Source organism: Mustela nigripes, chromosome 1 (genome assembly GCF_022355385.1).
Source record: "Mustela nigripes isolate SB6536 chromosome 1, MUSNIG.SB6536, whole genome shotgun sequence".
Lineage (NCBI taxonomy): Eukaryota > Metazoa > Chordata > Mammalia > Carnivora > Mustelidae > Mustela > Mustela nigripes.
In genome coordinates this window covers 8,233,783-8,303,336 of record NC_081557.1, presented here as the reverse complement: position 1 = coordinate 8,303,336, position 69,554 = coordinate 8,233,783, and the positions used below count along the sequence as shown (strand labels likewise).

At 49.3% G+C, this 69,554-nt stretch overlaps 4 protein-coding genes across 10 annotated transcripts; 3 read left to right on the top strand and 1 right to left on the bottom strand.

Moving 5' to 3' along the window:
- Positions 1–9,731: 9,731 nt before the first annotated feature.
- Positions 9,732–19,432, bottom strand: PLAAT5 (phospholipase A and acyltransferase 5). Its single transcript, XM_059387063.1, has 7 exons — positions 19,301–19,432; positions 19,008–19,197; positions 18,037–18,121; positions 15,948–16,056; positions 13,010–13,118; positions 11,720–11,982; positions 9,732–9,824 (listed from the first exon to the last, which is right to left on the bottom strand). The coding sequence occupies exons 1-7, from the start codon at positions 19,430–19,432 to the stop codon at positions 9,732–9,734; spliced, it is 981 nt and encodes a 326-aa protein (XP_059243046.1).
- Positions 19,433–26,775: 7,343 nt separating this feature from the next.
- On the top strand, positions 26,776–37,392 carry LGALS12 (galectin 12). 7 transcript variants are annotated; one of them, XM_059403291.1, is made up of 10 exons: positions 26,776–27,307; positions 29,017–29,105; positions 29,232–29,445; positions 30,237–30,356; positions 30,871–30,909; positions 31,530–31,556; positions 32,088–32,176; positions 34,037–34,130; positions 35,389–35,539; positions 36,022–37,391. In XM_059403291.1, the coding sequence occupies exons 1-10, from the start codon at positions 27,239–27,241 to the stop codon at positions 36,222–36,224; spliced, it is 1,095 nt and encodes a 364-aa protein (XP_059259274.1). In that variant the 5' UTR covers positions 26,776–27,238; the 3' UTR covers positions 36,225–37,391. The 7 variants fall into 7 exon arrangements, with proteins under 7 accessions (XP_059259274.1, XP_059259283.1, XP_059259298.1 ...); XM_059403300.1 differs by lacking the exon at positions 30,871–30,909 and having other exon boundaries at positions 36,022–37,392; XM_059403307.1 differs by lacking the exon at positions 34,037–34,130 and having other exon boundaries at positions 26,778–27,307; positions 36,022–37,390.
- A 15,219-nt stretch (positions 37,393–52,611) lies between these two features.
- Positions 52,612–53,800, top strand: LOC132006465 (inorganic pyrophosphatase 2, mitochondrial). The gene has a single exon (XM_059384268.1). The coding sequence runs from the start codon at positions 52,710–52,712 to the stop codon at positions 53,625–53,627; it is 918 nt and encodes a 305-aa protein (XP_059240251.1). The 5' UTR covers positions 52,612–52,709; the 3' UTR covers positions 53,628–53,800.
- Positions 53,801–54,814: 1,014 nt separating this feature from the next.
- LOC132019736 (phospholipase A and acyltransferase 3-like) lies at positions 54,815–64,559 on the top strand. Its single transcript, XM_059403278.1, has 4 exons — positions 54,815–54,890; positions 58,185–58,293; positions 59,036–59,304; positions 64,284–64,559. The coding sequence occupies exons 1-4, from the start codon at positions 54,882–54,884 to the stop codon at positions 64,383–64,385; spliced, it is 489 nt and encodes a 162-aa protein (XP_059259261.1). The 5' UTR covers positions 54,815–54,881; the 3' UTR covers positions 64,386–64,559.
- Positions 64,560–69,554: the final 4,995 nt, after the last annotated feature.

Below are 69,554 nucleotides of genomic sequence, written 5' to 3'. Positions count from 1 at the left end.
GATCAATTGTTTTTCATTTTAGTCAATTTCAGTCACTAGCACAGCATTGGCCACCATCCAGAACACCCATCCTGGTAGGCAGCCATGCTCACATTTCTGGAACAGGCTACAGGAGCTAGGATGGGCAAAGAGGACCTGGTCCTTCAGACATCAAGGATCTGTGTTCCCTTGCTACGTCTGATCAAAAAGGTGCATACATAGAGGCAGGCTGCCATCAGCACAGACCCTACAGCCTGAAACAGCTCCCAAGAGATTTAAAGAGAGAGAACCTATTATTTTTCTCTTTTTTCTTTTTCCCCATTTGCCCCTTTTGGGAGCTATACATTTAAGAACTAGGACAATCATAAGCAACCACATAAGGGTTCCCAGCTGGCTCAGTCAGTAGGGCGTGCGACTCTTGGTCATGGGTTGTGAGTTTGAGTCCCACGTTGGCTGTAGAGATTACTTTTAAAAAAAATGTTTTAAATCTTATTTTAAGAAAACCCACCAAATATACAGAGAAATCTAGACATCACCACTCATGCCCAAGTAAATTTCAAGCTCAGAAAAGAACCAAAAAGACCTTAAAATTTCACCTTGGACTGATCTCTATCAGAAACACCCCATAACAGTTTTTGTTCTTTTTTTTTTTTTTCAGACAGAAAATCTGACTTCTAGCGTTACCATATTAAGATTCAAATGTTAGATTTACAGAAAAAAAAAATCACAAGAGACACAAAGAAACAGGAAAGTTTGACCCATTCAAGGAATAATATAAATCAACAAAAGCCAGCCCTAAGCCCAGAGGATGAACTTACTAGATAAAGACTTTAAGGGGCATCTGGGTGGCACATTCAGTTGAGCAACCAGCTCTTGATTTTGGCTCAGGTCATGATCTCAGGGTGGTGGGATTGAGCCCCACATCAGGCTCCATGCTCAGCAGGAAGTCTGGTTGAGATTCTCTCTCCCTCCCCCTCTGCCTCTCCCCCCTATACTCTCTCTTTCTCTAAAATAAAAAAATTTTTAAATAAAAAATACATGGAATGCTAGAACTATATCATCAAAAATGTATTTAAAAGGCCTGGGGCAGGGGGCGCTTGGGTGGCTCAGTTGGTTGGGTGGCTGCCTTCGGCTCGGGTCCTGATCCTGGAGTCCCGGGATTGAATCCTGCTCCCTCTGACCTTCTCCCGTCTCATGCTCTCACTCTCTCTCATTCTGTCAAATAAATAAATAAAATCTTTAAAAGGCCTGGGGTATTTAACCAGTGTTATATTTTTATGCAACATAAGATATTATTTTTAAGTAATAACTCATGTTCTATTTTTTCTACACACACACACACACACCAATCTTCAGTTAACATCTTCATGCATGCACTAGAGTGATCGTACATCCTGGTTTGTCCAACTCACACCTGTTATCCTGGCGTAATTACTCAGTGTCCCCTTTTACTTCCAAAAGTGCCTCAGTTTTGTTTTTATGATCATCCTACCTAAGACCTTTTTTTTTTTCAGGTCAAACAGCTAGAAATGAGTCATTAAACTAGACATGAATTACCATGTCATGGCAGGGAACGTGTTAAGATAAACAAGCAAATTATTTACCTTGGGTTCAGAAATCTTCGTCCAAGTATAGGAAAGAGTTAGGGAGACAACTTATTTAGTTAGTCTTGTCCTCCATACCACCCCTTCATCCCAAAGATTAGTAAAGACCTTTTGAGCTCGGGAAGGACTGTCTGAGAGGAAGCAACAGGAGAATAGGAGCTTATCCAGGACTCTGGTCAGAGTATATGCCCCACCATCCAAAATAGAAAGAATGAGCTCTCCCACTTAGCAGGAAGTCAAGGGTATAAGGAGATGCATTCATGGAGAGAATTTGAAAACAATCAATAAAACTTTCCAAGTCAATCTCTGTTTTATTATCACCATCCATCAGCCATTCAAAATAATATAAGTGATAAACTCTTCCCACCCATCCCAAAAATACTTTGTCAGTCCAAGTTCAAAATAATTGATGTGATGACTGCTAAATTTTAATAATATATCTGTAAGCTTTAAGTGAGTACAGTTTTGTTACTTATCAATATTGTATCCACATGGACATTGATTTGGGGGCACTGCCTGTTCCGCAGTTTATTCTAGGTATCTGTGGACCCAGCCACACTCACACTCAGACACACACACGCACTGTGGACTCACTCACTTCTCATTCAAGAAGAAGTCCTTGAGGATTCAGAATCACACCAGCTCACTCTGGGCACTAACGTGTGTGTCTTCAATCCTGTGGTGTGACATATTCCTGCCTTCCCTTAGTGGTTTCAAACAAATGATGAAAGTGCAGTGATTGGAAAGAAAACAAACTTGAACTTGAATTACTTAAATTATGTCATTTTCCGTTGCCATCTGGAGTCTTATCAGTGTTTAAAATTTACACCAGTAAAACATAGTGCCAATCGTGAAATGCCACACTTTTGTTTGGCAGGTGAACGTTTGATTTCATGTAACGAAATATTGCATTGAACTTGAATAGCATTTTCCAGCTGGAATCTACATTTTTTGAAGCGCACACCTCTTTTAAAACTAAAGAACAAAACAGGAAAACAAAGCATTAGGTACAGTAGTGGTCGCTTCTATTGTACCTTTTGCTGAGGTCTCCATCCTGTTGTGTGTGGTTTTTGTTTTAATTTACTTACTGGACAATTATTTACATAAAATATCATATCAGGCTGTAACCAGAGGGTCAAATTCAAACGACAAGGCAGAATAAAAACTGTGGAGCAAAGGTATAAGGAGGTGCATTGCAGTAGTGGTACTTGTGTTAGTTGTTTTCTTTTATCTGATTGTTTTACTTGCTTGGTTATATATTCGAAATTCAATTTAAAAATTTTCCCTGTCTATTCCGGCTGTGAGTATTATTTGCTTATTTCATGATTATTACTGAAAACAATTTTGCCATATAGAGGATGAAGGGCTTAAAGTATGAGCTATTCCCGGTGACGATTATGCAAGGTGCTGCCCCTTCCCTGCCCCCGCAATAGGGTTACTGAGAATAGAAGAACTCGTGCCCAACTCCCAGAGGAAACTCCTGTCACTTGACAACACTCTAGAAGTTTCCCTGCCACAAAGGCAAGGAAGCAGCGGAGTATGGATGGCTGGCTGCACGCCAGGAAGTGGCGCCGCGGCCCGGCGGCGAGAACAGCCGGAGCTAACTGATAGCTGGAGGGCGGTGCCCCCCGGTGGACAGCGGTGTGAACTGCACCCACGGGAAATGCTCCGCCAGGCGTTGGGGATGGTCGCACCGCGGGTGGAACAGTTCACCCACCGCAGATGCGAGCCATGCGGGAGAGGAAAGAGACCGCACTCGACCCTCTTCCGTGTCACCTCAGTATCATCCGTGGGCAAAAGAAAGAAAAGAAAATACAGGGAAATGGCTCGGTTTAAACCTGAAATGGCTGAGTAAGTCCGCCATCAGGCGGAGCTGGGACTTTAAACAGACGGAACGTTCTTTTTTTTCGAAGTTATATTTGCGCAGAGCCTAGTTACGTGGCTTTAGAGGAAATCTGATCTGCAACTCTGACACCGGTGTTGAGTAAAATCCAAACATCCCCCAAACAGAGATGGTTTTCGTATTTGCAGACAGAACCGCATCGATAGCAAAGGGCAGGCAACAGGGCGGTCCCCCCACCCCCGCTCCCCAACCCCCCCACCCCCCCCCCCCCCCCCCCCCCCGGCCGTGGACATCTCCTCCACTCGCGGAACTTCTCAGGGGGCCTTTTTAAATTGTCGACTCCCCAGAAACCATCAGGGCGCCCAGAAAATGTTAAGTATAGTAGAAACTGTTGTGGGTGGCCTACGCATGTGGTGTCCTGTCCATTCGCCACCTGCTTCAGGACCGAAGGATGAATTTCCCACGTTCCCACCTGCTGACAGTGTTGATGGCTCCCAGCTCCCAACTGAGACGCTCTCTGGGAGAGTCCCCCTCATCCTCGACAGCCTGCAGCCACCAGCGGATAAGTAGAGAGGCCCACTATTGAAGGACAGCCCGGAGGGTCCATTGAGTCTCCCGAGGTCGCCTATAGGTTGGCTCAGGCTTTTGCCGGACTCTCTCTGCCTGGTCCTGCTGCCTCCTCCTCCCCCAGTGAACTTCCTACAGCAAATCTCTGTCTCAGACTCTGGGTCCCGGCGTCTGTCCCATGAGTCTGGACGGAAGGATCACCTTTTGGGTGATAGTCCTGAAATGTTGATTCATATCAAAGAGACCCTGATGTCCTGTGACTCCCTCGTCCCTCCCCAGACTGAGTTTTTCTCCACCTCCCATAAAGATGATGGCACCGTGTTGCTTCGGCTCTGTGGATCGTGACTGTGTGTGGGCAAACACAGCTCAGTGCCGGAATCCTGCAGAACACGTCCATCCCAAAGGTGGCACAGATCAGCCTCAAAAGTTCATCCTCCCGACTAATCTCTACTCCTGCTCAGCCAGGAGCCAGAGACCCGCCGTTGGGTTCATGTGCGGACCTTGCCTCTGCTTGGTGGGCCCCGCGGAGAATGCAGTCCTTGGTTCTGCCCACACTGTCCTGCATCTTTGAGCCTTAAGTACTCTCTTCCCCTAGTTATCTCTGGGTTCATTATCAAGCAGCTCTTAAAAAAAAAATAAAGTAAAGCCACTCGATGTCCTTACTTCACCAAGCAGAGTCATTACTGCTATGAACATGTACCCACGTAAAGCCCTGGATTAAGTGGGTCGAGCGGGGGCAGCTGTTTGAGGGGCCACAGAGTCTGCAGAGAAGGTAAGAAACATACGGTCAAGGGAGGTCCTAAAGCATTTAAAATAGAACGGTGTGCACGCTCCGTGAATGCCACTATTACTACTGTCGTCTGTCCCTAGTGTGGAATTCTTACCAATGGTTGGCAGAGCACGTCTGAGAGGCTTCCCACCCAACAGATGCTGCCCTCCACCTCCTGTCCCCTGCTGCCTACAGAGAGCTCTCCCCGCCTCACCCAGAGCTGCCCCATTTCTATTCCTGGTAAACACCAGCAGCTTGATGACATCATGCCTGAAGAGAAGGTTCTGGGCTGTGACATGGGAGCCACAGTGGACTTTTCTGACTCACGACTCCTTACTGCCACCCTAACCCCTGCTCTGAGGTTCTGGGAAAGGTGAAGGAAACCATCTTTCATCGAGGCGAGAAAACAAGGGTATGTGGCCTCTCCTGATTTCCTGGAAAGCGTTTCTTTTGAAGCAGAAGCAGAAGTACCCAAAAGTATTCATTCACAAAGCATCCCCCACGTGGCCACAGACTCAGATATGCTTTACCCTGGGGTTGAACTTTAAGCATATCTGTCTGAAAGCAAATATAAAAATCTTTTACATTAAACCTAGCAAGCTGAACAATTTGAGTCACCAAAAGATTAAAAAATACCCACCATAAAAAAGCAAAAACAAAAACAAAAACAAAAAACAAAAAACAAACCCGAAACCAAAACCACTTCTTCTGCGCCGGGGAGAAGCCATGGGGCCCAGTTGTCTTCTCATTACAGGCTCTGCCTAACTGATGGATGGCTTCACTTGCGCTGGGAAAAGACAGTTCAAGAGAATAGAACCTTATGTGGCTCACAGAGCCTTCCCCAAGTTTGTATGACCATTTACTGTTCTGCTAAAGCTAAAAGAAGTTTCAGTAGGAGCAGCGTGGGAGTCAAAATGGTCTATGACCATTAGAAGGCAGTGCGTTCAGTTCCCACAGCCCTTATGTTGGGCCAGACCACGTTTGGCTCAAGTATCCAAGACCCGCAGATTCGGAAGCCAGCCTTCCCTCTAAAATCTTGCTTTTGTGGATTGGGAAACGCAATCCTGTTGGTGGGAACGCGAGCTGATCCAGTCACTGTGGAAAACAGGATGGAGGTTCCTCAAAAAAATTAAAACTAAGCCATAAAAAAGAATGAAAGCTTACCATTTGTAATGACAGGGATGGAGCTAGGGAGTATTATAGTAAGTGAAATAAGTCCCTCAGAGAAAGACAAGTACCATAGGATTTCACCCCTATGTGGAACTTAAGATACAAAACAAACGAGCTAAGGGGCGTGGGGAGCCAAGAAAGAGACTCTTAACTGTAAAGAACTAATGTTTACCAGAGGGGAGGTGGGGGGGGGTGGACGAAATAAGAGATGGGGAGGCCTGGGGCTCCATCCCAGGACACCAGGATCATGACGTGAGCCAAAGGCATACGCTTAACCAACTGAGCCGCCCAGGCAACCCGAGTCTGACTCTTGATTTTGGATCAGGTCATGATCTCAAGGTTGTGAGATGGAACCCTGCCCTCAGCCTGGAGCCTGCTTAAAATTCTCTCTCTCCCTCCACCCCTCCCCCAACACTTGCTCTCTCTCTCTTTCTCTCTCTCTCTCAAAAAAAAAAAAAAAGGGGGGGGGGACACATGCAACCTAATGTGTATTGCAGCATTATTTTCAAAAGTCATATTATGGAAGCGGCCCAAGTGTCCACCCATGGATGAACGGATAAAGAAGATGTGACAGATTCATAGAGAAGGGGATACTCCTTATCCACGGAAGAGAACGAAATCCTGCCTTTGCCCCAACATGGATGGATCTAGAGGGTATAAGCCTAAGTGAAATAAGTCAGACAGGGAAAGACAAAATACCACATGATTTCACGCGTAAGTGGAATGTAAAAAACAAAACGAAGGAGGAAAAAAACGCAAACAAAAGCCAGACTCTTAAATACAGAGAACAAAGTGGTGATTGTCAGAGGGCAGGTGGGGGGGGATGGGTGAAACAGGAGAGGGGGATTAAGAGCACACGTTTCACGAGGAGCACTGGGTCAACTGTAGAATTGCTGAAACATTATATTGTATACCTGAAATAACTATAATGCTGCATATTAATTATACATGCACTAAAAATTTTTTAATTAAAAATACATACATTTCCATAAAAAATAATAATAAAATCTTACTTTTTTGACCAAGTTCCCCTCCTGTGTGACTGCAGGAGACCCACTTCCCTCCCAAGGTTTTCCCAAGGATGTTGACCTGGAACAACCCCCCGCCCCGCGTGTGCTTGATTCTGACGGACTGCCTCCATCAGTCCCTGGGCCTCTTGTCTCTGCAGCAGTCACTGTCTTGGGTACCACAGCCTTGCACCCCGGCTCCTTCATCCCTCTTCTCAAGACAAGGCTCGAGAAGAACAAAAGGTGATTGTGAGCATTAGAAGACACTGGGAGCAGATTATCTCTGCTCCCCTCTGCTCATGTCTCCCCTTGGCCTCTGGCCTGATGCCCGAGAGGAGGGCTTCATTCTTTGACTCAGCTGGTATCCTTGACTGACATGTGTTCCACTCTCTCTCTCCCACTTGCAGCCAGTGATAACAAATCCTTTGACCCTCATAATAATCTTCACAGAGCTCATTTAGTGTTTCCTGATGTCGCCCTTTCAATCAGTAAGCCAAGCACCCAGATTGAGAACAGCCCCTGCTGGGTCATGTGTCATGACTACTGGGCCCCCTACTGTGAAGGGACGCAGCACAGTCAAGTTCTTTGACTTTCCCTTTGACGTGCCCAGTGGACCAACACCACCACTGAGCCCACTTCCTTATCCCCGCAAAGGGAAAAGCAATCAAAACACTAAAAAAAAAAAAACAAAAAGAGAAAGAAAGAAAGAAAAAAGGCAGACAAACAAGAGATCTATGTGTAACATCTCGAAAACATTGGCATTCACATGGCTTTCCCGGAACAGCAGGTATGTGCCTTACAGCTCCAAGACGGGGAAGGCTCACCCGAGTGGTTCCACCCAAAGCAGAGAATGCAGTTATGACCATAGAAGGCAGGAGCTGCCCCAGGTTTGTAAACAGCACTTTAAGAGACCCTCCTCCCTCCCACCCCACACCTACAAAGTGTAGGGCATGCGTTCCAGAGCTCGCAGCCTTACGCGCACCTGCGAGGCAGGAGGAAACGCTGTCCAGCAGGTGTTCTCCACCCCACGCCCCACACTATGTCTTGTGTCCTTCCAACCGATGCAACTTCTTGCTGCTGTCCCTAAGCGCTGCCGGTGGGTTCAGGCCAACGTGGGGAGAACCAGGATGTGGCACGTGCTAGACGCTCAAAAAGGTTTGTTGCATGAATGAATGAACATAAACCCTGATACACAACTGAGGCCCTCGGCCCCACTGGGTGCAAACTGAAAGAAACCCCAGAAGTGTCCTTCTGTCTCAGACCTAAGCAAGAGATAGATGAGCCCTTAGTTCACAAGTTACTAACCACTCTCTGGCATGGAGGAATTGTCTGTCTGTTTACCAAACAAATCTGTTTTTTTGGATGAGTGATAACTACGGTCTGGGAGGTCAGAGTCAGAATCAAGAAGTTCACTAATATACGACAGAGTTAATTCAAAACTAAAAGGAATATACTTTACAGGAGATGAATTCCTGGTGGTTGGGTTCTACTTCAAAGGAAGCCTCAATCTAGACCATAACGAAAAAGGAGCTGAAGGGAGTAGTATTGGGAGCTCAGGGGATTCTAGGGGGTGGGGAAGAGATGGTTGGAGGGACTCAGGGTAATAATGACTTTATCCTCCTCATAATTCACAGAAATGAGGGCATATGCTCCAGCAACCAACCCCTGGAACCCCCACGCAAAGCAGAGAGAGAGGTCATTGGAAAAGGCAGATGCAAGACAGAGACACACATCCAGACAACAGGAGGATGCAGTCAAGTTCGGATTGCTAGGAAAAGAGTGGGAGGGGGAAGAAATGGAAGAGTTTCGCTGAGAGTCTACTTCGTCCAAATAGGAGAAAGGCTCACGGGCCATCCTAACAGATCTCATGTGAAATGCTCATGTGGCTTCTGTCCACATCACTCATGGATCCTAGCCATTCTGAGAGGCCCTGTCTAGCCTTCCTGGATCCCTTCGTCTCTCAGTGAGCACCAACAGGCCCTGGTCTTCATTCTAGATCTGCTTTCATGCCAACAGCAGTCAACACACACACAAAAATCACTCCTTCCTCTCCCTCGTGCTCACAGAAGTCCGCGGAGGAAATTATTTTAAGTATTTCTCTGAAATCAGTGAAAATAACTATTTCCAACTTTCCAGTAATTCTAAGGTAGAAAAGCAAAGTAAATGTTGATCATACTTTAAAGCACGGGGTGTTCAGCAATAGAGAATAAGGCTGGTGTATGATTTTGGATTAAGCACAGGGGACCCTGCATAGCAAGCCGCTGAGCTTCCTTCAAGCCCTCCTGCCCCCGCACAGCGCTGCGGGTCAGGAAGAGCTGGACGCGTGTGAGGGCAACAAGCTAGAGACATTCTAGTTCAAGAACAAGAACTTCTGAAAAAGAGCTCTCTGTTCCTGGGAATGTTCGAGCAGAGGTTTCCAGGATGGCATAGGTGGTATTCATACATCACAGACCAGAGTCAGCCTGAGAAACCAGCAAGACCCTTCCCACCGGGAGGGAGATGACACAAGCCTAGGAAATGCCTAGCACGGTGCCTGGTGCCTAACAGAAGCATAATAATAAATATTACATAATAATAAATATTAGTTTCTTCTCACCCCGAGAGTCCACGGATCTAGGATCACATATATTGGATGTATTTCTGGAGGGGTCTTTGGATACATTCTAGATTCTTCCAGAAGTTCACAATTTACTCGAGTGGGGCTATGGAAAAAGAAGGCAAGGGGAGGCAAGGAGGCACGCCGTGCCTGCTGATGAGAGCAGCTCCTCCTCTGCCTGCAGTTCCGAGCTCCTTCAGGCCGTTACGGGCTTGGGCCTGATGCTCTCCACGACGGCTGAGATGACCGCTCCCGCAGCCTTCGCGCCTTCCATGAGTGCGTGCTCCACCTGCAAAGCAGACCAGTCCACAGGACACTCAGGGGTGATCCCAGGCTTGTGCCCTGCCCCATCACTCCCTTCAGCACCCGGCCTGCCTGGAGGAGGAAGTAACCTGTGCTAGCCTCTATTTCCAAAGATCCTAGCATGGCAAGGGACCTAGAGAAGTCGGGATGGCCCAGAATGGGACATCCGAGGCAGACGCACTCCCTGTCCCTCCAGGGCATCATCCATGGCTCCTGGCCTCCTTGGTCCCTCAGAGCCATTCACCCAGGGTCTGCCTCTGGAGTAGGGGCAGCGAGGCAAAGGATCTCAGCGTGCCTGAGCCACTGAGACCTTCATCTACATACAGGGAATCTGACAGCCAGGGAGGGGAACTCACTTGAACAAAGTCATGGTAGGAATCAGTGTCTGAGCGTGGCCCACACTCCAGAGAAGGCTCCCTGGCTTCCATTTGGTTCCTAGGGTCTTGTCATATACAAATGTCGTGGGATGGGAGATCCCTGACACCGGAACCCCCAAGCCCCCCTACACTGGAGCGAGGCCTCTGAGAATGGAGTGCGGGCCGGGAGAGGACAGAAACAAAGGAGGAAGGTGCGCAAAGTGGAGGGGACCGGGCGGGGGGGGGGGGGGGGGGGGGGGGGAGTGTGTGTGACCTGCTCACGCTGACTCAGCAACCACAGAGAGACCAGCATTGGGATTTGAGCCCAGTACCCTGAGGGGACACAAGAGCCACAGAAAAAAAGCAGAAAAAAAAAAAAAAAAGGTGTTCCTTCTTTAATTCTTCATGTCTCAATCTATCAAAAAGGGGATAATAAATGCACCTTCCACTCCGCTCATGGGGTTTAGTAAGGATCAAATAGGAAAGAGGGCCGCTCAGATTGTCACAGATCTTTTGAGCTATTTTTCAAAGCCCTTGAACACATGGACTGTGCCTCATTGGGATTATCCCCACCCTGTGTGGTGGGGGGTCACATACCCAAACACAGCACGGGCCAGGCCAGTAAGACAGGCGAAGCTCGCAGGTGGCACGTCGACCCCCACACGCCCCATCTAAAGAGACAGCCACTACTCGGCCAGCAGAACACGGGCCTCAGGGCCTGATCCATCAGTTGTTCTAGAATGGCTGTGAATCCAGATCTTTTTATATAAAATTTCTATATTTGGGGGGCACCTGGGTGGCTCAGGGGGTTAAGCCGCTGCCTTTGGCTCAGGTCATGATCTCAGGGTCCTGGGATCGAGTCCCGCATCGGGCTCTCTGCTCAGCAGGGAGCCTGCTTCCCTCTCTCTCTCTCTCTCTCTGCCTCCCTCTCCGTCTACTTGTGATTTCTCTCTGTCAAATAAATAAATAAAATCTTAAAAAAAAAAATTGTTAAAGCCTGTGCCTTTGGCTCAGGTCATGATCTCAGGGTCCTGGGATCAAGCCCCGTATCAGGCTCTCTGCTCAGCAGGGACCAGTTCCCCTCTCTCTGCCTGCCTCTCTGTCTACTTGTGATCTCTGTCAAATAAACAAATAAAATCTTTCTTAAAAATTTCTATATTTTTAAGTGTTGGTAAGACCTACAAATTAAAAAAACAAAACCCAACAACAACACTACCCAACCAAGCAAAACATGTCTGTGGGCCAGATGTAGCCCCAAACCTCACTTTACCCCCGTTTTGTGAAAGAACAAACAGGAAGAAGAGTCTGACCAAGGGTCCCAGCTCTACAGCCCAGAGCCTCTGCGCTCCTCCACGGGCTGACAGAGGGGAAACCACCTCCTGAACGGTGAAGTCCTGTGGACGGAGAAGGCCCCCGGCTCAGCAAAGAGCACGAAACCACTGACCCCCCGCTCGGATCACCGAGGAGATGACAAGCCCCAAGGAGGCTCAGCCAGAAGCCACTGTCCCAGCCAAAGTCGCCGCACCTGCTGGCTCCGGGGCACGCCGTATCTGAGGTCATTGACAAAGTGCTCGCAGTTCCCTTCGATCAGGCTGTACTGCACGATCTTGTTGATCATCTTTCTCGTGCGCTGGAGGATCTGGTCCACGGGCAGGGGCAGGTACGTCCCGTCCAGCTTGTTGTTGACCTTCCAGGAGCAGCCGTGCAGCACGTCCTCCAGGCGGCTGTACTTCACCACCGCGCGGTTGCTGAAGACGGAAGTGATGCTGCCCACCTCGAATTCCTCACCTGGGGACCAAGAGGAACAGAAGCTGGAAAGCTGCGAGGGACTGTGGGGTTGGGGGCGGGGAGGCGGGTAGTGCACTGGCTCATCTAAGATGTGCGTCAAGCGGCTTCCCTCCAAGGCCTCGGCTTTAGCATGGCCGAGGACAGCAAGTGGATGACATGAACTGCGCCCCCGCCTTCGCCACCCCAGTGAGACACCTGTCACCTGGAGATCAGCCCATCAGCATTTTTTTTTTTAATGACAGATGATGTTGAGCATCTTTTCCTGTAGCGGGGCACAGGAGAGGGCTTCGCCCTGCAGGGGGAGGCGGGACCTGAGGAGGAGGACTGAGCCTTGGGGGTGAGGGCCGTGAGCATGGTGTGGCCACAGGCCTTTGGTCCCAGGACCCTTCTGCAGTTTCATCCTGAGTGGACAGTACTAACACAGGATGCAAAATTCAGAAGGCATCAGAGCATACGCAGGGGTGTCCCCTAGCCTCCCCTTCTCCCAGCGCCTCCTAGTCCCTTCGCCCAAGGGGACCACTGTGACTAAGTGTGTCTCCTGTTCTATCTTCTTCCATCACCACATCCTCCCATCAAATCTCCACTAAATTTTAATTAGTCACCAGTTGAATCTCAGCCTTGTACTAGGCGACCTTGAGGAATGAAAGGAAAGCTGTGTGTCGGGGGAACAGTCAGAAAGAGCAGGGCGACGAGCCAGGAAGCTGGAAGCAGCATCTAGGGGCCATCGGAACGTGCAGGCATCTGCACCCCTCCTGGGGAAGCCTCAGAAATAGGAGGAAGGACACCGAGGCTCAACGAACACAGGGCCACCAGGTGCACTGCATCTCCCTTGGGGCTGGACGCTTGGGGGCGTTGGGTGGACAGAGATCAAGCTCCGCACCCAGTCCACTGAGGGCCAGGAATGCGCTGAGTGTTTTTTTGGCGAATGAAGGGCAGCTGCTGAGGAACCCAATAACTAAATGCACTTGTTCTTACTCTGCTAACTTCACTGTGAATATCAATATGTCAATAGAGTATCCACCCTTACTCGGGGCAGCCAGATGCACCACGCAGTCGTCTTCCACGTAGATGGCCCAGTGCTCATAGCCAATTCGAAAAATCTCAATCAGGTCTCCGGGTCTGGGCCTTGGTTTGCCCTGTGAGGGGAGAAATAAGATAAAATAAAGAAGCTACACCTGCCCAAGGAACTCCGGAGACCCTGTCTGGGGGGGATTAGCTAGAGTCGGCCTGAAGACACAGGGTTTTATTGCTTTATAGAAATCCAGGCTGCCAGAAGCTCTCTTCCCATGGACGGTGGGTAGTGGGGGATGGGGGGCTGCTCCCCTCCTGCTGTCACTCGGGTTATTAAAGCCACAGGCTAACTGTGCCAGAGGCCGATGTATTGCCACTGGGCTCCAAATGTGCCCTCCAGATAAGCTCTGTGATATGTGCTGGAGCTCTTTTAAGCTTTTCTCCTTAAAAATGAGCACTTCATTAAGCATTGCAAAAGGGAAGGGTTCTCCTGCAGGTTCTACAGGTTCTAGCTTGCAGCAGGGCGGGGGAGAGGGATGGTCAGTGATGGGTGTGAGGACCTCCGGCGGAGCTCTACCTGAGCCAGAAGCCTCCGACAGTCATTTTCTCAGCCCTTCCACAGAGAAATCAGTGCCCAAACACCTCCAGCACCTGCTGGTGTCTTGACTCCCTCTGCACGGATCCCACATGGACTGATCCAGAGGGTCCCCCCAAGTCTGCATGCTCAAACCACCTGCTGAGAGCCCGCCACCACCACCGCCCCCTGTCCAAACCAAACTTCTCTGATCTCCTCTCTAATGAGGAGGTTAGGAAACCCCTTCCAAGTCTGTCCTTCCCTGAGAATTCTCCCTCAGGCCTGGGAGGCCATGTTGAGTTTCTTCATTTCTTATAGTTACTCTTATATAGTTTAACAATTTTTTAACCTTTCCCCTGTTTAATCTACTGGGTAGTTTCTATCTCTTGATTGGACCCAAAGTGCTGATACTCTATCCCTTCAAAGAGGCCTAGGGAAGAGACAGTGTGTGTGTGTGTGTGTGTGTGTGTGTGTGTGTGTGTGTGTGTTTGTGCCACACATGCCTGTATGTGGGCACAATGCAATAGTGTGTATTAAAAATTTATTAAGAGGGTAAATCTCATGTAAAGTGCGCTGTCTTAGCACAATTAAAAAAAAAAAGAAAAGAAAACCTAGAGCTTTGCAATTGCAAACCCAAACTAAAAAAAAGAAAAAGGAAAAAGAAAAAGAACTCTCTTATCCCCTCCTTCTGTACTATGCATCCCTCCCAAACTGTCCCTAAGTTTGTCGGAGGGGTCCTGGGAAGAAGTTCTGCTCACTGGTTACTCCCTGAGAAAGCACGCTGGGCAGTCAGAGCCCACAGAGACCTGGGGAGCCCTGGAGTGGATCATCTAGCTTCACATTGTGAAGCTAGATGGCCCCACCTACCCATCAGCTTCACAATGGCTTTGTCACTTATTCAACCATTTGCCCACTTTAGTCTAATTTCCTCAAGGTTGTATCTCACCTCCCAGGTGCCAGCTCTATTTTCCTGGTGGAGGACAGCCCTTTGCCTGGCAAAAATTCACAGAAGTAAAAGGGGGTACCTGTTTCTTTTCTGAACTACAATGTACAAAATTTACAAATTTACAAAACCATCACCACCATCCATTGGACTTCATCAAAATTTAAAAACTTTGTTCTTCGAGAGCTCTTGTTAAGAGAATGAAGACACAAGCCACAGACACTGAGAGGATCCTGCAAAGCATGTATCTGATGAAAGGCATGGACACAGAATTTCTGAAGAAACCAAGGGGGGAAACGGGCAAAAGGATTTGGAAGCTTCACCAAGGAAGATGGATATGGAAGATGTTCAACATCGTCAGTCCTTAGAGAAATGCAAATTAAAACCACAATGAGACCCTTACAGACCTGTGACGATACCAACAATTAAAGAGACAACCAAATGCCGATGGGGAGGCACTGGAACTTCCACACTCTGCTGGCGGGAATGTAAAACAACACCACCGGTTTGGAAAATAGGAGGTTAGAAATGCAACTACATATGGGGGAGCCTGGGTTGGCTCAATTAAGCATCTGCCTCTGGCTCAGGGTCCTGAGACTGAGCCCCGGGAGGGCTCTGTGCTCCAAGAGGGAGACTGCTTGAGATTCTCTCTCTCCCTGTGCCCCTCCACCCCTTCTCTCTCAAATAAATAAATAAAATTTTTAAAAAAATACTTCTACCGTATGATCTAGCCATTTCATTCCTAGGTATTCACCCAAGAGAAAAGACAAGATCTGTCTGTACAACATCTGACGTGCACACAAATGTTCGTGGCAGTTTTATTTCTAATAGCCAAAAACCGGTAACAGCCCAAATGCCAATCAAGTGATGAATGGACAAACAATGGTGTATTCATACAATGCATTCCTACTCGGTAATAAAAAGGAATGAACTATTAATCACACACAACAATATGGATATAACTTTAATTATAAGAAATTATGTGAAAGGAGATGGACAAAAAGAGCCTAGACAATATGATTCCATTGAGGAATTCTCTAAAAAATGCAAATTAATGTATAGTGACAAGAAGCCAGTCAGGGGCTGCCTGGGGAGGGGGGAAGGGGGAGAAGAGGCGGGATTTACAAAAGAAAACAACGTTTCGGGAGTTATGGAGATATTCATTATCTTGACTGTGGTGATGGTTTCATGGGTGTACACACACCATACCAAACATATCCAACAGTATATTCTAAAAATGTATACCTTATGTAGTTATAGCTCAGTAAAGCTTAATAGAGTTCAACAAAGCTGTTTTCAAAAAAAATTTTAAGGCACAACCAATATCCCAAATCAATATGCACTTCAACCTGCCACACAATCTAAATAAAGCAAAGAGTCTGTAGAGAAGTCACGGGCATATTAAAGATACACTCAAAGAACTCCTGGGATTCCCACCTCAGCGGCTTGCTTTGCCAATTTCCCGGCGCTCTCAGGCTTCGGGGCTGAATTCAACTCTGCTCTTTTCTCCTGGGGTGTGGTCTCCAAGTTAACTACGGGCTTCTCCCTAGATGAATTTTGTGATCACAGAGTTAACGAATAACAACATTTCACCATTACTGGAAATTCTGTATTACTTCAGACTTGTGATTTTCAGATCTCTTTCAATTTCGAGACCCTAGGAAAGAAACAGTTTCCCCAAAGCGTGTTTCTGTGATCACGCTCTTAGCTGCCTTACAAAATAATTGCCGTTTCCTGCATTTCGAATGATCATTAAACTGCTAATGATAGCACTGAGTAGATTTCAGGATTTTTTTTTTTTTTTTTTTACTGCTGATCATCTTTCTTACATTATCAAAATGACACCTGTACATAGGTTTAAAGAAATGGTAACGGTCCATAATGGCTTCTAATGAAATACAACAGGGCTCTATTCCCTCCCTTCCTTCTGCCCATCCTACTGGGAGAGGCAAACCCCTTGAGCTGTTTCTTCCAACAACTAGGTCCATAAATCTGAGAAATCTTATTATGCCTCAATACTGTAACTGCATATATCTTGAAAGAAATCAGTATATTTTGTTTCTTGAACCAAAACGTTATTTTGAGAGGACTGAAACCAACGGCAGGAATAGCTTTGGGATAATATAGTGAAATATAGTGGGGTCAAAAAGGCCTAGGTTTGGGGGGCCTGGCTGGCTCAGTCAGGAGAGTGTTCTAGTGTGTGTCTCTTGATCTCGGGTTTGTGAGTTCAAGCCCTATACTGGATGTGGAGATTACTTAAAAAAAAAAAAAATCTTAAAAAAAAAAATACGGGGTTTGAATCCTGGCTCTGATCCTTGCTATCCAACTTTGAGCTAGTAAATGAATGTGTCTGAACATCAATTTGATTATCTATAAAACAGAGATGAGAGTATTTGCATCTCAGAGTTGTCCAGAGGGTCTAGAGGGTTAAAAGAGAGAGGGTCGCCTGGGTGGCTCAGTGGGTTAAAGCCTTTGCCTTCAGCTTGGGTCATGATCCCAGGGTCCTGGGATTAAGCCCCGCATGGGGCTCTCTTCTCGGGAAGCCTGCTTCCCCCCTCCCTCTCTGGCTGCCTCTCTGCCTACTTGGGATCTTTGTCAAATAAATAAATAAAATCTTCTAAAAAAAAAGAGAGAGAGAGCATAATATATACACATCTGGTACATTATCAACCAAAAAATGGCATTTTATTTGCCGTTCCCCCATACTTTACCGCTTCTCCAAAGTATAGTGTGCGGGGATGGAGTATAGCTCTTTGGGGAACAGTCAGACCCTCACAATTTTAAAAAGAAGCAAACCATGCTTTATTATTATTATTATTAGGATTAACATATAATGTATTATTTGCCCCAGGGCTACAGGTCTGTGAATCACCAGGCTTAACACAATTCACAGCACTCACCATAGCACTCTCCTCCCCAACATCCACAACTCAGCCACCCTAATCCTCCGGGCTCCAACCCCACCCCTCAGCAAACCTCATTCTGTTTCCTGAGATTAAGAATCTCTTATCCTTTGTCTCCCTGCCCAGTCCCATCTGGTTTCATTTTTTCCCTCCCTAATTCTCACAACCCCCACCCCCGGCTCTCAAATTCCTCATATCAAAGAGATCAAATGATAATCATCTTTCTCTGATTGACTTATTTCGCTTAGCATAATACTCCCTAGTTCCATCCAGGTCCTTGCAAATTGAAGCAAACCTTGTTTTTAATGAAAGTGAACTGAGGCAATTTGCAAGATCACATAATTCATTAGTGAGACCACGTGGCCACGCGGTAAACCAGTTCTCAGGGTTCTGGAGGCCTTGCGGCTAGAAACTGCTGCCCAGCAGGTCCCGCCAGCGGGTCCCAGGCCTGGTGGTCATCTATTACCCAGTGCACAGCAGCCCTCCCCTCGCTGGTTAGCGGGCAAGTAGGCTGGTTCCTATGGAAACCAGCTCAGGATTTGCTTTATAGGATTGTTACCAAAGTCGGTTCTCCAAAGTCTTCCCCACCGGAAGACCTAGTCCTTCCACACGGAGACTCTTACCCCTCCTGGCTGCTTCTGCTCAGCTCTGAGGTTCCCTGCTGTGGCTCCTTGGGCGAGAGCTGGACCAACGCTTGAGATGATTCTTCTGATAGGGGGTGGGGGGTGGGGAGGAGGAGGATGCTATTTAAACCACAACTGCCTGGACATCTGGGTGGCTCAGTCCTTAAGTGCCTTCAGACCCAGTCATGATCCCGGGGTCCTGGGATGAAGCCCCACATTAGGCTCCCAGCTCAACAGGGAGCCTGCTTCTCCCCCTCCCTCTGGCACTTCCCCTGCTTGTGCTTTCACGCTCTCCCTCTCTCTCTCTCTAATAAATAAATAAAATCCTTAAAAAAATAAATGAAAAACAAACCACAACTGCCACCTACAAGGAACAAAATCTATGGAAGGATTGTTGGAGCGAGCATCTTGACATCTCTGTGAAGGTGGGCTCAGAGCTCCAGTCGAGAACCGTGCCTGGCCCAGTCAGCCCTCAGATTTGGGGTGAGGAAGTGAGTGGATTGTGAGACTGGGTGCTGGAGAGGTCTCAGTTACCCTGGAAAGAAGAGACTTTGGAACTCCCAGGGATAAGCTCGGGGAGGGGACGAAGGGAGATCCCAGACATCCGGGGGCTAAACCTGACAGCAGAAGCTTCAGCGGCCCTTGAGTCCTAGAGCCATCGTCAGCTGTCCTGGAGCTGCCAACTCTGCTTCCAGCTCTACCCCGAACAGAGTCAGAGGGGGGACACCCGAGGGAGGCGCTGGACGCCTGGCTCGCTTTGGTTGAATTACCAACGAAAGATCACTCCAAGTATGCGCTCATTCCGGTTAACCGGCATTTCGCACCGCCAGCACCTAGCTAGGAGAAGGAGCCTTGAAGGCATCTCTGGTGCCTTTTCTGGGGTCCGATGGAGGAGCCGGGTTCCTGCGGCCCGACGGAGGAGAGCACAGCGGACCCGCCGGGGGCTGGTGGCCGGTCCCCAAGCAGCGTACCTGCGGCTCCCGGGACGGGGCCGGGGCGGGGCCGGGGGAAGCGAGAGAGGCGACGCCTTCTCTCCCCGCGGGCGGCGGGGCCCAGGCCCATCCCGCTTCTGCGGCTCCGCACCGGCTGGGACCCCGTCGGCTCTGCGCGGGGCTGGCGGAGCCGGCGGGGTGGGGGGCGCTGGCGCGGCGCGGTGAGGACCTGCGGGGGGCAAGGGGGCAGGGGGGCGCCTGGCCGCGAAGCCAGGGCGCGCAGCAAACGGCGGGGGCGCGCGGGCGCCGTGCGCACGGCTGGGGGAACAGACAGGGCGCTCGTGGCGGGGGGCGCGCTTAGAGGCCCAGGAAAGGCGAGGAAAGTCGCGGCGGAGGTCACAGGGGGTGCGGTGGGTTAGGTGGAAGGCCGCGCAAACAGTGGGCACGAAGGCCGGAGGTGCCATCGGACGCGGCTGCAGAAGCGGACGGAGGAGCGACAAACGCACTGATGCCACCTTGGGCAGGCCTGGGGCGGCACGCTCGGGAGTGAAGATCTTGAGGGAGTCACAGCTTTTATTTGAATTATTTATATAACTTAAATTATATATTTTGTAACTAATTATTATATCCTACGTAATATATACAAAAGAACACAGGGAGGGGCCCTGGGTGCCTCAGTCGGTTAGGCGTCGGACTCCCGATAATGGCTCAGGTCTTTATATCAGGGTGTTGAGTTCTAGACCAAGGATGGCTCCATGCTGGGCGCTGAGCTTACTTAAAAAAAGAAAGAAAGAAAGAAAGGAAGAAAGAAAGAAAGAACATGTGGAATACATGTAATTGTGAAATGTAATAAAATTATTCTCCAGGGACGCACCAGTCTACTTAAGAACGGGAATATACCTAGCACAGATGCTCCCACGGGTGCGCTAGTCCCTTATCCTATCTCCCTGCCTCCCTCTGCCTCGGGAGAGATAACCTCTCCCGACTCTTCTATTACGCCCTTGCTCTTTTTTCCTAAGGATTTTATTTATCTGGAAGAGAGCGAGCACGAGCCGAGGCAGAGGCAAAGGGAAAGGAAACAGCAGACTCCAGGCTGAGTGGGGAGCCCTTCCCGGCGCTCGATCCTGGGATCATGACCTGAATTGAAGGCAACGCTTAACCGGCGGCTGAGCCACCCAGGCGCTCTTGTGCCCTTGCCTTTTTTAAAAGTAGCTTTGTAAAACCCCTTCTTTGTACTTCTCATCCATCCTTTCCTTCTGTATATTGGAAGCTTTATAGAAACGGTATGCTGTATGTTCCGCAACTTGCTTCTTTCGAAGCTGTTTCCATAATACCTACATCTTACTGTATAAATCTGTAAGTCATTTTCCCTGCTGGAAAACAGTCCATTCTGTGAATGTACCACAATTTATCCATCTGGTGCCAAAGCCACATGGTTACTTCTGAATTTGGAATTAGAAATTATTGAAAAGAACCCAAATTGTGCCCTGACGATGCTTGCAGGAGATTCTACAGAATTTAGTACCTGGGAAGGTATGCAAAGATTCAACTTTACGACAAAACATTAAAACATTTCTCCAAGTGATGGCGCCAATTCAACGTCTACCAGTAGCAAGTAAGAATTCCTGTGGACTGGGCTGCCTGGGTGGCTCAGGTGGGTTAAAGCCTCTGCCTTCCTTAGGATCTCAGGGTCCTGGGATTGAGCCCCACATGGGGCTCTCTGCTTGGCGGAGAGCCTGCTCCCCCTCCCCACCCCCTCTCTGCCTACTTGTGATCTCTGTCAAAGAAATAAATTTAAAAAATAAAAAAAAATTTTAAAAAAAGAATTCCTGTGGATTTACATCTTCACCAACGCTTAGTACTGTCATATTTGCTTTTTCCAGGCAAATGGATATAAAATAGTATTTTACTAAGAAGTCTTACTGGAAGTTTTTATTTGCTTTTCACTGATCACTAAGATTGAAACATATATGTGTGTGTGTGTGTGTGTCTATATATATATATAGACACATATATATGTAGATATAGAGAGAGATATATATAATCAGCCAATTAGATTTCCTCTTGTAAAAAGTGACTTTTCATGTCTTTTGCCCAATTTTCTCTGGAGTCGTCAGTTTTATTTGTTTACACTTATTTTCTTCCAGGTAATGGCTTGTCTTCACTTTCTTTATGGAGTCTCCAGTTAAAGAGAACTTTTTAACTTTAATGCGGTAGAGTTTATCAGTCCTCTCTTTTGTGGTTAGCACTCTGCATCTTGCCATGAAGTTCTTTCTTGCTCTGAAGTCAGAAAGATATTCTTCTACATTTTCTTGTAAAAGTTTTAAATGTTGTTGTTTTCATTTAATCTATGTGGACTTTATTTTTTTTCCCCATATGAATAATCCCCGTACTATTTAGCTCAGCCTGGCTTATTTGTAGCTTCTTCTTCCCCCAGGAATGAGCAAGACGACCTGTGTTAGGTGTCAGACTTTAGAAAACAAGCAAGAATATCGTTGGCTCTATTCTACTCCACTGGTAAATGTGTCTGTCCTCGTGCTCCTATCAGGTGATCTTAATTACTAAATCTTTATAATAAGTCTCAATATATGGAATTCTGGAGACTCCCCCCCCCCCACCTTTATTCTTTCACAGGAGTTTCTTAACTATTCTTGGGCTTTTGCCCTTACATAAAGATAGGTTGCTAAATTGCTCAAAATACTCTGTTGAGGGGCGCCTGGTGACTCAGTGGGTTAAGCCTCTGCCTTTGGCTCAGGTCATGGTCTCAGGGTCCTGGGTTCGAGCCCCACATCCGGCTCTCTCCTCAGCGGGGAGCCTGCTTCCCCCCCCCCCCCAACCTGCCCGCCTCTCTGCCTACTTGTGATCTCTCTCTCTATCAAATAAACAAATAAAAATCTTTAAAAAAAAATACTCTGTTGGCATCTTGATTGAAATTACCTTGAATCTGTATGTCAATTTGGCAATTTCGAATCTTTACAAAACAGAGTCTTCCAATCAATTACATAGTATCCCTGTTTGTGAGGTCTTCTTTAACATCTTCCAATGAAGTATTTTTTTATAATTTTTAAAAATTTTTTATAAACATATAATGTATTATTAGCCCCAGGGGTATCTGTGAATCGCCAGATTTACACACTTCACAGCACTCACCATAGCATCTACCCTCCCCAATGTCCATAACCCCACCACCCTCTCCCAACCCCCCCCCACCCCCGGGTCACCCTCAGTTTATTTTGTGACATTAAGAGTCTCTTATGGTTTGTCTCCCTCCCAATCCCATCTTGTTTCATTTATTCTTTTCCTACCCCCCAAACCCCTCATGTTGCTTCTCGACTTCTTCATATCAGGGAGATCATATGATAGTTGTCTTTCCAGTGAAGTATTTTTTTGTAAAGACTTCATTTATCCATTTGAGAGAGAGAGAAAGAGAAAGCATGAGAGGGGAGAAGTTCAGAGGGAGAAGCAGACTCTCTGTGGAGCTGGGAGCCCGACGTGGGACTCGTTCCCGGGACTCCTGGGTCATGACCTGAGCTGAAGGCAGTTGCCCAACCAACTGAGCCACCCAGGCGTCCCCAATGAAGTTTTATATTATTCTTCATAAAGATCCGATCTTCAGTATATTGTGTTTTTCCCTCTTCTCGTTGGGAAGTTTACCCAGTATCTTTTCATTTATTGCACTTGAAATTTTAACATGCATGCTCAAAGTCCAAAATTAATATCTTAAACACCCCTCTGCAACAATGCAAGGATGTCAGAACATTCACCTCTGTCTTCCTCTCCCATGTTATTTTAGTTTTGCCCTTTTTTTCTTTTAGCCTGAATTCACATAATTACCATTCATATATCACACAGACATTCGTTTAGATTTGCCAGTTGGCCACTACCACTCCTCAGCACTCCTTCTTGCATCGCAAACCTTCCCTCTGACGTCATCTTTCTTCTTCCTAAAACATAGTCCTTAGGAACTCCTACCATATATCTCTCCCGGCTCTCATGGTGCCCGGAGGAGACCCCACACACCCTTCCATCAGGAAGTAAATACGTCTGCTTCTGTTTCTTTCTGCAGTGTCACCAACATCGATGGCCAGTGCTAAACTATATTGGGTTTCAGTAACCGAAAATGATTGGAAAGTGACAGGAACCCAGCAGGAAAAAGAGAGTCAGCCTACATGGTCAAGAGCCATGGGCGAGGAAAAAATCACGCTACATCAAGTTTTTGGTTGAGATTCTTCCCCAAACTTATGTTCCATGGGGGAGGGAAGACTGTTCATAGGATAAACATCAAAGGAATGAAAAGTGTTGTGTTAGCCTACTGAATGAAGTTATGGGGGGTGTTTGTTCTTCCCATTTTACAACACTTCCATCTAGATGGTTCGACCTCTGTGTGGGGGGAGATGAATAAAAAGTGGCTGGCTTTGTCCTATTGGTTTTCTCCTCCAGGTGTATGTCGTCTCTCTTCAAGTCGAAGCTCCTTGAGAGCAAAACGACCTCCCTGTAACGACCACAGCACCTTGTTGCACAAAATGGCAGCAGATGCAAACATTCTCTCACAGGGCAGAGCAGCACCCAAATAAGTTGAAACTGTCTTCTCCAGAGTGTATTAACAAGCTTTCAGGCAATAGCACCTCCATGCCTTCAACAGATGCTGACTAAAATACAAACAATCATAAGAGAATATTATGGACAATTATAGGCCAACAAATTGGGCAATCTGAAAGACAGGGGTAAATTCCTAGAAACGTATAAACTAACAAATGTTCAGGGACTGAACATGCCCTGTCCAGGCCATTTCCTGCACCCTCCCCCTCCCCCAAAATGGTCCTGCCTGGAATTAGCCATCTCCCCACCTTCCAGATTGAACCCACAGCTTCTCTGTTTTTCCATCAGTTTACCAGACTCTTCCCAATCCTTTGGTTCAAGATGTTGGAGGCTTTTTTTTTTTTTCTTTTCCCTTTGGTACCTTTTCCTTATCTTTCTCACCAGCCTGCTGTCCAGTTCTGTTGATCCTTCCTGCCCAGGATTTCTATTCATTATCCTACTGTCTGTTCCAGGATGGTGCAGAACTGGTCCCGAGAGAAGGAGGATCTGTGAGACTCTCCAGGGACCTGGAAGGGAGCCAGAGAGACGGAGGCTCAGATGTAGACCAAAGTAGGTGAATCTGGGCATTAGTTTCTCTCCAGGCCCAGAGCTATACCCATGCAAGAACACGGATAGGGGAAGAAGTTGCGAGATCAAAGAATGGGGGAGAAAGTGGCACCCTGAGGTCCCGATTATGATTCCCCGGCTACTAACTGGTTCCTCATAGACAAATAGATAAATTTGCCTCAATGACAATCTGCAGCCGGTGAGAAGAGCAGCCGCCTCCCTCCCGTGAGCTTGTGCCAGGACTCCACGGCTGCTGGGGAGAGACAGAAGGTGCTGGTGGCCAGATAGGAGCCCGAAACCACAGCTCCAGGTAGTCAGTCATTCCTTTTTTTTTTTTTTTTTTTTAAGATTTTATTTATTTGACAGAGATCACAAGCAGGCAGAGAGGCAGGCAGAGAGAGAGGAAGGGAAGCAGGCTCCCCACTGAGCAGAGAGTCTGATGGGGGACTCCATCCCAGGATCCTGAGATCATGACCTGAGCCGAAGGCAGAGGCTTTAACCCACTGAGCCACCCAGGCGCCCAGTCATTCATTCTTTAAATACATTTGAACACTTGGTTGGTGTCAGGCTTGCTTGGTGCTGAGGGTCTAAGTGTAAATTTGCCCTCATGGAATTTTTAGCTGGGAAGTAGGGAGAGGGGGAGACAAACATTAGACAATTCTTTGATATATAATGACCAGTTATGATAAGGGCTCAGAGGGACAAGCCCAGGTCTAGGGAGCTGGAGTGGAGGGGGGGGCACCAGCCTGGGGCAGGGAAACCCCTCCCCCCTCCCATCAAAGTCAGGGTCATTATCAGGCCTTTCCCCTCTCCCACAAGTTCCCCTCCCTCTGGCTCAAGAAAAGGGATTTGTCCTCTCCCACTCCTGGACAGACCCACAGACGCGAAGGCCCTCTCTCACTCTGTAGCCTCGCATGTTCCACAAGCTCTGGAGTCATGCTTTAAGCCCAGCCAGGTCCCTTGCAGCTGTCAAAACCCAAGGAAAGGAGAAATGAAATGCATCACCTTCTTCCCTCTGCTTCGGGCCCTCATCCGCCCCCACTCCCGACCCCTGCAACGGTCTTGGCATTCCAGGGGGAGACCAGCTACAACCATTCCTCTGAATTGTGCTCTGCCCCCCAAAATCAGATATTGAAGTCCTCACCCCCAGGAAATAGAATGAGACTCTATTTGGACATAAGGCCCTTTTTAAAAGGGTAATTAAGGTAAAATGAGTTCATATGGGTAGAATTCCAGATGATTTGTCTACTTATAAGAGATTAGGACACACACCGATCAAGGGGCAACCCTCCACAAGCCTCAGTGGGAAAAAAAAAAATCCTTGCAGATACCTTGATCTTGGGCTTCTAGCTTCCAGAGTCACGAGAAAATGAACATCTGTGTTTAAGCAGCCCAGTCTGTGTTATTTTGCTATGCTACACTCCTTCCTCGATTCAGAGGGGGACTGAGGCCCGCCAGGAGGGTGGGGGAGGGCACTTTGCTTCAGGCTGAAAGGACCAAGACCCAGGCCTGCCTCCCAGCGGCAGGGCCCCCTGGCTTGCCCAACAGGATTCTCCACCTCGGTTTCTCCTCCACGGTATGCATCCGGATTATTCTGTCTTAATACACCTCTGATTGAATTTCCCCATACAAGAACCTCCTGCAGCCCAGCTCCTCCTACCCAGCAAGAGCCAAGCACACTTCCTGGTTCCGCACCCCAGACCCTGCCGGTGAAGGCCCCAGTCTGTGAGGGCTTCTCCAACACCCACATGCATCAGAATCACCTGGGGAGCGTGTGAAAATGCAGATTCCTGGGCCCCCCACCACCAGAGAGATTCCCCTTCCATAGGTCTGGGGTGGGGCCCGGAAGGACACATTTCTAACAAGCTTCCAGGCCACGCTGATGCCACACTTGAGGAGCTCCGGCTCCGCTGTCTTTCCCCAGAACCGCCCCAGAGCCTGCTCTGCCATCAGAGCAGCTTTCTTCTTCCCTCAGCTCTCCAGGCCCTGGAGCCTCTGCCCAGCCTGGGCTGCCGCCAGGAATTCCCTGCCAGCAAGTCCCACAGGGGGCTCAGATCCTGGGACCTCCCAAATCAGGATAAAGTCGAGGGGTTGTGCCGCCTTTTAAAGGGAAGGCTTTATTGGAATTCGAACCAAAACTGGAGTGACTCCAGTCCAAAGACTGGGGGATCTCAATGAAAAGGCAGACAGCTGGGTCCACCCCCAGACCCCCAGACACAGACCTCCCGTGGAGACACTCTTCGGAAGTCACCGCCTCAATACACAGATGAGCAAAGGGAGTCACAGAGAGGGCAAGTGACTTGGCCCAGGGCACACAGCAGGCGCACGTTAAGCAGAGGCTGAGCTAGAACCCGGATCTCCTTGGGTGTGGAACATTCTGCCCACTGCATCTCACTGCCTCTTCTGAGCCTCCAGGGGGCGCTCCTCTCCTCCTGCCCCTTTCTCCCCATCCTCCACCTCCTTTCTGACCACAGCTGGGCCCTGGCATTTGTAGCTAAAGATGAAATGGAGCCCCAGGGGATTATGAATCATGCAAAAGGGGAAAAATGGGGGAAAGGGCAGGGGAAGCTCTCCGCCGGGAGGGGGTCGGGCATGCAAAGCCACTCAGCCAAGTCCCAGAAGCTGGGGCGGGGCTTGTCCTGGGACCTGCCCACATGTGCCACCCACGGACCTCCGACTGGGGAGGGCTCCAAGGGGAGGCCGGGGAACCACAAACAGCAGGCCGGAAGAGAACCTGTCTCTGCCCTCCCTTTGCAACAGCTCGGCGCTTCAGAGCCCAGTGCAAGTGGGGGCAGGGGGCTGGTTAGTTAGCTGCTTAGTTCAAGCTTCTCGCTCCTGGACTCGGATTTCTGCTGACAGCCCCAATCCGGCTGGCGGGACTGGATCTGGGGTGTGCACCAGGGGTGGACCACTGCCCAGTGCTGCCCTCTCAGGCCTGCTGCGAGGGGCACCGGGACCCTGCTGGATCCAGGCTAACCGCCTGGGTTAACCGCTGAGGCTAACCGCTAAGGGAGTTGTCCTGGCACCTCAGATCCTGGCTGGGAAAGGCAAGTCCGGCCAGTGGGGGCAGGGCCAGGGCTCCTGGAATCTGGATCTGCAGGCCGAGTTGGAGGTGCTCCATTCCCATGTCACCTGGAGAAAAACTAGACCCACTTCCTGACCCTTTCATCCTGCAGCCGCCCATCTTCCACCCGGTGAGCAGCCACTCTGGTCTGGAATCTCCAGTCCCAGGGCTCCCCCCATCTCCAGCGGGACCCAGACTCCCAGGCGGTGGGTGGAGAGGCCTTTGGGTTTGGGCCATCCCCCCAGCACCTGCTCATAGACTCTGGAAGGCCCTCGTGAGCTTAGCGAAGTGGCCGACCAGCTAATTCCCACTTGGGTGGGAATGATGGGGCTCACCAGGTCCTTTCATTTTAAAAGCAATAGAGCCAGGAGTCAGGGCTGTGCTCCTGTCATGTGAAGGGGGCCAGGCTAGGAGGATCTGGGGCTCCTGGGGGCACTGAGTACCTAGGGTGGTCTCATCTCCAGCCTGGAAGAGAGTTACGTTGGAACTTCCAACTCAAGGATGGGTGTAGGGGTCCTCATGTCCTCCTCCTGCTCAGTGCCCACATGGATTTGCTGAAGTCTGGTTTTGCTTTACAGAAGGCTGAACGCCCAGCACACTCCTTCCTCCCATTAATAATGCTAATTATCACTTTCTCTTGACTGCGCTTTCTCCCCCTGGGAGAGCTGGGGCAGCTCGGTAATTACTACAGGCCAGGCCTGGAGCCTGGGAAGTGGGAGGGGCGGCAGGACTGAGCCTGGCTAAGCCTTGGGCCCTCCGACAGCCAGCTGGGAGCTCCAGCACCTTCCCGGATGCCTGAGTAATGGGGTGAAGCAGCTCCCCAGGTTACAAGCTCCCTCCTTGCTCTGCAGGCTGCGAGCTCCTACCTAGAGGGCAGCACTGTTGGGGCTCAGGTCCTTCTAGGTGGTTCGGAGAACACGTGAAAGCCAGTCTTGGTTGTGCTGATGTGTCCCTGGGATATGTTCCCATTTATTCTGCAAACACATATTCACAGCCCACACTGTGCCAGGCGAGGCCCTGAGCACAGAAGGGAAAAACAGGGCTTCAGCTCCGGCTAGCCTGAGCCTCCAGCAGAAACAGCCAGCCCCCTGCTTTCCCTGTAAGCCTGCCAGTGGCCAAGCTGGCCATAGAATGAAGCATTCCGGGAACACAGGGGATGGAAGGAAAAACTCAGTCACCATAGTGGACAGTGCTTGGAGAAGGGTCAGAGAACCTCAAAAGACCAGTTGGATCTCGCAGGGCCAAGGTAGAGCAGAGGAAGCGGCTCTGAAAAGGCAGGGAGTTCTAAACTGTGTGTTGTGTTTTAGGAATTCTGCATAGCTTCTGTGTGGGGAGAGGTGTGCCTGGGAAGGTAGGCTGGGCGGTGGTTGGGTATCTCTGCTGGTATCCATATCAGGGTCCCAACTTGTCCATTCGTCTGCCTGCTGCCCGTCTCTCCTGCCCCCCCGTTCCTGGGCTTGAGCCAGTAAACAGCCTCAGGACCTCGATGCCGGGTGCTGGAGGTCAGGGCAAGTCTCACTGAGGACCCTTCTGTGCCCAGGGACCTGGGAAGAGGGGCAGGGCTCTGCCACCATGGGTGCAAGGGGGGATGCTCCTAGGGGGGGATGGAGCTGAACTTGGCTTCCCTAGGGCAACGCGGCTTTGACATGTGAGGGTCCAGGAAAGAGGAAAAGGTGGAAGAGAACCCTAATTTTTCCCCCATAAGGACATTTTCTGTTGGGGGCAGGAGAATGGAGTTTTCTTGTTCTTCTCTCCCCCACCCTCTGCCCACCTGATGTGGGGATCCCTCGTAAGACCCATTCCCCAGCCCCATATGGCAAGCTCTACCCCCTTGTTCAGGTGGTTCCTTATGTTGCGACAATTTTCGGTGGCCTGCGTGCGGGCAAGATGGTCATGCTACAGGGAGTGGTCCCTCTAGAGGCACGCAGGTAAGGGGGTACTCCACGGGGCTGCTGGAGCTCAGCCCCAGAGGCAGCGAGCTGGAGGTTCCTCTCTGCCTTTGGGGTCTCGGGGTTTCCGACCAGGGGTGCCCCTTCAAGAGCACCTCTCCCCAGGTTCCAGATAGACTTCCAGTGCGGCTGCAGCGTGCACCCCCGGCCGGATATCGCCGTCCACTTCAACCCTCGCTTCCACACCACCAAGCCCCACGTCATCTGCAACACCCTGCACTCGGGGCGCTGGGAGGCCGAGGCCCGGTGGCCCCGCGTGCCCCTGCAGAGAGGAGCCCCTTTCCGCCTCCTCTTTCTCTTTGGAAATGAGGACATGAAGGTGACGGGAAGGGATGGGCTTTGGCGTCTAGAACCTTCCTCCTTCTCCTCCTCCTTCCTTCCACCGAATTCTCCACGTCACTGTGAGGAGGAGCATCCCCAGGAGGGCTTAAGACCTGAGAGGACTGAGCAGCCGCCGAGCCTCACTCCAAGCTGCCCTGGGCCCACGTGGCCTGGGACCCATGGCGGCAAGAAAGCTCTCTCGTGCCTGGCCCTGGCCCTGGGGAGGGCACCAGAGCCATAGTCCTAGCAAGTTCTTTAAGAGCCTGCAACGTGATGGGCCCTGTTCTAGCCCCTCAATATCCACTGGTTAGTGAGTCACAAGGTGGGTGACTCACACCCTGCCCATCTCATGACGGCGGCGGGGGCAGGGCGCAGGGAGCGAGGACTCCCCTTCAAGGCTTTCTCCATGGATGGGAACTCCTGCCAGAAAGATGGCAGGACCTTGACCTCTCTGGGGGAAAGGGGAGCTGATGGGAGCCAGCAGCAGAGGGAGGCCCCTGTGGGGGAGAAATCTGGGGCTTCTGCTGCTGCTGAGGGATGGCCTAGGGAAGTGTTATGTCGGGGCAGAGGGACAATCAAAAGGGCCTTGGTTCCAAGGTCAGCTGTGCAACCTTGGGAAGATCACAGAAGCTTCCCACACCTTGGGCACCTTGTCTGCCAAACGCGCCTGTCTCCCAGAGTGGGTGTGAAGTTAAACAAGGGATGGGCCAGGTAAGAGCACCCCACGAGGCCAGGCGGATTCAGTGCACACTAGGTGCTGCTGAGCTGTCTGTCTGTCTGTCTTTCCAGGTGAGTGTGAATGGACAACACTTTCTCCACTACCGCTACCGGCTCCCGCTGTCCCGTGTAGACACCCTGGGCATATTTGGTGACATCCTGGTGGAGGCTATTGGATTCCTGAACATCAGCGTGAGTTCCCTGAGTGGCGACGGCTCCTGCCTCCCCCTGGTGTCTGGGCGGGCCCAGGAGCCCCTGCTGCCCCGAGCAGGCCCTGTCACACCCATTATAACCATGGTAGAGGGGATCCATCAAGGTGTGGGATTCGAGCGGGGTTGAGAAGGTATCCACAGAAGGGGACCCGAGAGCAATGGCCAGGAGGCTATCTGCTTGGACACTTGGAGCCAGGGGACCCAAGCATCAGTAGCTCTGTCCTTCACCCTTGAGGAGCTTATGGAAAATGCAGATTTCTAGGACCCGCCACCAGACATGCCGACTCCCTAAGTCTGAGGTGGGGCCTAGGAATCAGCATGGGCAAGTGCCAGGTTTGAGAGCCCCGGACAAGGCCTGCAGGGAGAGTGAGGACCCACCTAAGCCAGCCTCGACCCACCCCAGGGCATCAGCAGGGTAGGCGGGAGCCCCGCAAATGACTCGCAGAGCTTGGCGGGGCTGAATCCCATGTGTTGCGTCTCCTCTTCCCTAACAGCCATTTGCGGAGGGCGGCAGCGAGTACCCAGTTGGATACGTGAGTTTCTGGGGAGCAAGGATGGCCCTCAGGGTTCTGGCCACACTAGCTGAGCCACCACTGTTCCCAGCTCCCCTGGCTTGACCTGCTACTCACTGGACTTGCCCAATTCAACAAAAGCCAGCTGCCCCTTCCCTCACTGGGCAGTTGCCATGGATACTGGTCACCCCCCTCATTGCCCACAAGCCTGGATTTCCCTCTCCCAGCCCGAGCCAGGGTCTGCTTGGGAAGATGGATGGGGTGAGCTGGCTGTGCAGGGTGGGCAGAGCCCCAGGGCTCCTATCAGAAGATCCCGCCAAGTTGGAACTTTCTGTTGTGTCCACCGGGCGAGGGAGCTGGGATCGGCCTGCAGGACAGAGGGGGAGATGAGGTCCAAGGCCACACAATAAGTGAATAACAGGACCCTCTGTGCAGGTCTAACACATTCTTCCAGACCCAGTGTCCATCTGAATCCAAGAGGCCCCCCCCCCAGCGCTCCCATTGTTCACCTGCATTGTTTTTAAGAGAGACAAACCCAAGATACACCCAATTCTTCATAATAATATTGAAAATCTCTCTTTCGCTGAGCAAACTTTGCATGGTTTCCATGTCTCCTTTCTCTTTCTTTCTCTCCTCGACAGCCCTTCCTGCTGAAGAGCCCCAGCCTGGTGAGTGACCTCCCTCCTGGGTCACCTTGAGGAGGTGTCGTCCTGAGGAAGCACGCCCCCCCCCCCCCGTGGGAAATGCCCCCAGCATCAAGGTTCCCTCTTCCTTTATAGAAACCTCCAGCTTCGTTTTCCCTTTGCTCCATTTATTCTGCATACCATTATCTGAGATTCTTCTGTGCCAGGCCCGGTGCCAGGCTCCAGAACAGAGGGACCAGCCAGTCCCAGCCCTCCAGTGGCACACAGGCTGCTGGAGAGACAGACCAACGAACAGGCCATGACAGTCCAAGATGCACCAACAGGGGACATATTGTCACTCATGGCCCCCGGGAAGAGGGGGCGACCACGGAGCTCAGCCCTGAAAGGCCAGGGAGAGCCGAGGCCTGCGGTAGATGTTCGATAAATGAGGATAGTTGAGTGTCCTCCTGGCCGCATGCCTAGAGACAGACACCTGCCGCAGGGCTCCCCTGGGGCAGCAGCTCTCCCCACACCTCTGCGCGCCTCCCTTGTCAATCATCTCCCATCTCCCTACAGGAGGTGCCCTGCTCACGTGCCCTTCCCCGGGGTCTCTGGCCCGGACAGGTCATCGTGCTGCGGGGGCTGGTCTTGCCGGAGCCCAAGGAGTACGTATCCACATGGAAGGGAGGGGGGAAATCTCTGAGTCGATGAGCTCCACAAGTGTCCCCTCTTCCATCTCTAACACCACTGCCCCGTCGTGGAGCTTGTGGCTGCGAGTGTGCTCAGTGCTTAGTTCCAACCACTGAGCACTGGACGGTGCCCAGTGTTCAGGTTGCCCCCACGGCCCCGACAGCCCCAATTCTCGGAGAACCCTCCCTGCCTGTCTATCTGTGCAGGCCAACCAGCCTCTCATCGTAGGTGCCAGCTGGGGCCTCTGGAAAGGTCCTTTAAGGGCTCACGCTGAGACCCAGATAGAGAATTCATCCTCGCAGGGTGACATGGCACAGGGTTTGGGAAACATGGCCAGGCAGCCCCAGAGAGAGGACCTGGTGCTGGGCAGTGGGAGCTTGGAGCCATACACCAACTACACGGGTGCTGCCTAATCTTTCCAACAGGGGGCGCTCCTGCTCCACTCCCGAAACCTACGCACTCCAAAGCCACTTTCGCTTTCTTTTTCCTTCTTTTGTTCCTTTCCTCCTTCCCTCCAGCTGGAACTGCGTTAGATTTCATGACCTTTCTGGGCCCGATCGCCTGGGTTTGACTTACTACCTGTGTGCCCCTTCAAGGCAGTTACTTTTCCTTTCTGTGCCTCAGTTTCCTCGTTTGTAAGAAGAGGTAATAATAATGCCAGCTTCAGGGGTGGCGTGCATGCTCAGAACTGGGCCGGGCACACAGTAAGTGCTCTACCAATGTGGGGTTCATCAAAATGATCTCCATGGAGGGGCAGGAAGGAAGGGAAGTGCCTTGTCTTCTCCCTTTCTGTTTCGGTTTTGTTTTCTGGAGTCCCTGACCTCAGTGAACTCTTGCCCTGCCTGCTCTTTCTTGGGCGGTCCTGTGAATTCTGGAGTGGGTGCTCACCATAGCCCCAGACAGCATGAACCTCCAGAGCCAGGCACAATAGGGTTGGAGTCCTGGTTGGAGTCCTGGCTTGGAGCCACACACCAACTATACAGATGCTGCCTAATGGCTCCAGTATGGGACCGTGTGGTCCCATGAACAGTGCAGTCTTGGGGCAAGTCACGACAGCCCTCTGAGCCTGGAGTCCTGAGTTTCCCCATCGGAATAAAAGGAGAGAGATCATCTCAGTCCTACAGGGAAAATGAAAAAGTTTCCAGGTTTACAAAGAATACCCTCCCCCCACAAAAACTTGGGAGACATGATATCAAGTTCATGTCCTAGTTCAAAGTCAAATGGCTAGTATCAGGGATGCAGCAAGTAATCAAACTGCTCTTTCTCGAGGGCCGGACAGGTGACAAAGAGCGAAGCCCTGGGTTGGGAAGGTAACATGGAAAGAGTTTTTCCACAGAACCACTCAGGCCCAGCCTTCTGATTATTTTTAAAGAAGAAGCAGCAACCCATCTTTCATATAAACTTTCCCAGTTTTGGAACATGGTATGACCTTGAAGTTGAAGAACACGTGGACCAGCCAAGACATTTTTCTTTTCTTTTCTTTTTTAATTTATTTTATGAAGTGGTGTGCTACTTGTTTTTTTTTTAAGATTTTATTTATTTATTTGACAGACAGAGATCACAAGTAGGCAGAGAGGCAGGCAGAGAGAGAGGAAGGGAAGCAGGTTCCCTGCCGAGGAGAGAGCCTGATGCGGGGCTCGATCCCAGGACCCTGAGATCATGACCTGAGCCAAAGGCAGAGGCTTTAACCCACTGAGCCACCCAGGTGCCCCCAGCCAGGACATTTCTACAGGCCAATTGGACCATGGACCGCCAACAGGAAGACTTAGCAGTGCCTGGCGTTCAGCAAGCCCACAGTAAATGCTGTTACTCTTTTTTTCTGGAATCGACTGCAGCTTGAACTGGACAGAGGAAGTCGGAGTTGGAAGGCACAGAATTCGTCCGCATGAAAAATCTGTCCTTCTCTCTCCGTCCATCCCCGTAGCACAGGTGTGCAGCTGCCCCAGGACTTCACTAGGTGTCTGAGGACAGTCCGTTACCATCCAGGGCTGTGCAGGACAGGGAGAAGAGAGGCAGGGAGACACTGAGGCCTCTGGGAGTTCTGAGGCCAATGGGAAGGGCTTGGGGCTGGGGGCTAGAGGCTCTGTGTGGTGCACTCTCCGGGACCCTGGCTTTCCAAGCTTCTTCCCAGTGGTGAGCCCTTGCTGGTTCCTTCCCAAAGCTGGAAATGTCTGGCGCATCCTCCTAGAACAGATCCAACGAAAGTCCCTGGAAGACCCGCCCAGGCTGCACCTTCCCCATCCCTCCGCTTCCATCCCCTCCCCTGCTTCGCTGCTCCACGCTATGCCTCCTGGTCTCCCTGGTCTCCGGCTCTCAGGCTACTATCAACCACTTCTTGACGCCCGAGGCATCAGCCACCAGTAACTTCAGAGGCGTTGTTTCAAAGGAAGCTCCCTGGACATGAAAAGGAATCTGGCTCCCCTCTGAGGGGGGCAGGTACCAGGCAGCAGAAAGGTGCCAGATCTGGAGTCCTGCGTTGTGCCCAGCCCAGCCCAAAGCCTCGTAGCTATTACTAGTGATGTAGTGACAGACCCAGCCATGTGACTTCTTGTCCTTGTCACTTACACGGGCTGCTAAACCTCAAGGCACAGGATTTCCGGGAGGACTCTGTAAAGACACCTACCGTGTGCCAGGCACTCAATAACTTTCACATACCCTATCGCTTTGTTCCTGTCAATAAGAGGGATTGGACTGTAGAGTGATATTTGTTACACAGTGGGTGTGATATGTGCTGATTACAGGCCCGGTGCTGTTCTAGCACTTTAAGAGTTCTAGCACAGGAGAGCTCGTGAGGCAGGTACAGTGCCCTTCTCCCTACACTACAGAGCAGGAAACTGAGGCACAGGGACGTGCAGTAACCTCCCCAAGCTCCCAGGACTAGGAAGCAGCAGAGCAGGATTGAACCCAAGTGGCTCACACCTCCACATGATTTGCAAAACACTTAAGACAACACAGCATGAAGCACCCAGTGTTAGCTACTACTAATACGATTCTCCCCATCTCGACAGGGGAAAACAAGGCTCATGCAAGGTCTTTTGCTCCCCTGTGGGTGGCTCCAGCCTGTGGGTGGCAACGTGGGGATTCCCACCCCCTCTCAGCTGCTCCCCCACATCCGTCCCTGCACTTAGGGTCTGGCAGCCTCGGCTCAAAGGAGTCACGGAGCGCCTCCTCCCTCCCCTTCTTGTAGCTTCACACTGAGCCTGCGGGACGAGGCCGCTCACGTGCCCGTGATGCTCCGGGCTTCCTTCGCAGACAGAACTCTGGCCTGGATCTCGCGCTGGGGGTGCAAGAAGCTGATCTCAGCCCCCTTCCTCTTCTATCCACAGCGATTCTTCGAGGTCAGTCGCGGAGCCAAGTGACCTGGTCCCTCCGGGGCTGGGCACAGAGCAGCATTCCCATGGGGAGACAGGGGTGCCTCCTAGGCCTGGGAAGCCAGAGCCTGCCAGGAGGAGCAGACATCCAGGCCACGGCTCTCAACCCTCCATGCACCCGCCAGTGATCCCACACCCAAAACGTGGATTTAATCAATCAGAGCAGACCCTGGTTATTTAACACCACCCCCCCCCCACAATGACTCCAAAGTGCTACCAGGGTTGAGAGCCAGTACTCGCGGGAAGACAATGGGCACAGATGGTGGGACTGAGGCCCAGGGCTGGAAGGTCACAGCGGTCTGATGACAAGCTGGACACCCAGGCCTGTTCCTTCCCACAACCGGGTGTCCCACGGTCCAGTCTTTGTGACCTCCGAGGGGAGAGCTCCCTGGGTGGGGAGTCAGGCAGGCAGTGGAGGGTCAGTCTGTCCAGAAGCCTGTCTTTTCCAGGTGCTGCTCCTGTGCCAGGAGGGAGGGCTGAAGCTGGCGCTCAACGGGCAGGGCCTGGGCACCACCAGCCTCCAGCGGCAGACCCTGGAGCGACTGCGGGAGCTCCGGGTCAGTGGCAGTGTCCAGCTCTACTGCGTCCACTGCTGAGGAGTGAGCCGGGGACCCCACCAGGGAAGGGGAGGGCCATGCCCGGCACCCCTTGATGTAGCTCCACTCTCCACCCTTCCTTGAACTGTGTGCCTGTCACCACCACCAGAGTCTGCAGGGGCTTTGGGTCCCACAGCAGAGGGAAGGCTCCTCCAACTCGGGGCCCCCTCCCCCAGGAGCCCGGGACTTGGTTCTCTCCTCCTGCAGGCCCTAGACAGGGGGGAGCGGGAGCAGCCTCATAAGGACACTCAAAGGTACGGTGGCTAAGGGGCACCCGGGTGGCTCCGTCAGTGAAGCATCCAACTCGATTTCAGTTCAGGTCAGGATCTCAAGGTCATGAGATCGAGCCCCACGACAGGCTCTGCACTCAGCAGGGAGCCTGTCTGAGAGTCTCTCTCTCCCTCTTCTTCTGCCTGCCCGCTCTGCCCTGCTCAAGCTCTCTCTCTCAAATAAATAAAATCTTTAAAAAGAAGACGATGACGATGACAGTGGCTTAAAGCATTGAGACATGTGTTTCCTTCTCATCTAATAGTTCTGGGGAAAACGGTCCCCAGTCAGTGGTGCAGCTCTGCTCCCCGTGGACCTTTAGGAGGGTCCCAGCCACGGTGCCCGCATTCCCAGGGCACCGGCACCATCTGGGGGGCTGAACCTCGGCTGCCGCCATCCCTAGGTTTCAGTCACTGAGAAAATAATTAGGGAATGTGGACACGGCCCACCGGCTTTCAGAAGCCCCAGCCTAGGCTTGGCCCACCCTGCATAAATTCGCGTCTCCTCCACAAGCAATAGGTCACGGGGCCACGGGGGCTAGGAAGGCTGGAAACAAGCTCTAGCAGGAGGACCACGTGCCTGGCCACATGCCTTGCCACGGCTCCTCCGCTGTGATTCCTGGTATGTGGGGATCTGTGTGTGCCGCCTTACTTTGTGTTTTCCACTGCCTGGGCTAGTTTTCCCTCGTATTTTCAACCTCCTTGCTTGCTGCTGGATAGATGAAATCTCTATCACCCTCCCCACCTTTTTGTTGTTGTTGTTAGAGTGTTTTGGAAGTTTGAAACTGCATTCTACACTTCTGGTGGTTTTATTAGTAATAAAAATCTTGGGCGCCTGGGTGGCTCAGTGGGTTAAAGCCTCTGCCTTCAGCTCAGGTCATGATTCCAGGGGCCTGGGATGGAGCCCCGCATCGGGCTCTCTGCTCAGCAGTGAGGCTGCTTCCTGCTCTCTCTCTGCCTGCCTCTCTGCCTACTTGTGATCTCTGTCTGTCAAATAAATAAATAAAATCTTAAAAAAAAAAAAGACAAACTGCGGTTAAATTGGGTAAGCCCCAGTTTAGGAACTCTGTCTAACTGACACATTTTGGTTCCTTTTTAGCAACCTCAATAAACCCAACTTTAAAAAAATAAAAAAATAAAAAATAAAAAGCCTAGTCCATAGGGGCATCTGACTGCTCACTCGGAAGAGCATATAGCTCTTGATCTTGGAGTCATGAGTTCGAGCCCCACATTGGGCGTAGAGATTACTTAAATAAATAAAGACTTAAAACAAAAATTAGTCCATGGAATGTAAGAACATGATAATCATTTAAAGTTCATTCAATTAATTAATTCATGAAAGGATGAGAGGAAGAACCTTGCTTTCTTTTCTTAAATATTTTTTTTAAAGATGCACCTTTTTTTTTTTTTAAAGATTTTATTTATTTTATTTGACAGACAGAGATTACAAGTAGGCAGAGAGGCAGGCAGAGAGAGAGAGAGGGAAGCAGGCTCCCTGCTGAGCAGAGAGCCCGACACGGGACTCGATCCCAGGACCCTGAGATCATGACCTGAGCCGAAGGCAGCGGCGTAACCCACTGTGCCACCCAGGCGCCCTCTTTTCTTAAATATTAAAGACACTGATAAACATGAAGTTGAAGCTAAAATACACTCGAAAGCAATCTCCTGGGCCAAGACACGAACACTTTCAAAGTAAGATCAGCTACTTCCACCCATACCCTGACTGCACATTCCCAATGTCCAGGGAGTTCTTCAAACATGCTTGTTCCTGGTCCCCACCCCAGAGTGATGAAATCGGAATGTCTGGGTGTGGGCCCTGGACCTCAGAATATTTTTAAGATCTCCCAGGAGAATCTGACATGCAACCAGGATTGAGAGTAACTATTCAAGCCTTGAACACTCTGGAAATTTCCATAGCCTTTGACATATGAAATTTGTCCAGGAAAGAAGACGCCTCATGCCGGGCCAGCGGAGCCCTCGGTAGGGACTAGTGACCAGACCGATGAGAGCCAGGCTTGAGGGAAGGGACCCAGGCTATGGGAGGGCACGGTAGAGGGAAGGGAAAAGTAACGACGCCAGAGAAGGTGGGGACACCCAGAATTAGGGAGCCAAGACCCCAGTACATAGCAAGAGCAGGAGGGAAAGTGGAGAATGTGCCAGACTCAAGGAGACGGGATCTATGCTGCTGAGTCTCAGGGAGACTCTGGGACCCCTCTAAGCCACAGCTCCCTCCAGCATAGAATGGGGATGGTCCGTCATTGCTCTGATCACCCCACAGGGCTGTGAGCCTCACATGTGAGCAGCCGTGTCCGTTTTCCAGTACTTTCCCACACATTCCATGCCAGTAAAAACCCTGTGATGTAGACAGGATAAGAAGAAAGCCAGGCAGACTGGCCCAGTAACTTCTCAGAGATCATGGAGCTGGGCAGGGGCGTGCCAGAGCCAGAACCAGCTCTTCTGTTCTCCTGGTCCGTGCGGGCTCTCGGGGCTCTCCGCTGACTCTCCCCCGGAACACGGCTCCCGAAGCATACAGCCTGAGTTCAAATCCCGCTGCCTCCGCGAGCTTAGACGTCATGGCTTTAGACAAATTCAGCGTGTTCACATGGAAAGGTATGGGCAGTCCCATTAATCCAGCAGGATGGTGGTGACTTTAGGAGTCACAGGCACTTAAAATGCCTCATACTGAGTTGGAACTCCAACTCCAGAATGGTGGCTGCTGGAAGTGTAAGAGATACTAATCCGCACCCACCCTCCCCGCCAAGGTTGCCAACGCCCCTCCCCCAGCACGAGCAGAACCCTAGGAGTTGACATCTCCCCTGTGAGGACACATTTCAGATCGGTGATGAAGTCCTCACCATCACTTTCCAGACAGGTGGACGCCCTCCGTTCGAGGATCTTCTCCTTCACAGAACTAATGACCTTGTCTACACACGCCAGAGCTGGTGGTGGTCATGGGGTTGTTGACTCGGTTGCTTTAGGATGTGCAGAACCTACTGGGAGTTGTAGACAGACACACTCTTCACTCTGGGGGGCATCGCTGTGGCACCAGGAGTCAGAAGCAGAACTCACAGATTCTGAAGGGCCCGGTGTCTCCATGGGGCCAGGCTGACGCTGTGTGGACCGTTTTGCAAACAAGTTCTGTTTGGGACCCACGCGAGGGCTTGCCTTAACAAACAAACAAACAAACAAATGCAATTCAGTTGATGTACACCAAATCTCATCCTGTAGAAAATAAAGGTCCAGAATTTTCTATTTCCAAAGAATCCAAGGGGTTTCATAGGAAAGAACAAATAGGCACTTGCTCATGCTTCTAAACCCAAGCATTGATGTCTAAAGAGAAAACATTTTCCCGCTTGCAGGGGCTACGTTCCCATCCCCCTTGTGGTTGGCCCCGTGCTCACAGCCAGTCTGAAAAATCTCCAGCCGGTCTCCGGGTCTGGCGTCTGGTCTGCTCCATCGGCGCATGGGGGAGAACAGTGAGGTGCGAGCGCTTGTCGCATGAGGGATGCTTGGCCCTGCTGCCTCCCTTTGCACAGGTGCCAGACACTGGAATCTGGCAAAAACAACCCACTCCCCCACCTCCGAGTCGTGGAAAAGGAGGGGGTGTTCCGGGAGTACACGTTCACTCGGATGTGGGTTCACATGCACGTGCGTGTGTGGCTGTGTTTCTGCCCGTATGTTGTCATGACAACGTACGTCCCAGCATCTTTCTGACCTATCCTAGCACCACAGCTGGCCAAGGCAACACTGGGAAGTCCCCGCTGAGCCCCTCCCTCCTTGCAGACCTGCCGTGAGCCACCCCCCCGCACTGCTCGTGGTGTCCACGCCCATGTCAAGGCCCTCCCTTCCATCCGCTCCTGGCCTTGGGATGCTTTTCTTCTGTCTTGGCGGAGGTCCTGACAGCCAGCTCGGCCAAGGAGCGGGATCTCGGGGGCCACAGAGCTGTAGGCAGGGGGTGGACCTCTGCCAACCAGACTTCCCACCTGCACAACCTGAGAAAGAAGCATTATGTGCCTCTTGTTCAGAGGCAGGAACTGGGATCCTGGAGGATGGTGATTTGTTCAAGGTCACTTGTGTGAAAAGGCTGAGCTGGGTCCCTCCTCTGCCCACATCTCCCACTAGTGGCCCCATGGCCCTGTCTTCCAGACCCCGTTCCTTGATGTCAGTATTCGACCCAGGACACCCCAGTGGCAAGGATCAATATCTTTTCTGTTCCTCTTCTTCTATGTTCCTGATCTGGACAGTGACATCCTACACTCCAACCCCTCATTCCAGGCTTCCCAATCCCAAAAGAGAGCCATCCGAAGGCCACCATCTTCCTCACACACCCCTTCCCTCCACCCCACCTCCACCCCTGCCACCTGTGTTCAGCCACTAAGTCCAGTCCATGCTAACTCTAGAAGTTTCTCCTGAATTCTCCTCCTCATCCCTTTCCCACCCTTTGACATGGTTCAGGGCAGCCCCTGTCCCTGCTTCCATGACCCCACAGCCTCTTGACCAGTCCCCCTGCCTCCTGTCCCTGCTACCCCACATCCAGTCTCCCCAAGACCCACTGTGATTTTCCCAAAGAGCACATCTGGTCATGACCTTCCCATGGCCTACCAGTGCACACACTTTGGGCAGCTCAAAGGCCCCGCTGACCAGCCCTTCCTCAGCCCTCCTCACCCTCCCCGCCCTCTGTCCCCAGGTTGACTGGCTTGCCCTTCACCTCAACACAGAGCTGGCTCCTGTCTCTGGTCTTCTGCATATCCGTCTGTCTGAGTCACAGTCACCTCCTCACCCCCTCCCTTCCTCTTCTCCCCCACATCAAGCATCCTTCTGAGAAGCTGCCCTCAGGGCCCCAGACTGCCTCAGCTGCTACTCTCTGGGCCCCCAGGTCCCTGGGACCTGTACCTCCCTCTGCATGGATCGTGTTCTGCTGGGATTCCCTGTGTCTGTCTGCACCTCCTTCTGGGCTTTGAGCTCCCCTGGGGCAGGATCCTGTATGTTGCCCCCAGGCTCCTTCCTCTCCAGGATCCAGTGAAGGGTCTGGCCTGGAATGGGGGGCGGCAGAGGGACTCTGCATGGAAAAGGCGCTGGAGGGGCTGCGGGGCAGGGACATGGGGCCGAGCGACTCCCTTCTCTCAGCTGGGACACGGCAGGCCTGGGAGTGCTGAACACAAGGCCTCAATTTACTTCATCTCTAAATACAGAAGGGCCCAGCCAGCTACTGTCATTGATGAGGGAGCAGGAGGCTGGCTGAGGACACAGCAAAAGCTGGCGCCTTGCACCCCCTCTTCACCTGCTCCCCTCCATATGTGTGGCATTCCTCAGGCACCCCTGACTGCCATAAAACGATAAATGGTTAACTTGCAGAGATCGCAATCCTGCAGAACAGGAATCTCCCTTGCTCTACAAGATGTCCTAGAGACCTAAACAGGGAGGTTACCTTATCAATAGCACAAATTTCCAGAGGCAAATAACTTGGTTCCTGAAGCCCTAATATCCCCCTCCCACCATAAACTGGAGGAGATTGGGGTAGAAAGGAATGTAGATGATGGCCGGATCATAATGCCCCACCAAGAATCCCCCATTATCTTGATGTTAGTGCCTGACCTAAAGACGACATTGATCAAGCCATAATGGCAAAGACTCCCCCCGGCACCTTGTAGACCCTCCCTAGCATGTGAGAACTCTGTCGAAATCCCCCATTCCTTCACCACCTCCCCCCCAACCGTGGGGTATATAACATGCCCACCTTCACAACCCGGGGCAGCCGCACCTCCGCCTGCCCACGGGCCCTGTCCCCGTGCTCTAATAAATCACCTTTTGCACCAACGACGTCTTAAGAATTCTTTCTTTAGTCGTCGGCTCCAAACCTCCTCATCCCACCGAACCTGACTTAGGTTCTGGGACTTCATCATCATCACGAGCCAAATTCGGAGCTTGACCCCTATCTGGATGGGGACACAGGACAGTTCTTTCGAGTTTCCTTCCAGACAGCCTTTCTTTTTCCAGGTTATAAGACAAAAGGAATTGTTCCATTTCCTGGAATAAACGTACAGACGTATCTTGTGTCTTTCAGCGGTAAACCACAGAACAGAAACCGAGCCTGCCTGCAACTTCGATCACCCAATGGGTGAGACTGGTGCGGAACCGAAAGGAAGGACAGAAGAAGGAAGGGGAGCGACCCACGTGCTGTTGGGGGAAGAGCAGAGCTCCAAACCCTGGCCAGGAGCAGAGGCAGGCAGAGAGGGGATTAGTTCACCTCCCCAAGCCTTCCCCCGAATAGAGGCTTCTCCTGTGAACTGAGTGTGAGCACGCTGGGCCCTCACGGCCCAGACAGGCACAGCTTCTAGAACAAGACCCAGCTTCCTTCACGTGTCACTCACCATGACTCCCCCTCCCTACAAGCCAGGCATGCGATGGAGCCCTGTGGACACAGACAGCACATAGCCCCTCGGCCAAGACCTCATAGCCCCCCAGAGAAAGCACGCTTTCTTATAAGAATGGAATATTCATACGAGTTTTCAAAATAGCAGCTGGTGCCCACTCTCCCCAAGACCAACAATGCAGACTGAGGGAGCAACTCACTGTAGATTTTCCTTTATAAGCAGGAGGACTCGGAGTAAACCTCCACTTCCAGGGAGTGGAGGTTAAGCAAGTGTGACACCTGCTGCTCTCCTGCCCCGCCTTCCAGATGAACTCTGAGAATCTCACTTTTGGTTTCATGCTGCCCTGCTCAGAGTCGATCACTCACTAACCAAGCAGTGAACAAAACTCTGAAGCCTAAAAAATGACTATGATGGACAATCACACAGGGACTCTCGACACACAGAAGTGTAAGAGAAATAGTGTCTCTGGGCAGCCACCCCTGACCCAGTCTTGAAGCCGGCACAACCTCCCCCACCTGAGGATTTCATCAGCTTTGCAGTGCCAAAAAACAACCCCAGGAGCTCAGAGGCTTAGCACAACAACCACTTCCTTCTTCCCGTCACCCGGGGGCTGGGGTCAGCTGAGAATCTTCTGGGCTCTGCTGAGTTTGCATCCTGGTATCCCAGTGGAAGGAGCAGCCTCTAGCTGGGACATGTCTTGTGATAAAGGACACAAGAGCCGAAGAAGCCGAGCCTAACCATGCACTCTCGTTTAAAACTTCTGCTCAGATGTGGGAATCGAAATGTATGCTTGTTTGCTCCCCTCGGCCAAAGCAAATCCCATGACCAAGCCCGAAGTCTGTGAGGAACATGGACAAGTCCCATGATAATGGCAGGGAGATATCATCTTTACGGTAAGGGAGCATAACAGGGGATCCTGTCTACCGCAAGGACATTCTTTCCATGGCCCTTCAGAAACTTAAATACCAGGAGGTATTTGGCTGGAAGGGACTGGAGAGTGATTTTTTTCCACAGCAAAAAGCACAGATGGGATCTAGGTTAGGTTCTCTTGGGCACAAAGTATACACTGCATTCACTGGAACATCTTCAGCTAAAAGTAACAGAATTAAGCTACAACAGATTCAGCAGTGAGGAAATATCACTATCACTTGTATACCAAGAAGCCAAGAGATGGCGGGGCTTGTCAGAGGACCCATGATAACATCAAGCACACCCCTACCCTCCTCCTGTCATCAATCACGTTCTTCTCGGTGTCTACAGTATCAGCCTTCATGGGGACAAAATGGCTGCAGCAGCTCCATATGTCCCATTCTCACATGACTGTGTCCAAAGGCAGAATACAAGGTTATTTATCATGTGTCTCTTTTTACCAGGGAGCAAAATCTTTCCCAGAAACATTTCAGACAAACTGGCTATTTGTAGTCATCATCATTCTCTGAGGCAGGGGCCCATTTTGGTTTCCCAGACCAATCAGGATTCTAGCCATGAGAAGACTGGGAAGTCAGCATATCAGTGGGTCTTTTTTTTTTTTTTTTTTTTTAATTATTATCCAGTCTGACACCATGTGTCTTCTGATTGGGACATTTAGCCCATTTACATCCAGGATAACTATTGAGAAATATGAATTTAGTGCCACTGTTTTGCCTGTAAGATGACTGTTACTGCATATTGTTTCTGTTCCTTTCTGGTCTATGTTACTTTTAAGCTCTCTCTGCTTAGAGGACCCCTTTCAATATTTCTTGTAGGGATGGTGTGGTGATTGCAAATTCTTTTCGTTTTTATTTGTCCTGGAAGCTTTTTATCTCCCCTTCTATTTTCAATGACAGCCGAGGTGGATAAAGTATTCTTAGCTGCATATTTTTCTTATTTGGTGCCCTGTATATATCATGCCAGCCCTTTCTGGCCTGCCAGGTCTCTGTGGATAGGTCTGTTGCCAATCTAGTGTTTCTGCCGTTGTAGGTTACAGACCTCTTTTCCTGAACTGCTTTCAGGATTTTCTCTTTGTCTCTGAGATTTGTAAGTTTTACTATTAGACTGGTCAGAGTGTTGACCTATTTTTACTGATTTTGAGGGGGAGGTTCTCTGTGCCTCCTGGATTTTGATGCCTGTTTCCTTCCCCAAACTAAGAAAATTCTCCACTATAATTTGCTCCAATATACCTTCTACCTTCCACCCCCTGCCTCTCTTCCTTCTTCTTCTGGGATCCCAATTATTCTAATATTGTTCTGTCTTATGGTATCACTTATCTCTCAAATTCCCCCCTCATGATCCAGTAGTTATTTATCTCTCTTTTTCTCAGCTTCTTTATTCTCTATCATTTGGTCTTCTATATCTACTAATTCTGCCTCATTTATCTTAGCAGTAAGAGCCTCCATTTTTTTTTTATTGCACCTCATTAATAGCCTTTTTGATTTCGACTTGGTTAGATTTTATTTCTCCAGAAATGGAATCTCTGGTATCTTCTATGCTTTTTTTTAAAGCCCATCCATTAATAATACAAGAATAGTAGGGGACTTTAACAGTCTTCTCACTGACATGAACAAATCATCTAAGCAAAAGATCAACAGGGAAATAAGGGCTTTAATTGACACACTGGACCACATGGACTTCATAAATATATTCAGAACATTCCATCCCAAAGCAACAGAATACACATTCTTCTCTAGTGCACAAGGAAACATTCTCCAGAATGGACCACATCCTGGGTCACAAATCAGGTCTCAATTGGTACCAAAAGATTGGGATCATTACCTGCATATTTTCAGACTCAATCACAAGAGGAAAATTGGAAAGAATTCAAATATATGAAGGCTAAAGAGCATCCTACTAAAGAATTAATGGGTCAACCAAGAAGTTAAATAAGAATTGAAAAAATTCAATGGAAACAAATGAAAATGAAAACAAAACTGTTCAGAACATTTGGGATGCAGCAAAGGCTGTCCGAAGAGAAAAGGATATAGCAATACAAGCCTTTCTTAAGAAACAAGAAAGTTCTCAAATACACAACCTAACCTTAGAGCTAAAGGAGCTGGGAAAAGAACAGCAAATAAAACCTAAACCCAGGAGGAGAAGAGAAATAATAAAGATTAGAGCAGAAATCAATGAAATAGAAACCAAAAGAACAGTAGAACAGATCAACAAAACCAGGAGATAGTTCTTTGAAAGAATTAATAAGATTGATAAACCCCTGGCCAGACTCCTAAAAAAGAAAAGAGAAAGGACGCAAATAAGTAAAATCATGAATGAAAGAAGAGAGATCACAACCAACACCAAAGAAATACAAACAATTATAAGAACATATTATGAGCAACAATGTATCAACAAATTAGACAATCTGGAAGAAGTGGATGCATTTCTAGAGACGTGTAAACTACCAAAACTGAACCAGGAAGAAATAGAAAACCTAAACAGACCCCAACAAGCAAAGATATTGAAACAGTCTCAATTCTCCCAACAAAAAAGACCCCAGGGCCAGATGGCTTCCCAGGGGAATTCTACCAAACATTTAAATAAGAATTAATACCTATTCTGAAATTGTTCCAAAAAATAGAAATGGAAGGAAAACTTCCAAACTCATTTTACGAAGCATCCCCAAACCAGACAAAGGCCCCATCAAAAAGGAGAATTACAGACCAATATCCCTGATGAACATGGATGCCAAAATTGTCACCAAGACACTGTCCAATAGGATCCAACAGTATCTTAAAAGGATTATTCACCACCACCAAATGGGATTTATTCCTAAGCTGCAAGGGTGATTCAACATTTGCAAATCAATCAACATGATACATCACACTAATAAAAGAAAGGACAAGAACCATATGTTCCTCTCAATTGAAGCAAAAAACATTTGACAAAATACAGCATTCTTTCTTGATTAAAACTCTTCACAGTGTAGGGATAAAGGGTATATACCTCAGTATCATAAAGCCATCTATGAAAAACCCACAGGAAATATCATTTTCAATGGGGGAAAATTGAGAGCTTGTCCCCTAGGGTTAGGAACACGGCAAAGATGTCCACTCTCTCTCACCACTGTTATTCAACATAGTACTAGAAGTCCTAGCCTCAGCAATCAGACAACAAAAAGAAATAAAATGCATCTGAATTGGCAAAAAAAAAGAAGTCAAACTCTCCCTCTTTGCAGAGGACATGATATATAATGTGGAAATCCCAAAAGACTCTACCCCAAAACTGCTAAAACTCATACAGGAATTTAGTAAATTGACAAGATATAAAATCAATGTATAGAAATCAGTTGCATTTCTATACACCAACAGCAAGACAGGAGAAAGAGAAAATAAGGAGCTGATCTCATTTACAATTACACCCACACCCACAAGATATCTAGGAATAGATCTAACCAAAGAGGCAAAGAATCTGTACTCAGAAAACTATAGAATATTCATGAAAAATTGAGGAAGACACAAAGAAATAGAAAAACATGTTCATGGTTTGGAAGAACAAGTATTGTGAAAATGTCTGTGCTACCTAGAGGAATCAAAACATTTAATACAATTCCTATCAAAATACCATCAACTTTTTTCAAAGAAATGGAAACAATAATCCAAAAATTTGTATGGAACCAGAAAAAAACCTGAATAGCCAGAGGAATGTTGAAACAGAAAAGCAAACTGGTGGCATCACAGCTCTGGACTTCAAGCTCTATTACAAGCTCTCTTTCAAGCTCTAATCATCAAGACAATCTGGTACTGGCACAAACAGACACATAGACCAATGGAACAGAAATAGAGAACCCACAAATGGACCCTCAACTCTAAGGTAATCTAATCTTCAACAAAGCAAAAAAGAATGTCCAAAGGAAAAAAAAAAGACATTATCTTCAACAAATGGTGTTGGGAAAATTGGACAGCCATATGCAGAAGAAGGAAACAATCATTCCTTACACCACACACAAAAATAGACTCAAAGTGGATGAAAGACTTAAATGTGGGACAGGAAACCATCAAAATCCTTGAGGAGAACATGGTCAGCAACCTCTTCGATCTCAGCCACAGCAACTTATTTCTAGAAGCATCACCAAAGACAAGGGAAGCAAGGGTAAAAATGAACTATTGGGACTTCATCAAGATGAAAAGCTTTTGCACAGCCAAGGAAATAGTCAACAAAACCAAAAGACAACTGACAGAATGAGAAAAGATATTTGCAAGTGACATATCATATAAAGGGCTAGTATCCAAAAATCTATAAAGAACTTATCAAACTCAACACCCAAAGAACAAATAATCCAATCAAGAAATGGGCAGAAGACATGAACAGATACTTCTGCAAAGACATCCAAATGGCCCACAGACACATGAAAAAGTGCTCCACATCACTTGGTGTCAGGGAAATACAAATCAAAACCACAGTGAGATACCACCTTAGACCAATCAGAATGGCTAAAATGAACAAGTCAGGAAAAAATAGATGTTGGCAAGGATGCAGAGAAAGGGGAACCCTCCTTCAATGTTGGGAATGCAAGCTGGTGCGGCCACTCTGGAAAACAATATGGAGGCTCCTCAAAAAGTTGAAAATAGAGCTACCCTATGACCCAGATAAAAGAGACAAAGATACAAAGATAGTATCTTTGTATTTACACCAAATATACAAAGATAGTGTACCGACAGGGCACGTGCACCCCAAAGTTTGTAGCAGCAATGTCCACAATAGGCAAACTATGGAAAGAGCCCAGATGCCTATTGACAAATGAATGGATAAAGAAGATGTGGTCTATATATACAATGGAACATTACACAGCCATGAAAAGATGAAATCTTGCCATTTGCAATGACATGGATGGAACTAGAGGGTATTATACTAAGCGAAATAAGTCAGTCAGAGAAAGACAATTATCATATGATTTCATTGATACGTGGAATTTGAGAAATGAGGCAGAAGAGGGTCACAGGGGAAGAGGAGAAAAAATGAAACAAGACAAGACCAGAGAGGGAGACAAACCGTAAGAGGCTCTTAATCTCAGGAAACAAAGGAGTGGAGGGGGTGGTGCGAGGGATGAGTGGCTGGGTGATGGACACTGGGGAAGGTATGTGCTATGGTGAGGCTATGGTGAGTTCTGTGAATTGTGCAAGACTGATGAATCACAGACCTGTACCCCTGAAACAAATAATACACTTTATGTTAGTAAAAATTAAAAAATTAAAATTAAAAAAATTAAAAGTGCAAAAAACAGGCATAAGAAGAGGAAGAAGAAGAAGAGGAGGGGGAGGAGGAGGACTGGGAGGTACAAGTAAGTGACTATTTGAGGAAACAATAGTGTGGGCCAGGGCTCTATACAAAAAAAGTGTTCAGTGGAAGAGTATCTACAGGCAATAACTACATTCAAACCAATCAGACGAGTTCCTTCTGAAATTCAGGTCAAGCAAGTCTGAATACGGTGCAGCCCTGTGCGCCGCGGGAGCCTCTCCCTTGTCTTCTCCTAAGGGACTGTTCTTTCCTTGTATCTGTTCTTTGCTGACCCAGTGTGGATTTTTCATGCTCTCTTTTGGTTCCCCCGCCCCAAAGCGAGGTCTGGAAAGTGCCATTTCATAGCAGTTTATAGACAAGGAGCCACTGGAACCCGGTACTCCTCCAAATTCTCTTGAGTGTACTCTCCACATGTCGATAGTCCCAACATTGTGGATCCTGCTTCCCAATTTAGAATTTAAAAACTGACCTTCCTCCCTAAGTGCAAAGAGGGATTTAAGTTCTGTTGGCACACGCACCCACAGGGGGCTTGGTGTGCAGTGAATCATACTGGGGAAACTGCTAGGTCCCCAGCATTTCTTTCATGGGTGGAATATTGCTTTTGGCTTCCTTCCAGTTGCTTTCTTTTGGCTCTTTCTGCATAAGAAAGGATCAAAGGATCAAAGACAATATAAGGGGATCTAACAACTGTTGCTACATCCCTCCCAATTACGCCTTGGGGAATAAGTGAAAAAACACAGGATATACAGGATGGGTTTATATTCTAAGATGGAAAATTCCACTTATAAACCTGGTAGTCTGCTGGATATAATCCAGGGATTTCCTTAGCTTTAAGCCAGTTTTTTTTTGTTTTTTTTAATCTCTGAAAATTCTAGACATGTTCCTCTCCAGTCACAGTTTCCTGATACCTGCCATGGATCCCTAGGAGTAAAATCGGGAGGAATATGTACAGAACATACTTGCGATGTTTTCATAGGGCTTTTCTTCAAAGTAAGTTGGTGTCTGCTGTTCTGGAGGAGATCTGGGTCTGTGATCCGACTCAGGTCTGGCTACTGAGTAAGACGCCGTAATTCTGCATCAGGCTTCTGACTCCAGACATAAAGGATTCTCAGCTGTGCAACTCCAGTAAGAATGAGTTGACTCCTCAATTGTTTTCTGTTCTAGGGACCGACTGACCACATCCCTGCCACCGAAGATGCCTGTGAGCAAACAATTTTTATTCATACTCCAACGTTTTTTTGTCTCAGGGAACCTTGTCTAACGTGTTTAAATGTCTCTGGTTTGGGATCGCATCACCCCTATTGAAATCAGGAGTCTGTTTCCATGGACTCACCTCTCACTTATGTTGCTTGCTTGCAAAGTAGAGCCTCTCCTGTGCTTTTTAAGTGGCACATGGCTTGGCCCAGAGTCCTGCTCCAGATGGGGAGCCACAAGAGGAACAGCTGAGGGGGTCAGACCTCAGCTGCAAAATCCACCTAACCACTTTGAACCTGAAGACAGGCCTCAGAAACAGAAGTCCAATGTCAGAGGGGGCTCCGGCTGGGCCAGCGATGGCCAGAGCCACATCCCTTCTGAGACTCTAGGTCCACAGACTCATGGTGGAGTCCTCACTCTTAAAGAGGAGGTAAGACACTAACCAAGAGAGGCAGTTGCCCAATGTGACACTTCCTAAAAGAAAGAAGACCTTACTTGACACTTATCTTTTTTTCTTTTTCCATTTTGAACATGACCTCAATGCAGGGAGGTGAAAGGTCATGACTTGTCAGGGAGGAAGAATATCCTCTACCCTTTCAAGGTCCTTCTAGCTGACTAAGAATTAAATTGAGGGGGACCTGCGTGGCTCAGTTGGGTTAGGTGTCCAACTCCTGATTTCAGCTCAGGTCGTGATCTCAAGCCCCATGTTGGGCTCCCTGCTCAGCTTGGAATCTGCTTAAGACTCTCTCTCCTACTTCCTCTGTCTCATCCCCTACCCCACCCCTCAAATAAATAAATACACCTTTTTTTTTTTTTAAAGATTCCATTTACTTATTTGGCAAACAGAGATCACAAGTGGGCAGAGAGGCAGGCAGAGAGAAAGGGGGAAGCAGGCTCCCTGCTGAGCAGAGAGCCTGATGCGGGTCTCAATCCCAGGACCCTGGGATCACAACCTGAGCCGAAGGCAGAAGCTTCAACCCACTGAACCACCCTGGTGCCCCAATAAATACACCTTTTTAAAAAAAATAATTAAATTGAGATGAGACAGATTAACAGGAGAAAAATAAAATTTAATTTTGTGCATGTGGGGAATCCACATAGACATGGAAATTCCAAAGACAGTAGGGCAACATGGGGTATATATGTCATTCTGAACTAAGGGGGAGAGGTCTGAAACTGAAAGAAGATATGCACTTCAACAGAAGATGAAAAAGTAAATGTTTGGTAAATATTTGCTGGACCACCCAGAGATGATGGGACATAGAGACTGTTGTTCAAACCTGCCTTACTAGGTCCCTCCCTGTTTACCATACTTAGTTCATAGTATAATGTACTTATCTATGGTGATAAGTACACTTCTATTCCTGGAGCAGGACTCCTAATAAATTCTTTTAGGCATTTATGGGAGAGGTAAAGACCACTTCCTGAATCTACTGCTAAATCTGATTGCCTTTAACAGGAAAATAATCTTCATGCCAAGGTGGCCCATCTTAGGAAAGCCTGCTTCGGTCCCTCCAGACTCTTAGGCTCCTTTCAGAAATAAAGCTCACTTGGAAGCAGATGGATAGTGCGGGCCTGGGGCCAAGACCAAAGGAACCAATAGATCTTGGACCATCAGGATCTTGGGTCCAAAGAACCTGAAGCCAGAGAATGACGTTAGTAGAGGGGGTGCCCTCCCTGAGCCCCCCAAGCATAAGCTCATTCTGATGGAGGTCCTGCTCACAGCAGCAAGCCTGCTTCATTCTCTGCCGGCCGCTAAGCCGACTGCCCCGGCTTCTCCCGCCAGACCCTGTGGGAAACCAGTGTGATTGTCTGAAAACCAGCTGCAGCCTCTTTGTAGCCTTATAATAAAGCCGTTATGACAGTGGATGGGAAGCAGGTAAGCGCATCCTAAGTGCTGGTGACCTAGCCAGGGGCCATCTCCCCATCCCGCCCCCACCACACACATGGTCGCTGGCCTTCTCCCAGGCTCACAGAGCCCTGCTGTTCACGGGGCAGCAGGAGCCCCTCTGCAGATCCAGGTGACAGGCTGGAAGCATTCTGAGACTGCCCAGGAAGCCCTCGACTGGTTTAGGAGAAGAAAGGTGACCCAGTTCCAGGCAGTGAAGGGCGGGAATGAGACAGTCAGGGGGTGACGGGAAAGCTGTAACTCCCAGAAACCCAGAGGCACGTGATAGGTGATGCAATCGGTTGGGCGTCGGACTCTTGGTTGCAGCTCAGGTCCTGATCTCAGGGTCATGGTCTCGAGTCCTGCGTCCGGCTCCAAGCTCAGCACAGAGCTGGCTTCGAAGTCTGTCTCCCTCTCCTACTGCCTCTCACCTGATGCTCACACGAACACATGCCCTCTCTCAAGATCAAACAAATAAATAAATCTTTTTTAAAAAGAGAGAGAGAGTCGCTGCTGCCGCTCCTGCGCACCGGCTGGGGCTGGCGCGCGGGACCCCCCGCCGCCGCCCGCTTGCCCCGGGGAAAGAGTGCAGGGCCTGGGCCGCACGGCGCCATGGCCCAGGCCTTCTACCGCACGGAGGAGCGCGGCCAGCTCTACTCCCCCGATTACCGCCTCTTCTTCAAGAATGTAGCTGGTCACTACATTTCCCCCTTTCATGATATTCCTCTCAAGGTGGACTCAACGGAGGAAAATGGCATTCCTACAAAGAGAGCACGAAATGATGAACATGAGAATTTGTTTAATATGGTTGTAGAAGTACCTCGGTGGACAAATGCTAAAATGGAGATTGCCACAGAGGAGCCATTGAATCCCATTAAACAAGATATAAAGAATGGCAAGCTACGCTATGTGGCAAATATCTTTCCTCACAAGGGTTATATCTGGAATTATGGTGCCCTCCCACAGACTTGGGAAGATCCCCATCAAAAAGATAAGAGTACAGACTGCTGTGGAGATAATGATCCTATTGATGTTTGTGAAATAGGCTCAAAGGTTCTTTCTTGTGGAGAGATTATTCATGTCAAGATCCTTGGAATTTTGGCTCTTATTGATCAGGGTGAAACAGATTGGAAAATAATTGCTATCAATGTGAATGATCCCGAAGCCTCAAAGTTTCATGATATTGATGATGTTAAGAAATACAAACCAGGTTACTTGGAAGCTACGCTTAATTGGTTTAGATTTTATAAGGTGCCAGAAGGAAAACCTGAAAACCAGTTTGCTTTTAATGGAGAATTCAAAAACAAGGCTTTTGCTCTTGAAGTTATTAAATCTACTCATGAATGTTGGAAAACATTGCTTATGAAGAAGTGTGATGGAGGGGCTATAAGTTGCACAAATGTGCAGGTATGTGACAGCCCTTTCCATTGCACTCAAGAGGAAGCAAGATCAATAGTTGAACTGGTGTCATCATCACCAAATAAGGGAAGTAAAGAAGAAGAGCAAGTGTGGCACTTCCTTGGCAAGTGATTTGAACATTTGAAGTTCTGCCATGAAGACTCCAATCTCCAAGGACTCAACTCCCTCTCCCCAAGTTCTAGCAACAGGCAGATCTATGAGAATTTACTGACTTCCTGTTGAAACTTTTCCCCCCAGCCTTATTCGAGATACACAATATGTAAATAAAGACCAATATTTAAAAAAAATAATAAATAAATAAATAAATAAATAAATAAATAAATAAAAAAGAGAGAGAGAGACACGTGATGAGAAACATCTCCCTTCACTGCCTTTGGACACTGCCAGGTCAACACGTGCCCCTCACGTCTGTTGCAGCCGCAGCGGACCAAGGCGGCTGGCCTCCAGGTAGCTTGAGACCGTAGCAGGACTAACTCCATCTTGAATTCACTTGGCTTTGAACGTTTCTCCCTCCCCTGTTACTCTACAGTAGACCCATTCGTAGGCTGTAAGCGCACTGGGGGAACTCGCTGACCTTGGGGTAAACCTGAATGTGGGAACTAGCTGACCTTTAGATTTTAATGAGAACACTGAATTAAGACCGGACACATTGCACAAAATAAACTAACCAGCACATTCTTTCACGTCACTCCCTAAGCCTTCATTACTATGAGCTTGTAATAATCAGTTCTGTTTAGAGTTTCTTAGGGAACTTGAAGAACCTGGCCCAGGTTTATTGAAGACATTTGATTGATGGCTCAAAGCCTGGGGAAGCTTTGGCAGGTGTCTTTTTCATTCCTCTTCTCCTTTAGAAGACCTGCCTGCATGGAGTTGGGAGGGTGAATTTTGGGGCCATCAGTACGCCATCTTCTCTCTTAGCTAGCTTTCTTAACAAAAATCATTTTCCATGCCCCAACACTTGGTCTCTCTCCATTTACTGGCATGTCCTACAGTGAGCAGATCGGACCTGGTTTCAAGGACAAGCCACAGTGATTCCCTCTTCTGAGTTGGGTAATCACTGGCCCTTCCATATAGAGCAAATGTTAACTCTCCTTAAAAAAATAAAATAAGAAAGTTTATGATGGCTTTTGAGTGAATCTGCTGGTTATGTGTATGACTCTTGGCCTCAGATCAGGTCTGGATCTCAGGGTCAGCCATGTGAGTCCTGCTTTGGGCTCCAAGCTAGGAATGAGCCTACTTTCAAGTTTCAAGAAAACAGATTCTTATGCAGTACTTTTTAAAGAGTATCAAAAGGAAAAGTGAAAGGAAAACTCTCAAAGTTGCTATAAAAGTGGGTCCACACACAGCTGAATAGCAGACACCACCATGGCTGAGGTAAGCCTCCTGGGACTTTCTATCTGTGGCTCTCCAGCAGCAGGGCAGCCCCCTCCTCTAAGGGACTGAGTCTGGGTTCCTGGTCTTGGCACACTGAACTCCAGAGTTTGGAAAGGCTTTAGAAGGATGTTATGGAAAAGTCTTAGTTGTTTCAAAGTCCCTTTTCCTGCAGGACAGTGAGGGCTTCGGGCCCAGTGAGCCTCCTCCATCCTTTGGCTCAGCACGGGGCGCAGGGGCTCCTGGGGAAGGAGCTGTGGTGGGTTGGGGACTTCGCTCACCTGAGCTGGGAAGCACCTGGTGTGTGGGCCTGGGGATGTGGGGGGTGGTATTCCAGGACTTGGGGAGTGAGGAGATCCCCAATATGCTTATCTCCCTCAAGGGGGATGGAGTTCAGTGCCTGCCCAGCTCTCCCCCCCCCCCCCCCCCCCGCCCGCTCTTCCCTCCTTGGCATCTGTCCTGCCTCGGTAGGTATGCTGCAATTCCAGCTTTCTGACTCCGGACCTCCCTTTCGCTTGTTTTTTTTTTTTTTTTTTAAGATTTTATTTATTTATTTGACACAGAGAGAAAGGGGATCTACAGGCAGAGGGAGAGGGAAAAGCAGGCTCTCTGCTAAGCAGGGAGCCCAACTCGGGGCTCGATCCCAGGACTCTGGGATCAGACCTGAGTCTAAGAGAGTCTCTTGACTGACTGAGCCACCCAGGTGCCCCGACTGATCTCCCGTCTTGTCAGCCCTGATGTGCAGATCTACACAGGTCTAGGCAGGGGCAGGCCGGCTCCCCGGTTGGTGTGCACTGAAGGGGAAAGAGTTGAACTCAGGCAATTCCAGGAAATGAGGCCGTTCTCAGAAGCAGCCGCCCAGTCTGCACCCAGCTGATCATGGGGGTGGGCCAAGGGATGGACTGTTGTCAAAATAAATCTGGCTTTTGTTGCCCGGGCAACCTCTCCTTCTCCAAGCCAGCTGGGTTGACCATTTAACTGCCAGCAGCTCCTGTGCAGGAGCTAACTAAGCTAACTAAGGTCTGGGCTGACCTTAGTTAGACACAGAATCTCAGAGTGAAAAATCCCCTTTTGATTCCAATATGGGAACCATCCCTGGGCCTGCTGTGCCCTGGCTGAGAGAGAGGAGGAGCAGGGCCCCATGTCCCTGCCCCGCGGACCCTCCAGCCCCTTTTCCATGCAGAGTCCCTCTGCTGCCCCATTCCAGGCCAGACCCTTCACTGGATCCTGGGGGGCAACATACAGGATCCTGCCCCAGGGGAGCTCAAAGCCCAGAGGGAGGTGCAGACAAACATAGGGAATCCCAGCAGGACATGATGCATGCAGAGGGAGGTACAGGTCCCAGGGACCTGGGGGCCCAGAGAGTGGCAGCTGAGGCAGTCTGGGGCCCTGAGGGCAGCTTCTCAGAAGGATGCTGATGTGGGAAAGAAGAGGAAGGGAGGGGGTGAGGAGGTGACTGTGACTTAGACAGACAGATATGCAGAAGACCAGAGACAGGAGCCAGCTCTGTGTTGAGGTGAAGGGCAAGCCAGTCAACCTGGGGACAGAGGGCGGGGACGGTGAGGAAGGATGAGCTGCCCAAAGTGTGCGCACTGAGCCCTGAGGCCATGGGAAGGTCATAGTGAGATGTGCCCCTTGAGAAGGCCACAGTGGGTCTTGGGGAGACTGGATGTGGGGTTTCAGGGACAGGAGGCCAGGGTGGGCATAAGGGATACAGTCAAGAAGCTGTAGAGTTGAGGGACTGGCTGGCTAATCAGAAGAGCATGTGACTCTTGATCTCAGGGTCGTGAGTCGAACCCAGCTCCGTGTTGGATGTGGTGATTACTAGAATGAATAAAATTTAAAAACATAATACTCACGGCTGTGAGGATTTAGAGGCAGGCCCAGAGACTGTCCTGATGAGTTCAGAGGGTAGGAAGTGGACCAGGACATGAATTCAGGAGAAGCCCCCAGGGTTAGATTTGGTAGTTGGATATTGGCGTGACAAAGAGGACTGAGGAAAGCTGACCCTGGGTCCCTGATTAGCTGGCCTGGAATGAGGGACAGAGGGGTGTGGTTTGCTGAAAGCAGGCACAGAAGGAAGAGAAACTGAAACATTCTCCAATCTGATGCTGTGGAAGCCTGGGAGCTGGTGGGGGGAGGGGGGCAGGGGCACTGAGGAGCAGGAAAGTGGTGTGGATGCGGAGGGAGGCATGGGCAAATCAGGGGGAGAAGAGGCAGCTCAGCGCTGCCCAGCTGAGTGTTCTGGGCCAAGCCCCTGTCTCTCTGATCCTCAGTGGCCCACCTGAGCAATGGGGTGATGCTTCCTTCCCCCAGGACTGTAGAAAAAGTGCCTACAGAGGCCTGCTTTGTGCATGCTGGGTGCAGGCCCCCTCGGGGCCAGAAGTTGGCCAGCCCTACAGATCCTCAGGTCCCCTCAGGATGCTGTCAGCTCATGTCCCTTGGGTTGGCATCTCCAACAGCGGGTGTCCTGGGGCTGGAGGGGACAGAATCTGAGAGCAAGTGCCTGGTGCAGCCATGGCCACTGAGGCTCAAGAGGTGTGCAGAGGGTCGAGAAGCTGCTGACTCGCCTCCCCGGCTACTGGGGAGGGGTCTGGGGCTCCCAGGCTTGGAAGGGGTTTTCACACAGGTGGTCATGTCCACACATACAGGGGCAGGTGTACAATGGACCTGCACATGCATGCTCACCAACTTGGTGTGCACACAAGTACACCAAGCACACACATGCAGACCAGACATACACACACACAGATGCGCCCATGAGTACGCCCAACACATACATGCAAACCCAACATACACACACACACTAGTGTGTGCATGACAATGCCCAACACACACACGAAAACCCCCATGCAACACAAAAGATGTATCCCACATACATGCACAATCCCAACATATACAGCACACACTGATATGCAGGTACATGGAACACAACACAGAGAACACGCAAGCACCACATGTACATATACACATGTGTGCTCCCCCACATGCATGCCATACAACGCGAGCATGCACACACGTGCATACATCATAATATGCACGCACTGAATCAATCTCCACTCCCCTATTCCACAAGGACATTTTCTCCAAGCTTCCAGCACCCAGTTGTGTGGAACTCCGGAACATGATGGCAGGATCAGGACCCCACAGGGCCCAGGAGTTCCCTCCCACGCCAGGCTCCCACCAAGTGGTGAGCATCACCCAGTGGGGTCCCCAGGCCAAGCTGCAGGGCCCCAGTTGCGCTGTCTACTGTTGCCTGGAAGGCTGCTTACACCACCTTGGGTTTTTGTGTTACAGTTTGGTCAGGAACCCAAACCTGGAGACCTGATTGAGATTTTCCGCTTTGGCTACAAGCACTGGGCTGTCTATGTGGGAGATGGTTATGTGATCCACCTGGCTCCTCCAAGTAAGCGCTGTTGGAAGTATTATTTTGTTAATTTCTATAATCATTTGTTCTGTTTTTGAGATTCCGTATATGAGTGAAATCATACGGTATTTGTCTTTCTCTGTCTGATGTATTTCGCTGAGCATAATACCCTGTAGGTCCGTTCACGGTGCCGCAAATGGCAAGATCTTTTTTCATGGCAGAATAGTACTCCATAGGGAGTTTAATTTCTGGAGCTTGGTTGCCCCTTCCAGCCTTTCAGCCTCAGTAAGGGCAGAGCCGTGTGTCCCTACCGGGTCTCCCTGGGGACCCACCTCTAGCAGTTGCTGCGGGGCTTGGGTCCCTCTGCTCCGAGAAGGGTGGGAACTCCTCATCCACCCCCTTTTCTGCAGTCATCAGCTTTGTACTTGTCAAGGGACTATGACCTTGAGGGAATCACAGAGGGTTCATAATCTGTTCCCCCAGGGAGAAGGGGGTGCTCAGCCCATATATGCATAACCAAGAGGGCCGCAGAGGAGCCACAGGTGTAGAAGGTCCACTTCTTTAGAAACGTTACCGCTCCTCATTTCAGTTTAGGAAGCCAGGGCCCAGAGACCAGAGACCACAAGCACCTTCTCCAAAGCCACACAGCCTGTGACTGACCCTGCTCCCTTTTCCCTTCCCCTCTGCTCATGCTCTTGTGGATGGTGCCAAGGGCCTGTGGAAGGACTCCTACAGGCCTGCCCAGCACGGATCCCTCTGTTTTCTCTTTGTGAATCCTTAGGCGAAGTTGCAGGAGCTGGTGCGGCCAGCATCATGTCTACCCTGACCGAGAAGGCCATAGTGAAGAAGGAACTACTGTGTGATGTGGTTGGCAGAGACAAGTACCAGGTCAATAACAAACACGACGACAAGTACTCGCCACTGCCTCCCAGCAAAATCGTCCAGCGGGCGGAGGAGCTGGTGGGGCAGGAGCTGCCCTATTCGCTGCCCTGTGAGAACTGCGAGCATTTCGTGAACGAGCTGCGCTACGGAGTCCCCCGCAGTGACCAGGTGCGTCCTCAGCTTCGTCCCCATCCCCAGGAGCCAGACCGTTCCGTCAGCCGGCGGGGGATGGGCATCGGGCACCTAGAAGGCCGAGGAGGCCACGCTCAGGGTAGGGACGAGGGTGGGGAGACGGGCAGGTCGGCCCCGTGGGCCGGCGCCGTTGTGCACCATGACCCACGATGTGAGTCACCGCCCGGGAAGAATCCTGTGTTTTGGACAACACTGTTTGTCTTTTACCCACTTAAACATTGCTCAAAGTGAAGAAAGCACATGAGAAGTTTCCTTTTCCCAAAACAATTCTGAGGCTTTAACACGGAGAATAAACAGCTCATTCTCGGTAGTCTCGTAGAATTCCTGTTTATCCACATTTAAAAAAAAAAAAAAAGTAGATTTCTTAGCACTTCTAACGAAGGACAGCTTTCGTGTTTCATAATATTCTGCTTTATGACCTGTGCCACCCACCTGCGGCCCTTTTGGGGTCAGAGCTCCGGTAATCAGGCTCCCCCAGCAGCCAGGCCCTTGAGAAGTCAGTGTGTCCCCCCCCCCCCCCCCCCCCCCCGCTCCCCCCCGCCCTCACCAGGGCCCCCTGTCTTGTGTTTGGTTTCTTTGCCTCCGCACCGAGCACGCTCACAGCGAGCTGTTGTTGATTTCCTCGACAAAGTTCCTTTTGTGCGAAGTCGAAGTCGCTGTCTCCTGCATTCTCCCTCCATGAGGTTCTGTAAAGAACCAGGGGCACATTGTTCCTCCTCCCTTATCTGCGACTGTTTCTCCCACCCTGACAAATCATTTAGCAAGGAAAATGCTGGGAACGAGAGCTTTCATGTGGGTACCCCCCCCCCCCCCGAAGCCGCTGCGGCTGCCACAAAGCCACGCCTGATGACCTCTACCGTGAAGGTTAAAGACTGACTCGCAGTCACATCTTGGGTCTGTAGCTTCGTCCAGACCTTGTCATCCTGGCCTCTGGCTGCTAGGAACCTCAGTTCTGGGTACCGTGTGATGTCAGGGACACTGGTGTGTTTCCTGTCATGGCACACAGCCCCATGGGGCCCACTTAGGAGCAGCGCCGAGATGTATTTATTTTTAGCCCGTGAAGACCTCCAAATTCTTCTCTCTAATGGTCATTAAGGGTTTGTGGCAGCCACATGCATACAATCTAGGCAAGTTCTGTGCTTAGGGGAGCAAGGGCAGTGCCGACCGTGTCAGGTAAGGGCGTTAGTTTTGCGTACAAAGTTCATATTTTCATATTTTTTATTCCTGGGATTTGGGGTACATGGTCCTCACTGGACTTGTTGGCATAAAATCATGATTAAACATCTTTCTCTTTGCTTGTTCTTGATTCTGCTTAAACCCCTGGCTTGGCTCGTGGGTGAGATTTCTAGATCTATGTTGGTGACTGTCTTTCACGCCCTCGTGTGGGAAAAAGTACGGTTTTGCTGATTTGGGTCATTGGGCCTTCATTGGGGACAGTGGCCATGAGAGCAGACTCTCCATTTGCATTGTCACGGGGTCTGGTGTCCCCAGAGCTGTGCCCGGATAGTGCTGGAAATAGGAAGAGGCTGAACTTTCTCTCTGTTTCTTGCTGATCTGAACTGTTTCCACTGGGTTCTGTTCCCTTCAGTGTCGCTGCTGCACCTGATGGAACATGCAGGCGCTGAAAAGGGGGCCCTAAGGACATTGTGGCGCAGAGACTGGGAAAGAAGCAGGGGACAGGGCCGCGGGATACACTGGCCTTGCAGCCAGACTGCAAATTAGGGCAACAGACTAAAGTGTTGGGATGTTTTCTGAGTCACCTGCTCGTCTTCCTAAAACACCGTGGTCTTTGCCTCCCCTGTGGGATGGTTTCCTCATCATCTTCTTACCTTTCAAGTTTTTTTAGATGTGGCATTGGCATTTGAAGGTGGAAGTTGCAAAAAGATTTTGTATCAGGTTTCTGGGCTGACGAGGCAGGCTGCTATTTCTTTGTCCTTTTTTTTTTTTTCTGGAATAGTTTTTAAAATTTAAGTTTTAGATTTTCAAAGTAATGCGAGCGTGGAAGTTGTAAAGATAGCCAGTTCTCGGGCACCTGGGTGGCTCAGTTGGTTAAGCAACCGCCTTTGGCTCAGGTCATGGTCCCGGAGTCCCGGGATTGAGTCCCGCATCAGGCTCCCAGCTCCATGGGGAGTCTGCTTCTCCCTCTGACCTTCTCGCCTCTCATGCTCTCTCTGTCTCTCAAATAAATAAATAAAAATATTAAAAAAAAAAAAAAAGATAGCCAGTTCTCAAAAATCCCCTCTTTGCTCCTCCCCATCTCACCAGGCCACCATTCTTTTCTCTTTTAGCTTGGCATTTACCTATTTCTGAATTTCTAAACAATACGTGTACACTACCAGCTTTTTAAAAAAAAAAAAAGATTTTATTTATTTGAGAGAAAGAGAGTGAGAACTTAAGTGGGGGAGGGGCAGGGGGAGAGGGAAAAGCAGACTCCCTGCTGAGCAGGGATCCCGACATAGGGCCCATCCCAGGACCCCAGGATCATGACCTGAGCTGAAGTCAGATGCTTCACCGACTGAACCACCCAGGCGCCCCACTACCATCATTTTATTCAAAAAATTTAGATATGCTCTTTTGACCACTCCTTATGCTAAGTGAAGGTTAAATTGCTTAAACCATCATTCCCTCCCCTCCCCCAGTCACACTCAATTTTTATATTGTACACTTTTTAAAGATTTTTAAAAATTCATTTATTTTTAAAGATTTTTATTTATTCATTTGACAGACAGAGATCACAAGTGGGCAGAGAGGGAGGCAGAGAAAGAGAAGGGAGGCAGGCTCCCTGCCTCGCAGAGCGTCCGATGCGGGGCTTGATCCCAGGACCCTGGGATCATGACCCGAGCCGAAGTCAGGGTCTTTAACCCACTGAGCTACCCAGGGGCCCCTAAAGATTTTTTTATTTGAGAGAGAGAGTGAGAGAGAGAGCTGGGGAAGAGGCAGAGGAGGGGAGAAGCAGACTCCCTGCTGAGCAGGGAGCCCGATGCGGGGCTCCATCCCAGGACCCCGGGATCATGGCCTGAGCCAAAGGCAGACGCTTAACCAACCAAGCTACCAGGCGCCCATATTATACATTTTTATTAAGTTACTACTCAGTGTTTTATGTTTATGTAAATTTTACTCACAGCCGAGTGTTGTGGTATATTATGAATTTCCTTTTGGGACTGGGGAAGGGTTTCTTTCTTTCTTGAAGCGACCACAAACTTAGTGGCTAAAAACAACCCAACGTGATTTTCTCATAGTCCTAGAGGTCGGAAGTCTGAAAATGGTTTCACGGGGCTAAAATCAAGGTGCCCCGGGCTCTGTTCTTTTCTGGAGGTTCTAGGGGAGAATCTGTGTTTTTGCCTTTTCTGGCTTTTCTGGCACATCTTGGTGACATGCTCATGATGAAGGGGGTTTGCTGCTGAATGGAAGCTTCGAGTGAACTGGGGGGGGACAAATGGCTTGTTGACTTTAAGTTTCACTTGGGCGATACAGGTGGGTAGTTTGTTTGGGAATCCTCGATATTGGTATCTTTCCTTTCTTTCTTTCTTTCTTTTAAGTTTTATTTATTTATTTGAGTAATTTCTATACCCAAGGAAGGGTGTAAACTCATGACCTTGAGATCAAGAATCACACACTCCCTTGACTGAGCCAGCCAGGTGCCCCAAGTAACTTTTGTTTCCACTTGGACAGGTCAGATCCCCCAGGAAGGTCTTCCTGACTCTTCTGTGGTAGGTAGTGTTCTGGAAGCAGAGATGGGTAGGAGTGCCAAGAGTCACAATTAGCATTGTTTTTGATATGTTGGCCACATCCTCACATGCGTTTCTCAATTCCCAGGCCCCCAGGTTTTCTGTTTCTCCCTCTGCAGGAGTCAACTTCCAACTTCTGTTGTAGTTGGGTGGGTGGGTGGGGGGAGGGGGCCCCAGGGACCCAGCTGAAGCTCCTTCTCTTCCCGTTTCCAGAGCTGCTTGGTGTTGCCAGTAGCTGACCTTCCCCGAAGATCCCATTATAATTTGGGTTGATCCTCAACTTTTCCCACTGCTGCCTTAGAATTTAGAGTTCTGTGGGTCCTTGTGAAATGACACCGAAAACAAATGCCTTACTTTACTCTTTGTCAGGTTTCCGGGGGAGTGAAATTTGACTTGGGACTTTTTACCCTGAAATCTACTCTTTTTTTTTTTTTTTTAAGATTTTATTTATTTATTTGACAGAGAGAGATCACAAGTAGGCAGAGAGGCAGGCAGAGAGAGGGGGAAGCAGGCTCCCTGCTGAGCAGAGAGCCCGATGCGGGACTCAATCCCAGGACCCTGAGATTATGACCTGAACAGAAGGCAGAGGCTTAACCCACTGAGCCACCCAGGCACGCTCTACTCTTATTTTTGCAACACTTCTTTTTCCTGGTATGAGCCATGCAGTCAGAAATACTAATAATGTGAGGTAAAGCGTCACTCCTACTCCGAGTTGGGTCATTTCTTTGAGAACCGGTAAAGAGCACTCTTGTGCCTGGCGGAACCGGGTGTGGGGGAGGCAGCGAGGAACAAGACAAGTGACACAGGAGAGGTCCTTGCTCCCCCGGGGGACACAGGTGTGACATGGTAAGTCGTCGAGAGCCGTTCCTGCACGGCCTCCCCCTGGCCACAAGGGCTGCCTGGTGGCCGCCAGGAGCTCAGCCATCCGGCCTTCATCTCCTCGACCTCTGCACAACCACCCTCTGGGGATTTAGGGACTTAAAATACCCACAGAGTAGGTCGAGTTGGCCTTGGGCCCGTGCACAGCCCTGGCCAGCGGCCTCCACCCCGGGGTTCTGTCCCCATCCAGCTCTCCTCTCCCCATTTCCCTGCCAGTATGTGTTGACTCCTGAGTTGTCGGGTGGGCCAAGGGGCACGTGAGTCTCCTGGAACTGAGTGTTCTTGTTGAACAGACCGCCCGTCCTCGGATCCCCGACAGCGTGTGACCTCCCCCTCCCTCTCTTGCAGGTCAGAGATGTCGTTGTGGCGGCCGGCATCGCAGGAGTGGGCTTGGCAGCCATGGGCCTCATTGGAGTCATGTTCTCAAGAAACAAGCGGCAGAAGCAATAAGTTGAAGGGCCTGACCCATCGGCAGGGACGTTATCCCGTTATCCACTGAGCGGGTCTGGTTGTGCCAGAGGTTTTGCGGTTGGGTTTGTGGGTTTCATTCTGTTTTATAGTGAGGCTTATTTTTACAGAATAAAATAAAGCCCAGCAAGGGAGCGCTTTACTGGAGAAACTGCAGCAGGAACTGGCTGGCGTCAAGTCTGTTGGGGGCGCAGCGGGGCTCGGGGCCTGGCCACGCCAGCGGGCGCCCTGGGCCTTGGGCGCTGTCCTCTCCCTTTGTCTCTGTGGCTGTGGCCTTTGTCCTGGAGGAGTCAGCCCAGCTCTGGCTGTCTCAAGGCTGGGGTAATTCTGGTAATTCTGGTTGTGGGGGGGCAGGGGAGCAGCAAGGGAGACCCGCAGCCCTGACTGACGGGCCACAACAGGACCCATCAGACAGCGAGGACCCTCGGCCTGGAACTAGAGCCAGCGCGGGTTCTCGGACTCTGCAGCTGGATCTGTGGGTGTTTGGCGGAGTCAAAGCCAAACCAAAGCCGACGTCTGCCACGAGGAAAGTCAGTAGAGGCTCTTGCCGATCTTGTGAAATCTTCTCCTGTGTCCCTCTGCTCTCTGCTCTCCACACCTTTCCTCGGCCATGTTGCTTCCACTCCCCGCCCTCCTGCTTCCTCTCCACTTGGGCTAGCTTGTGGACTCCCAACTCTGGGACCCCACACCCCTCCCGTGTCCCCTCTTCCCGTGTCCCCTCAGCTCCACACTCCCCTCAGCCAGTCAGCTCTGCCCCGTGGCTGGGTCCCATGGGGCACGGTTACCTCAGACCTTCCTGGCATGGCCGCCCCCATGACTGACCTCCTTGCTGCGCCGCCCTCTTGGGAGGGCTTGGGGATGAGGCAAGACCTTTCTTGCTGATCCCTTGAGTTCTGCTGGTATAGGTCGCTGGACATGGCCGATGGTCAAAGGGGCCATTTCTCTGAGGAGACTTGCATGTCTCAGAAATTCTTCTGGATTTCTTCCTCAGAAATTCTCTGCTGGGGCCAGCTGGCCTTCCCTCCACAGGGCAAGGCTTCTCCAACTGGTTGCAAATGTTTCCTCTGTCAGCCCTGGTTGTCTGGAGACCTGTGGGAAGCCCGGACAGGACTTACACATGGCTTCATGCCAGCCCTTTCCTGCTTAGCCCCAATCTGGTCCAGGGTAAACGCAAGCCCATCCGCGTCCCAGGGCTGATAGACTAGTTCTCTCCTGGTGCAGTTTTCTTTCTTTTTTGTCTCAGCTCCGTTGATCTCCTACCAGTTCTCAAGCTCCCAAAAGAAGGGGACACAGGTCAAAGTCTAAGGGTGGGTCTCCTGAAGGCCCCCGTCTCACATGGCAGAAGGGGAGAAGAGGTAGAGCCACGCAGAGTGGAGAGCTCCAAGCTAATTAGAGATAAGAAAAGGAATGAGGAAAAATAAGCACAAGAAAACAAAACCAAGATCCCAGTTCAGTTGAAAATAAAAATTACGGGGTCACCTGGGTGGCTCAGTGGGTTAAGCCTCTGCCTTTGGCTCAGGTCATGATCTCGGGGTCCTGGGATCGAGCTCCGCATGGAGCTCTCTGCTCAGCGGGGAACCTGCTTCCCCCTCTCTCTCTGCCTGCCTCTCTGCCTACTTGTGATCTCTGTCTGTCAAATAAATAAATAAAATCTTTAAAAAAAAAGATTAAAAAAAAAAAGAAAATAAAAATTACGTACAAAAATGTGGGATATGTAGAAATAACCAAATAAGATGGAAAAATGAATTGCAGCTATATTGGTTGGTAATCACTATATATATAAATGGACTACACTTGTCAAGTGAGAGATAAACATTTTACTGGGTTAGAAACTGGATTCAAGGAATACGGTTTATAGCAGATACACGTAAAGCATACAGATAAAAAAATTAAAATCCAGGGGCGCCTGGCTGGCATCGTTGGCAGAGTATGTGACTCTTGATCTTGGGGTTGTGAGGTTGGGTTCCACATTGGGTGGAGAGATTATTTAAAAATAATAATAAAAAAACCCAAACCTTAAAATCTTAAAAAAAAAAACCTTAAAAAAAAGGTAAATTCAAAGGATGAACATTTTACATGACAACTGGTCAGTTGTCTTAAAGAAAAGTCATGCTGTGAAGGAGAAATACAGAGTGTGTGAAGGCTGTCTAGATTGAAAGGCATGTTGGGGACAAAACAACAAAATGTGAAAAACAACTGTGAAAGCAATTTGAGGCAATTGGGAAAATTCAAATGTGGACTGGCATTAAAAAATTTTAAAGAATTATTAATTTTATTAAGTGACTTGATATTAGGCTTATATAAACACATGACCTAAATTAAAAAAAAAATAGAGGCAGATAAAGCAAATATGACAAAACAGCAAAGTATTTAGTCTAGCCTGTGGATATGTAGGTGGTCATTGTACTGGTCTTTCTAGTACTTTCTATATGTTAAGAAATTTACATAGAAAAACCTTTAAAATATATCTGAAATTTGAACCTGAACATTTAAATAAAATAAGACCTTTGGATCTATTTCGGTGAATTATATAATAATTTTTAAAAATTAAAAAAGATATGCTAGGACTAAGAACACATACTAACTAAAAGCTGGCATAACTGTATTGATATAAAAAAAAATACAGGCTTTAAGGCAAAGATTGTTACTAGCCACAAAGGTCATTAAAAATTATGGCATAATAAGAAATATGTTTGGTCTTTTCCTTGGTCCCTAGCCTGAGCTCCTTGGAATTTCCTGAGTATTTGGTGTTGGTCATCATGAACCCCCTTTGATCACACCTAAGTGTGTGCTAATGAGCTAATGAGCTGATCTCAGGTGCCGATGCCAGAGAGAGCCTTACGATGGGGCGGGTCATCAGAAAGACCAAGTCATTAGAGGACTGGAACTTTGAGTGTCCCCCTCAAATCCCACTGATCTCTGTGAGAGGGAGTGAGTTTGAAGATGAAGCCCCATAAGAACTCTTGAACGGGGAGACTTGATAAGCTGCTGGGTTGGTGAACCCATGAGCTGTAGGGAGAGTGGTGTGCCTGAGGAGGGCATGAAGGTGCCTTGCCTCCCTCTGCCCCCATGTCTTGCCCTATGCAGGTCTCCCATTCGTTTTTCCTGGGTTTTACCCGTTATAATCAACTGCTAAACATAAGGAATGTGCCTTCTTAAGTTTTGTCAGCTGTTCCAGCAAGTCATTGAACCTAGTAGGGGTCATGGGAACCCTGATTTATAACCCATGGTCAGAAGTATGGGGCCTGAAGGTGGGAGGGGGGATGGGATGCAGTCTCCTGGGACTGAGGCCTTACTGTGGGGTCCGCGCTACTTCCCAGGTGTCAGTGTCAAAATTGAAATGAGTTGTTCAACACCCAGTTGGTGTCTGGAGAATCACAGGATTGGTCGTTGGTGTAGGAAAACACTCCAGGAGGTTCCGTGAAAGTCCCAACTCACTAGAAAGATACAATAATTCTCGATTATTCATCGAATACAAATCTCAACATAGATTCTGAGAATGTTGGCCTATTGCAAGGAGAAACTGACAAATTCTCCATTATAGTGGGAGATCGAATTACACCTCCATCAGGAACTCATAAATCGAGGAGATGCAAAAATCAATGAAGATATAGAATATTTCACAAAAACTTACCACCAAGCTGATTTAATATATATGGCACTATATATATACATAGTATGATTGTGGCATACAGATTACTTCTGACCATGCACAAAGGAACATTTATAAAAACAGGCCATATGTGGGGCCTTAAATCACGTCTCAGCAAATGTCAAGGGACTGATAACATAGAGAATATCTTCTCTAATCATAATGCCATTAAATTATCAATTATGAAATCAATTAATAAATCAATAACAAAGTGATAGCTAGAAAACCCTTCTACTTTGAGCAGTCTTAGAGCACATTGTTAGACAAGTTATGAGACAAAGATGGAAACATAACGGAAATTAGATAATATTCAGAACTGAATGGTAGCAAAAGTATTAGATATTGATCTTTGGGCCACGCAACTGAAGAGTTGCTTAGAGAAATTTCATAACACAAATCCTTATATTAGGAAAGAGAAAAGTATCAGTTAACAAGTTAGTCATTCAATTTAAGAAGATGGAAGACATACAGATGGCCAACATGAAAAAAACTCTCGACATCAGGAATCATCAGGGACATGCAAATCAAACCCACAATGACATACCCCCCCCCACCTTTTAGAATTGCTGGTATCAGAAAGAAAAGAAATAGCAGGTGTTGGTGAATATGTGCAGAAAAGGAAATCCTCATGCACTTTTGGTGGGGATACACATTGGTGCAGCCATGGCAGAAAACAATAGGGAGATTCATCAAAAAATTAAAAATAAAACTACCATTTCCAGCAATTCTGCTTTTGGGCATTTATCCAAAGGGAAAAAAAATGGTAACTGAAAAAGACATATGCACCCCCGTGTTCATTGCAGCATTATTTACAATAGCCAAGGTATGGAAGCAACCTAAGCGTTCAGCAGGGGATGCATGGATAGAGAAGACGTGGCATATATATTCGGAGGAATATTCATCAGCCATAAAAGGAAGGAAATCTTACTATTTCCAACAACAGGGGTAGACCTTGAGAGTACTATGCTAAGTGAAATAAGTCAGACAGAGAAAGACACATACTGTATGACCTCACTGATATGTGGACTCTAAAACCAAACTAAACCCCAAATAAACAAACCAAAAAACCAGGGTGATGGATACAGAGAGCAAAGTAGTTGGTTGCCAGAGGTCGTGTGGAACAGGCTAAATGGGTGAAGGGAGTGAAAAGGTACAAACTTTTAGCTATAACATAAGTAAGTCATGGGATGTAATGTACAGCATGCTGACTATAGTTAAAATATGACACTGTATATTTGAAAATTGCTAGAAGAGCCGGTCTTGAAAGTCTACATCAAGGGGAAAAAGTGGGAGGTAGAAGTTGCCAGGGGGAAAGCTGTGCACCAGGATGAGAAGAGGCAGTCCAGGAGGGGACAAGGAGAGCGCTGTGCCCACGCGTGGTGCTTCCCCGGGGGGAAATAAACCAGAGTCTGAACTATGAAGACCGTACTGAGGTGTTTGGAGCCACTTCCTTCTGGATACATTAGTGATGAGCACAGAGAACACTAAACTAACAAAGA

Coding starts and splice junctions, on each gene's coding strand:
- LOC132006465 (XM_059384268.1), top strand. CDS start 52,710: ATGGCCCAGGCCTTCTACCGCACGGAGGAGCGCGGCCAGCTCTACTCC.
- LGALS12 (XM_059403291.1), top strand. CDS start 27,239: ATGTCACCTGGAGAAAAACTAGACCCACTTCCTGACCCTTTCATCCTG. Junction 29,446..30,236: donor TTGGAAATGAGGACATGAAG/GTGACGGGAAGG, acceptor CTGTCTTTCCAG/GTGAGTGTGAATGGACAACA. Junction 31,557..32,087: donor TGCTGAAGAGCCCCAGCCTG/GTGAGTGACCTC, acceptor ATCTCCCTACAG/GAGGTGCCCTGCTCACGTGC.
- LOC132019736 (XM_059403278.1), top strand. Junction 58,294..59,035: donor GATCCACCTGGCTCCTCCAA/GTAAGCGCTGTT, acceptor GTGAATCCTTAG/GCGAAGTTGCAGGAGCTGGT. Junction 59,305..64,283: donor GAGTCCCCCGCAGTGACCAG/GTGCGTCCTCAG, acceptor CCTCTCTTGCAG/GTCAGAGATGTCGTTGTGGC.
- PLAAT5 (XM_059387063.1), bottom strand. CDS start 19,432: ATGGCACCTCCGGCCTTCGTGCCCACTGTTTGCGCGGCCTTCCACCTA. Junction 16,057..18,036: donor AGCAGAAGCAGCCAGGAGGG/GTAAGAGTCTCC, acceptor AAATTCATCTAG/GGAGAAGCCCGTAGTTAACT. Junction 13,119..15,947: donor TGGCAAAGCAAGCCGCTGAG/GTGGGAATCCCA, acceptor CTCCCCTCACAG/GGCAAACCAAGGCCCAGACC.